Here is a 67785-nt window from a genome sequence, read left to right on the forward strand (position 1 = left end):
ATACGTGTGCATATGTCTTTAGAGTAGCATCATTTATAATCCTTTGGGTATATATCCAGTAATGAGATGGCTGGGTCAAATGGTATTTCTAGTTCTAGATCCTTGAGGAATCACCACACTGTCTTCCACAGTGGTTGAACTAGTTTACAGTCCCACCAACAGGGCAAAAGTGTTCCTATTTCTCCACATCCTCTCCAGCATCTGTTGTTTCCTGAATTTTTAATGATCGCCATTCTAACTGGTGTGAGATGGTATCTCATTATGGTTTTGATTTACATTTCTCTGATGACCAGTGATGATGAGCATTTTTTCATGTGTCTGTTGGCTGCAAAAATGTCTTCTTTTGAGAAGTGTCTGTCCATATCCTTCGCCCACTTTTTGATGGAGTTGTTTGATTTTTTTCTCGTAAATTTGTTTAAGTTATTTGTAGATTCTGGATATTAGCCCTTTGTCAGATGGGAAGATTGTAAAAATTTTCTCCCATTCTATAGGTTACCTGTTCACTCTGATGGTAGTTTCTTTTGCTGTGCAGAAACTCTTTAGTTTAAACAGATCCCATTTGTCACTTTTGGCTTTTGTTGCCATTGCTTTTGGTGTTTCAGTCATGAAGTCCTTACCCATGCCTACAGTTTGAATGGTATTGCTGAGGTTTTCTTCTAGGGTTTTTATGGTTTTAGTTTGAACATTTAAGTCTTTAATCCATCTTGAATTGATTGTTGTATAAGGTGTAAGGAAGGGATCTAGTTTCAGCTTTCTACATATGGCTAGTCAGTTTTCCCAGCACCATTTATTAAGTAGGGAATCCTTTCCCCATTTCTTGTTTTTTGTCAAGTTTGTCAAAGATCAGATGGTTGTAGATGTGTGGTATTATTTCCAAGGGCTCTATTCTGTTCCATTGGTCTATATATCTGTTTTGGTATCAGTAACATGCTGATTTTTTGTTTGTTTGTTTGTTTTGTTTTTTGTTTGTTTGTTTTGTTTTTTTGTTTGTTTTTTTACTGTAGCCTTGTAGTATAGTTTGAAGTCAGGTAGCGTGATGCTTCCAGCTTTGTTCTTTTGGCTTAGGATTATCTTGGCAATGCAGGCTCTTTTTTGGTATCATATGAACTTTAAAGTAGTTTTTTCCAATTCTGTGAAGAAAGTCATTGGTAGCTTGATAGGGATGGCATTGAATCTATAAATTACCTTGGGCAGTATGGCCATTTTCACAATGTTGATTCTTCCTACCCATAAGCATAGAATGTTTTTCCATCTGTTTGTGTCCTCTTTTATTTTGCTGAGCAGTGGTTTGTAGTTCTCCTTGAAGAGGTCCTTCACATCCCTTGTAAGTTGGATTCTTAGGTATTTTATTCTATTTGAAGCCATTGTGAATAGGAGTTCACTCATGATTTGGCTCTCTGTCTATTATTGGTGTATAGCAATGCTTGTGATTTTTTGCACATTGATTTTGTATCCTGAGACTTTGCTGAAGTTGCTTATCGGCTTAAGGAGATTTTGGGCTGAGATGATGGGGTTTTCTAAATATATAATCATGTCATCTTCAAACAGGGACAATTTGACTTCCTCTTTTCCTAATTGAATACCCTTTATTTCTTTATCTTGCCTGATTGCCCTGGCCAGAACTTCCAACACTATGTTGAATAGGAGTGGTGAGAGAGGGCATCCCTGTCTTGTGCCAGTTTTCAAAGGGAATGCTTTCAGTTTTTGCCTATTCATTATGATATTGGCTGTGGGTTTGTCATAACTAGCTGTTATTATTTTGAGACACATCCCATCAATACCTAGCTTATTGAAAGTTTTTAGCATGAAGGGCTGTTGAATTGTGTCAAAAGCCTTTTCTGCATCTATTGAGATAATCATGTGGTTTTTGTCTTTGGTTCTGTTTATATGATGGAGTACGTTTATTGATTTGCATATGTTGAACCAGCCTTGCATCCCAGTGATGAAGCCAACCTGATCATTGTGGAAAAGCTTTTAGATGTGCTGCATGATTTGGTTTGCCAGTATTTTGTTGAGGATTTTCACATAGATGTTCATCAGGGATATTGGTCTAAAACTCTCTTTTTTTGTTGTGTCTCTGCCAGGCTTTGGTATCAGCATGATGTTGGCCTCATAAAATGAATTAGGGAGAATTCCCTCTTTTTCTACTGATTGGAATAGTTTCAGAAGGTATGGAACCAGCTCCCCTTTGTACCTCTGGTAGAATTCGGCTGTACATCCGTCTGGTCCTGGACTTTTTTTGGTTGGTAGGCTCTTAATTATTGCCTCAATTTCAGAACCTGTTATTGGTCTATTCAGGGATTCAACTTCTTCCTTTTTTAGTCTTGGTAGGGTGTATGAGTCCAGGAATTTGTCCATTTCTTCTAGGTTTTCTAGTTTATTTGCGTAGAGGTGTTTATAGTATTCTCTGATGGTAGTTTGTATATCTGTGGGATCGGTGGTGATATCCCCTTTAACATTTTTTATTGCGTCTATTTGTTTCTTCTCTCTTTTCTTTATTAGTCTTACTAGCAGTCTATCAATTCTGTTGATCTTTTCAAAAAACCAGCTCCTGTACTTATTGATTTTTTGAAGGTTTTTTTGTGTTTCTATCTCCTTTAGTTCTACTCTGATCTTAGTTATTTCTTGCCTTCTGCTAGCTTTTGAATGTGTTTGCTCTTGCTTCTCTAGTTCTTTTAATTGTGATGTTAGAGTGTCAATTTTAGGTCTCTCTTGCTTTCTCTTGTGGGCATTTAGTGCTATAAATTTCTCTCTACACACTGCTTTAAATGTGTCCCAGAGATTCTGGTATGTTGTATCTTTGTTCTCATTGGTTTCAAAGAACATCTTTATTTCTGCCTTCATTTCGTTATGTACCCAGTAGTCATTCAGGAGCAGGTTGTTCAGTTTCCATGTAGTTGGGCGGTTTTGAGTGAGCTTATTAATCCTGAGTTCTAGTTTGATTGCACTGTGGTCTGAGAGACAGTTTGTTATAATTTCTGTTCTTTTACATTTGCTGAGGAGTGTTTTACTTCCAACTATGTGGTCAATTTTGGAGTAAGTACGATGTGGTGCTGAGAAGAATGTATATTCTGTTGATTTGGGGTGGAGAGTTCTATAGATGTCTATTAGGTCTGCTTGCCGCAGAGATGAGTTCCATTCCTGGATATCCTTGTTAACGTTCTGTCTCGTTGATCTGTGTAATGTTGACAGTGGGGTGTTAGTCTTCTATTATTTTTATGTGGGAGTGTAAGTCTCTTTTTTTTTAAAATTTATTTTTTATTATTAAACTTCAAGTTGTAGGGTACATGTGCACAACGTGCAGGTTTGCTACATATGCATACTTGTGCCATGTTGGTGTGCTGCACCCATCAACTCGTCATTTACATCAGGTATAACTCCCAATGCAATCCCTCCCCCCTCCCCCCTCCCCATGATAGGCCCCGGTGTGTGATGTTCCCCTTCCCGAGTCCAAGTGATCTCATTGTTCAGTTCCCGCCTATGAGTGAGAACATGCAGTGTTTGGTTTTCTGTTCTTGTGATAGTTTGCTGAGAATGATGGTTTCCAGCTGCATCCATGTCCCTACAAAGGACACAAACTCATCCTTTTTTATGGCTGCATAGTATTCCATGGTGTATATGTGCCACATTTTCTTAATCCAATCTGTCACTGATGGACATTTGGGTTGATTCCAAGTCTTTGCTATTGTGAATAGTGCTGCAATAAACATACGTGTGCATGTGTCTTTATAGCAGCATAATTTATAATCCTTTGGGTATATACCCAGTAATGGGATGGCTGGGTCATATGGTACATCTAGTTCTAGATCCTTGAGGAATCGCCATACTGTTTTCCATAATGGTTGAACTAGTTTACACTCCCACCAACAGTGTAAAAGTGTTCCTATTTCTCCACATCCTCTCCAGCACCTGTTGTTTCCTGACTTTTGAATGATCGCCATTCTAACTGGTGTGAGATGGTATCTCATTGTGGTTTTGATTTGCATTTCTCTGATGGCCAGTGATGATGAGCATTTTTTCATGTGTCTGTTGGCTGTATGAATGTCTTCTTTTGAGAAATGTGTGTTCATATCCTTTGCCCACTTTTTGATGGGGTTGTTTATTTTTTTCTTGTAAATTTGTTTGAGTTCTTTGTAGGTTCTGGATATTAGACCTTTGTCAGATGAGTAGATTGCAAAAATTTTCTCCCATTCTGTAGGTTGCCTGTTCACTCTGATGGTAGTTTCTTTTGCTGTGCAGAAGCTCTTTAGTTTAATGAGATCCCATTTGTCAATTTTGGCTTTTGCTGCCGTTGCTTTTGGTGTTTTAGACATGAAGTCTTTGCCCATGCCTATGTCCTGAATGGTACTACCTAGGTTTTCCTCTAGGATTTTTATGGTATTAGGTCTAACATTTAAGTCTCTAATCCATCTTGAATTAATTTTCGTATAAGGAGTAAGGAATGGATCCAGTTTCAGCTTTCTACTTATGGCTAGCCAATTTTCCCAGCACCATTTATTAAATAGGGAATCCTTTCCCCATTTCTTGTTTCTCTCAGGTTTGTCAAAGATCAGATGGCTGTAGATGTGTGGTATTATTTCTGAGGACTCTGTTCTGTTCCATTGGTCTATATCTCTGTTTTGGTACCAGTATCATGCTGTTTTGGTTACTGTAGCCTTGTAGTATAGTTTGAAGTCAGGTAGCGTGATGCCTCCAGCTTTGTTCTTTTGACTTAGGATTGTCTTGGAGATGCGGGCTCTTTTTTGGTTCCATATGAACTTTAAAGCAGTTTTTTCCAATTCTCTGAAGAAGCTCATTGGTAGCTTGATGGGGATGGCATTGAATCTATAAATTACCTTGGGCAGTATGGCCATTTTTACGATATTGATTCTTCCTATCCATGAGCATGGTATGTTCTTCCATTTGTTTGTGTCCTCTTTTATTTCACTCAGCAGTGGTTTGTAGTTCTCCTTGAAGAGGTCCTTTACATCCCTTGTAAGTTGGATTCCTAGGTATTTTATTCTCTTTGAAGCAATTGTGAATGGAAGTTCATTCCTGATTTGGCTCTCTGTTTGACTGTCACTGGTGTAGAAGAATGCTTGTGATTTTTGCACATTAATTTTGTATCCTGAGACTTTGCTGAAGTTGCTGATCAGCTTAAGGAGATTTTGGGCTGAGACAATGGGGTTTTCTAAATATACAATCATGTCGTCTGCAAACAGGGACAATTTGACTTCTTCTTTTCCTAACTGAATCCCCTTGATTTCTTTCTCTTGCCTGATTGCCCTAGCCAGAACTTCCAACACTATGTTGAATAGGAGTGGTGAGAGAGGGCATCCCTGTCTTGTGCCAGTTTTCAAAGGGAATTTTTCCAGTTTTTGCCCATTCAGTATGATATTGGCTGTGGGTTTGTCATAAATAGCTCTTATTATTTTGAGGTACGTTCCATCAATACCGAATTTATTGAGCGTTTTTAGCATGAAGGGCTGTTGAATTTTGTCAAAAGCCTTTTCTGCATCTATTGAGATAATGATGTGGTTCTTGTCTTTGGTTCTGTTTATATGCTGGATTATGTTTATTGATTTGCGAATGTTGAACCAGCCTTGCATCCCAGGGATGAAGCCCACTTGATCATGGTGGATAAGCTTTTTGATGTGTTGCTGAATCCGGTTTGCCAGTATTTTATTGAGGATTTTTGCATCGATGTTCATCAGGGATATTGGTCTAAAATTCTCTTTTTTTGTTGTGTCTCTGCCAGGCTTTGGTATCAGGATGATGTTGGCCTCATAAAATGAGTTAGGGAGGATTCCCTCTTTTTCTATTGATTGGAATCGTTTCAGAAGGAATGGTACCAGCTCCTCCTTGTACCTCTGGTAGAATTCAGCTGTGAATCCATCTGGTCCTGGACTTTTTTTGGTTGGTAGGCTATTAATTATTGCCTCAATTTCAGAGCCTACTATTGGTCTATTCAGGGATTCAACTTCTTCCTGGTTTAGTCTTGGAAGAGTGTAAGTGTCCAGGAAATTATCCATTTCTTCTAGATTTTCCAGTTTATTTGCGTAGAGGTATTTATAGTATTCTTTTTTTTTTTTTTTTTTTTTATTTTTTCTCCATTCCTTTAATCATCAAATTCCATTTCTCCTCCCCCAGGTTGAGATAACGGATTTTTTTTTTTAATTTATTTATTATTATTAAACTTCAAGTTGTAGGGTACATGTGCACAACGTGCAGGTTTGCTACATATGTATACTTGTGCCATGTTGGTGTGTTGCACCCATCAACTCGTCATTTACATCAGGTATAACTCCCAATGCAATCCCTCCCCCCTCCCCCCTCCCCATGATAGGCCCCGGTGTGTGATGTTCCCCTTCCCGAGTCCAAGTGATCTCATTGTTCAGTTCCCACCTACGAGTGAGAACATGCGGTGTTTGGTTTTCTGTTCTTGTGATAGTTTGCTAAGAATGATGGTTTCCAGCTGCATCCATGTCCCTACAAAAGACACAAACTCATCCTTTTTTATGTAGTATTCTCTGATGGTAGTTTGTATTTCTGTGGGGTCGGTGTTGATATCCCCTTTATCATTTTTTATTGCGTCAATTTGATTCTTCTCTCTTTTCTTCTTTATTAGTCTTGCTAGTGGTCTGTCAATTTTGTTGATCTTTTCAAAAAACCAACTCCTGGATTCATTGATTTTTTGGAGGGTTTTTTGTGTCTCTATCTCCTTCAGTTCTGCTCTGATCTTAGTTATTTCTTGCCTTCTGCTAGCTTTCGAATGTGTTTGCTCTTGCTTCTCTAGTTCTTTTAATTGCGATGTTAGAGTGTCAATTTTAGATCTTTCCTGCTTTCTCTTGTGGGCATTTAGTGCTATAAATTTCCCTCTACACACTGCTTTAAATGTGTCCCAGAGATTCTGGTATGTTGTATCTTTGTTCTCATTGGTTTCAAAGAACATCTTTATTTCTGCCTTCATTTCGTTATGTACCCAGTAGTCATTCAGGAGCAGGTTGTTCAGTTTCCATGTAGTTGAGCGGTTTTGATTGAGTTTCTTAGTCCTGAGTTCTAATTTGATTGCACTGTGGTCTGAGAGACAGTTTGTTATAATTTCTGTTCTTGTATATTTGCTGAGGAGTGCTTTACTTCCAATTACGTGGTCAATTTTGGAGTAAGTACGATGTGGTGCTGAGAAGAATGTATATTCTGTTGATTTGGGGTGGAGAGTTCTATAGATGTCTATTAGGTCTGCTTGCTGCAGAGATGAGTTCAATTCCTGGATATCCTTGTTAACTTTCTGTCTCGTTGATCTGTCTAATGTTGACAGTGGAGTGTTGAAGTCTCCCATGATTACTGTATGGGAGTCTAAGTCTCTTTGTAAGTCTCTAAGGACTTGCTTTATGAATCTGGGTGCTCTTGTATTGGGTGCATATATATTTAGGATAGTTAGCTCTTCCTGTTGAATTGATCACTTTACCATTATGTAATGGCCTTCTTTGTCTCTTTTGATCTTTGATGGTTTAAAGTCTGTTTTATCAGAGACTAGTATTGCAACCCCCACTTTTTTTTGTTCTCCATTTGCTTGGTAAATCTTCCTCCATCCCTTTATTTTGAGCCTATGTATGTCTCTGCGTGTGAGATGGGTCTCCTGAATACAGCAGACTGATGGGTCTTGACTCTTTATCCAGTTTGCCAGTCTGTGTCTTTTAATTGGAGCATTTAGTCCATTTACATTTAAGGTTAAGATTGTTATGTGTGAACTTGATCCTGCCCTTATGATATTAACTGGTTATTTTGCTCGTTAGTTGATGCAGTTTCTTCCTAGCCTTGATGGTCTTTACATTTTGGCATGTTTTTGCAATGGCTGGTACCGGTTGTTCCTTTCCATGTTTAGTGCTTCCTTCAGGGTCTCTTGTAAGTCAGGCCTAGTGGTGACAAAATCTCTAAGCATTTGCTTATTTGTAAAGGATTTTATTTCTCTTTCGCTTATGAAACTTAGTTTGGCTGGATATAAAATTCTGGGTTTAAAATTCTTTTCTTTAAGAATGTTGAATATTGGCCCCCACTCTCTTCTGGCTTGAAGAGTTTCTGCCGAGAGATCTGCTGTTAGTCTGATGGGCTTCCCTTTGTGGGTAACCCGACCTTTCTCTCTGGCTGCCCTTAAGATTTTTTCCGTCATTTCAACTTTGGTGAATCTGGCAATTATGTGTCTTGGAGTTGCTCTTCTCGAGGAGTATCTTTGTGGCGTTCTCTGTATTTCCTGGATTTGAATGTTGGCCTGCCCTACTAGGTTGGGGAAGTTCTCCGGGATGATATCCTGAAGAGTGTTTTCCAACTTGGTTCCATTTTCCCCCTCACTTTCAGGCACCCCAATCAGACGTAGATTTGGTCTTTTTACATAATCCCATACTTCTTGCAGGCTTTGTTCATTTCTTTTTCTTCTTTTTTCTTTTGGTTTCTCTTTTCGCTTCATTTCATTCATTTGATCCTCAATCGCTGACATTCTTTCTTCCAGTTGATCGAGTCGGTTACTGAAGCTTGTGCATTTGTCACGTATTTCTCGTGCCATGGTTTTCGTCTCTTTCATTTCATTTGTGAGCTTCTCTGCATTAATTACTCTAGCCATCAATTCTTCCACTTTTTTTTCAAGATTTTTAGTTTCTTTGCGCTGGGTACGTAATTCCTCCTTTAGCTCTGAGAAATTTGATGGACTGAAGCCTTCTTCTCTCATCTCGTCGAAGTCATTCTCCGTCCAGCTTTGATCCGTTGCTGGCGATGAGCTGCGCTCCTTTGCCGGGGGAGATGCACTCTTATTTTTTGAATTTCCAGCTTTTCTGCCCTGCTTTTTCCCCATCTTTGTGGTTTTATCTGCCTCTGGTCTTTGATGATGGTGATGTACTGATGGGGTTTTGGTGTAGGTGTCCTTCCTGTTTGATAGCTTTCCTTCTAACAGTCAGGATCCTCAGCTGTAGTTTGTAGCTGTAGGAGATTGCTTGAGGTCCACTCCAGACCCTGTTTGCCTGGGTATCAGCAGCAGAGGCTGCAGAAGATAGTATATTTCTGAACAGCGAGTGTACCTGTCTGATTCTTGCTTTGGAATCTTCCTCTCAGGGGTGTACTCCACCCTGTGAGGTGTGGGGTGTCGGTCTGCCCCTAGTGGGTGATGCCTCCCAGTTAGGCTACTCAGGGGTCAGGGACCCACTTGAGCAGGGAGTCTGTCCCTTCTCAGATCTCAACCTCCGTGTTGGGAGATCCACTGCTCTCTTCAAAGCTGTCAGACAGAGTCGTTTGCATCTGCAGAGCTGCTGCGTTTGTTATTGTTTACTGTGCCCTGTCCCCAGAGTTGGAGTCTACAGAGACAGGCAGGTTTCCTTGAGCTGCTGTGAGCTCCACCCAGTTCGAGCTTCCCAGCAGCTTTGTTTACCTACTTAAGCCTCAGCAATGGCGGGCGCCCCTCCCCCAGCCTCGCTGCTGCCTTGCAGGTAGATCACAGACTGCTGTGCTAGCAATGAGGGAGGCTCCGTGGGTGTGGGACCCTCCCGGCCAGGTGTGGGATATGATCTCCTGGTGTGCCGGTTTGCTTAAAGCGCAGTATTGGGGTGGGAGTTACCCAATTTTCCAGGTGTTGTGTGTCTCAGTTCCCCTGGCTAGGAAAAGGGATTCCCTTCCCCCTTGTGCTTTCCAGGTGAGGCAATGCCTCGCCCTGCTTCAGCTCTCGCTGGTCGGGCTGCAGCAGCTGACCAGCACCGATCGTCTGGCACTCCCCAGTGAGATGAACCCAGTACCTCAGTTGAAAATGCAGAAATCACCGGTCTTCTGTGTCACTCGCGCTGGGAGTTGGAGACTGGAGCTTTTCCTATTCGGCCATCTTGTAAGTCTCTTTTTAGGTCTCTCACGACTTGCTTTATGAATCAGGGTTCTCCTGTATTGGGTGCATATATATTTAGGATAGTTAGCTCTTCTTGTTGAATTGATCCCTTTACCATTATGTAATGGTCTTCTTTGTCTCTTTTGATCTTTGTTGGTTGAAAGTCTGTTTTTCCAGAGTCTAGGATTACAACCCCTGATATTTTTATTTTCCATTTGTTCGGTAGATCTTCCTCCATCCCTTTATTTTGAGCCTATACGTGTCTCTGCACATGAGATGGGTCTTGACTCTTTATCCAATTTGCTAGTCTGTGTCTTTTAATTGGAGCATTTAGCCCATTTACATTTAAGGTTAATATTGTTATGTGTGAATTTGATTCTGTCATTATGATGTTAGCTGGTTATTTTGCTCTTTAGTTGATGCAGTTTCTTCCTAGTATTGATGGCCTTTACAATTTGGCATGTTTTTGTAGTGGCTGGTACTGGTTGTTTCTTTCCATGTTTAGTGCTTCCTTCAGAAGCTCTTGTAAGGCAGACCTGGTGGTGATAAAATCTCTCAGCATTTGCTTGTCTGTAAAAGATTTTGTTTCTCCATCACTTATGAAGCTTAGTTTGGTTGGATATGAAATTTTGGGTTGAGAATTCTTTTCTTTAAGAATGTTGAATATTGGCCCCTACTCTCTTCTGGCTCGTAGAGTTTCTGCAGACTGGTTCGCTGTTAGTCTGACGGGCTTCCCTTTGTGGGTAACCCTACTTTTCTCTCTGGCTGCCCTTAACATTTTTTCTTTCATTTCAACTTTGGTGAATCTGACAATTATGTGTCTTGGAGTTGCTCTTCTCAAGGAATATCTTTGTGGAGTTCTCTTTATTTCCTGAATTTGAATGTTGGCCTGTCTCGCTAGGTTGGGGAAGTTCTCCTGGATGTAATCCTGAAGAGTGTTTTCCAACTTGGTTCCATTCCCCCTGTCACTTTCAGGTACACCAATCAGATGGCGATTTAGTCTTTTCACATGGTCCCATATTTCTCGGAGGCTTTCTTTGTTTCTTTTTACTCGTTTTTCTCTAAACTTCTCTTGTCACTTCATTAATTTGCTCTTCAATCACTGATACCCTTTCTTCCATTTGATCAAATCAGCTACCGCAGCTTGTTCATGCATCCCATAGTTCTTGTGCCATGGTTTTCAGCTCCATCAGGTCATTTAAGGACTTCTCTAGACTGTTTATTCGAGTTAGCCATTCCTCTACTCTTCTTTCAAGGTTTTTAACTTCTTTGCGATAGGTTCGAACATCCTCCTTTAGCTTGGAGAAGTTTGTTATTCCTGATCGTCTGAAGCCTTCTTTTCTGGACTAGTCAAAGTCATTCTCCGTTCAGCTTTGTTCTGTTGCTGGTGAGCAGCTGCGTTCCTTTGGAGGAGAAGAGGTGCTCTGATTTCTAGAATTTTCAGCTTTTCTGCTCTGGTTTCTCCCCATCTTTGTGTTTTTATCTATGTTTGATCTTTGGTGATGGTGATGGACAGATGGGGTTTTGGTGTGGATGTCTTTTTTGTTGGTGTTGATGCTATTCCTTTCTCTTTGTTAGTTTTCCTTCTAACAGTCAGGACCCTCAGCTGCAGGTCTGTTGCAGTTTGCTGGAGGTCCACTCCAGACAGTTTTCCTGGGCATCACCAGCAGAGGCTTCAGAACAGCAAATGTTGTTGCCTAATCCTTCTTCTAGAAGCTTCGTCTCAGAGGGGCACCCGGCCTTAGGAGGTGTGAGTGCCACCCACCTACTGGGAGGTGCCTCCCAGTTAGGTTACTCGGGGATCAGGGACCCACTTGAGGAGGCAGTCTGTCCCTTCTCAGATCTCAAACTGGAAGAAGCTGTCAGACAGGGAGTTTTAAGTCTGCAGAAGTTTCTACTGTCTTTTGTTCAGCTATGCCCTTCTCCTAGAGATGGAGTCTACAGAGGCAGGCTGACCTCCTTGAGTTGCCATGGGCTCCACCCAGTTCGAGCTTCCTGGCCACTTTGTTTACCTACTCAAGCTTCAGCAATGGCGGACGCCCCTCCTCCAGCCTCGCTGCCGCCTCGCAGTTGAATCTCAGACTGCTGTGCCAGCAGTGAAGGAGGCTCCGTGGGCCTGGTACCCTCTGAGCCAGGGAAAGGATATAATCTCCTGGTGTGCCATTTGCTAAGGCCTTTGGAAAAGCACAGTATTAGGGTGGGAGTGTCCCGATTTTGCAGGTGCACTCTGTCATGGCTTGCCTTTGCTAGGAAAGGGAATTCCCTGACCCCTTGTGCTTCCCAGGTGAGGCGATGCCCTGTCCTGCTCCGTGGGCTGCACCCACTTGTCTGGCAAGCCCCAGTGAGATGAACCCGGTACCTCAGTTGGAAATGCAGAAATCACTCGTCTTCTGCATCATTCATGCTGGGAGCTGCAGACTGGACCTGTTCCTATTTGGCCATTTTGGTGCCACTGGTGTGGACATTCTTTTGGTTGATGTTGATACTATTCATTTCTGTTTGTTACTTTGCTATTAACAGTCAGGCCTGTCTGCTGTTGGTCTGCTGAAGTTTCCTGGAGGTCCACTCCAGACCCTGTTTGCCTGGGTATCACCAGCAGAGGCTGTAGAATAGCAAAGATTACTGCCTGTTCCTTCCTCTCAAAGCTTCATCTCAGAGGGGCACCCACCAGATGCCAGCCAGAACTCTCCTGTAGGAGGTGTCTGTCAATTGCTGCTGGGAGGTGTCTCCCAGTCAGGAGACACGGAAGTCAGGGACCCACTTGAGCAGGCAGTCTGTACCTTAGCAGTGCTTGAGCACTGTGCTGGGAGATCTGCTGCTCTCTTCAGAGCTGGCAGGCAGGAATATTTAAGTCTGCTGAATCTGTGTCCACAGCCATCCCTTCCCCCAGGTGCTCTCTCCCAGGGAGATGGGAGTTTTATCTATAATCCCCTGACTGGGGCTGCTGCCTTTCTTTCAGAGATGCCCTGCCCAGAGAGGTGGAATCTAGAGAGGCAGTCTGTCTACAGTGGCTTTGTCAAACTGTGGTGGGCTCTGATCAGTTAGAACTTCCAGGCAGCTTTTTCTATGCTGTGAGGGGAAACTGCCTACTCATGACTCAGTAATGGCAGATGACCCTCCCCACACCAAGCTGGAGCATTCCAGGTCGACTTCAGAATGCTGCGCTGGCAGCAAGAATTTCAAGCCAGTGGATCTTAGCTTGCTGGCCTCTGTGTTGGTGGGATCTACTGTGCTAGATCACTTGACTCCCTAGCTTCAGCCCCCTTTCCAGGGGAGTGAATGGTTCTGTCTCGCTGGCATTCCAGGCACCACTGGGGTATGAAATGAAACTCCTGCAACTAGCTTGGTGTCTGGCCAAATGGTCGCCCAGTTTTGTGCTTGAAACCCAGGGCCCTGGTGGCATAGGCACAGGAGGGAATCTCCTGATCTGCAGGTTGCAAAGACCATGGGAAAAGCACATTATCTGGGCCAGAATGCACCATTCCTCACAACACAGTCCCTCACGGCTTCCCTTTGTCAGTGGAGGGAGTTCCCTGACCCCTTGTACTTCCTAGGGAGGTGACTCTCCACCCTGCTTGTGCTCACCCTCCAGGGGCTGCACCTACTGTCTAACCAGTCCCAGTGAGATGAGCCAGGTATCTCAGTTGGAAATGCAGAAATCACCCACCTTCTGCATTGATTTCGCTGGGAGCTGCAGACCAGAACTCTTCCTATTTTGCCATCTTGCCAGCTGCAAGGAGGCTATTATCTTAAGATAATTAACATAGGAACAGAAAACCAAATACTGCATGTTCTCACTTATAAGTGGGAGCTGAACATTGAGTACACATGGACATAAAGAAGGAAACAAGAGACACCAGGTCCTACTTGAGGGTGGAAAGTGAGAGGAGGGAGAGTATCAAAAAAGTACATATTGGGTGCTCTGCTTGTTACCTGAGTGACAATATAATTTGTGCACCAAACCTCATGATACATAATTTACCTGTATGTAATATACCTGCATATGTACCCAACTGAACCTAAAATAAAAGTTAGGAAAAAAGAAAAACCTAATTTTTATAATTCTGTTTCTCTAGAACCACTTTTGGTACCAAAATCTGTGTGAGGGTTCTCCAGAGAAAGAAATCCAGTAGAATATAAAAAATATGTAAGGAGATTGGTTCTTGTGATTGTTGAGGCTGAGAAGTCTCAACATTTGCAATATAAAAGTCTGAGAAGTAGGAGAGACAATGGTGTAAGTTCCAGTTCAAGTCAGAATGCAAGAGAAGATCTATGCAGAGAAAGAGTAAGAGAGAGAGAGAGAGAGAGAGAGAGAGAGAGAGAGAGTCTGTGAGATCATTCTTTTTTTTTTTTTTTTTTTTTCCTTGAGAATCCTAAATAATACAATTAGATTACCCAATAAAGATTTTTGGTTGCATACAGAAGCTCCAACACTACTACCTTCCTAGACAATGCTGCTGGAAGTGGAGTTGACATCAGCAACAAGTTAAATGAAAACGTGTTCTTTGTTTGAAGTTAACTAAGTGATTATCTTACATAAATGGTCAAAATTCTGCTTTCAAATTTGTTTTGAATGCAATCCAATGAACACATAATTGACCTGTCATTGTCACTGGCTCTAACATGATCAATTTCTCTCAGAAGTCACATTTATTTTTTGTTTACTTATTATTCTTTTAATCAGCACTACATCCAAAGCAGAATGTCTAGTAGTTTTTCTAAATTTTGTAATACTTTTTTAAAAACAAAAGTGAGTAGTTCTCTCAGAAATGTTCTGGGTTTATTTTCTAGTTTTCTCACCATGCCAAAAAGAAGAAAACATTTTGAGAGATTAAATAATGTATCCAAAGACACAGGTTTTCAGAGTTTAAGTAAGGTGGATATGAGATTTTAACCCAAGATTGTAATGAAAATTCTATGTTTTTTACAAATCCATCAAGGAATTTGAGTAAGGCCTCTTTAAGACTGAACTATAAAAATAAATGTAATTGAAATAATTGGAAACTTTATTTTAAAAAGTGTTTATGGCATTCACAATTGTGCCATATTTCATGCTGTTTGGGCAATGCTGTAATTTAATGCTCAGTGTAAAATTTATCCAGTGACATAATATCTACAAATGTAACAAAAATATAAATAATAGTATTGTTAATGGAACTCACATTCTGTCTGAGGATAATGATAATAAGAGCTAAATTTTTAGAGCACTTACTCTGCTAGACTGTATTCTGTACACTTTAAAAAGGTAACTTTCAAAATAACCCTATGTTGTAGAAGCTATAATCATTTCTATTTTATAATTGAGGAAATTATGACACAAATTCATCCAGAGAATGATGCAATAACCAAGCCACAGCGACCACTACATATATTCTGTGTATGTGCATTTTTGTACCTGTGCTGCTTGTAAGCATGTATGTAGATATATAAGGTGTGGGATAATATAGTGGTCAAAAACAGGACTACTAAAACAGATGTCTGAGTTTACACTTTAAATTTTGACTCTTCTTCCTTACTAGCTGTGAGGATTTAGACAGGTTACTTACCTTCCTGTGCCCTAATTTCTTCATCTATAAAATTGCAATAATAACAGTGTCTATTTCCAGAATTGCTGCAAAAATTAAATGTATCTGTGGAATACACAGAAGAGTACCTGTAGTAGTAGATGAATAAATATTATCTGTTACTATTGTGTGTGTTCATGTATATGTGTCTTAGGTAGAAAAAATTGGTAGTCAAAATTAAATTGTTTATAAAAACAAATGTAGGACATGTGAAATTTGGTTAAACTCAGGTATAGAAAAGAATCTCTAAAAATGTTTGTAGGACAATTAGGAAAATTGCTATATGGACTGGATATTAAATTACATAAGAGATTTATTTATTTATTTTGTTTTATGAGATAATGTGGTTATGTAGGAGAATATCTTTATTCTTAAAAAATTATGCTGAATTATTTAGAGGTAAATTGTTATAAAGTCTGCAACATACTTTCAAATGTTGGGGCAAACAATATAAGACAGTGTATGGATGTGTATGTAATGATTAATTTTATGTCAATTTGACTGAGCTAAAAGATACCCAGATAGCTGGCAAAACATTATTTCTGGGTGTGTCTGTGAGAGTTATTCAGAAAAAACTTAGTATTTGTATAAGTACACTGAATCAAGAAGATCCTTTTTTTTTGTTGTTAATGTTGATGGCCATTATACAATCCATTGAGGCCCAATTTGGTTGTTTTCATTTCCTTTTTTTAAACTTCTAGTTCATTGTGTATCAAAAGTTGCTTACAACCTACAAGCTTCAAAAGTGGATGCCACATTAAGATTAGATGTGGACATCGTGAATCCTTCATGTCTCCTGGAAAGAGATCAACATCAAGATTGGACGTCCTTTGGATGGCACTGCAGACCTCATTGCTTAATAAGGCATTACGGTTTTAATCCTCATCCCACTATCAGTTGGATTTTCTGGCACTCTTCTTGCATTGAGTCTCATGACATTGAACAGAGCTCTGTGGTGTAGACTGCTGAGGAATGGAAGGAAGATGTCCAAGGGAGGACATGATGTAATCACTGCATACAGTTGCGAAAAGAGACACCTCTTCTGTAGCACTCGGCTATCTCACTCCTCTACTGTTACCAGTGCCTATAGCTGGACTTACGTTCTCAAAAGTATAGATTTGCAAACAAGCAATTGAGTTGGGCTTTAGGAGGACACATCATAGGAGAGAATCCAGGGTTTCTTAGCTGGTTTTCTTTTTAGGCAAGCATCCGGAGGGGCCTGTATGTAGGGGGTTTCATTTTTCTAGTTTGCCAGTAGAAATGGGAAGGCTTGATATTTCAGTCCTTTACAAGACTTTAGAACAAATCTGTGTAATTACAAAAGCTGAATCTTTATCTTGCCTAACATTCTAGGAATCTTCACCCCTCCAGGGTAAGTTTCCAGATAGCTCATTTTATTCTAGGTCCTTCAAAGTTTTTTTTTTTTTTTTTGAGATGGAGTCTGGCTCTGTAGCCCAGGCTGGAGTGCAGTGGCGCCATCTCGGCTCACTGCAAGCTCCGCCTCCCGGGTTCACGCCATTCTCCTGCCTCAGCCTCCTGAGTAGCTGGGACTACAGGCGCCTGCCACTGCGCCCGGCTAATTTTTTGTATTTTTAGTAGAGATGGAGTTTCACGGTCCTTCAAAGTTTTATGTGACATATTTCTCTTTCCCACTGTTACTGATTTCCAAATAGCTGTCAGCAAGTTGTCCTTCCCATTTCCTATTCTTCACTTGTTTGGTGACAAAGTTCATAGAAATTAGGAACTTGTAAGATGCTTCGAAAACACTGTCATAAAGGCACTGCTAAAATAATTCACATGAAGAGTGGTCAGTTGGAAGAAAGTCTCTTAAGGATGATACACTGGTTTTAGAAAAACACGCTTAGAGAACACTTGAAATGGATTGGGTGTCAACCCAGTGAACACAATGTTTTGATTTAATTTATTTTTTGAAGTTTATATGGTGATGGTGTGGCTTCTGAAATGGGCAAATATTCAAGTCAAAAGATGTTTTGTGCTTTCTTCTGCCAGGAATGGGGGATGGGGAGTGGGAGTACAATCTAAGAAAGGACATGTATGCTATTCTTGGCATCTCCATCAAATTCCTGGGAAGGAATTGGCAAGAGTGAGTGGGCTTGCTGGGCATCATCTTGTGCTTAAGACGACCTGGGATGTGCAAGGGAAATGTGGGTGGCATCAGGATGCCAGGCCACAGCCCTCTTTACAGCTGTACTGGGTTCCTGCAGCCTGCTGTATTTCCCTTGGCGATGTAAATGAAAAAGGAGGGGTCATTTCACAATTTCCTGCTGCCGAGAATCTTAACAACATATATGAAAACAGTTTATTTACTCTTTAGTGCCATGGATCAATGTCAGGGTGGTTAGCTCTAAACTAAGCCATCACCTCCAATTTGTACAACAGTATTGACACATAAGGTTACACTCATTACTGATCAAGTGTTCTATGTTAAAAATTGCATTTAATTTCTAAGGATTAAAAAAGGCAAAACAAATTGGTGATAACATTTCGCTCTTGAGAATACTCAGTGCGACTGGTTGTGTAAGCATTTACACTGTCATGCTCCTCAAACCTATTTTTACTTGTAGAAGTGTTGCTCTATTTGTCTTTCCTAATGTATAGTATTTTTTAAAAATTTTATTTTCTTGAGGGTGGGGTAAAATACCTGCCATTTAAGAAAATGTGTAGAAAATTAAAAAACCCAAGAAATAGGGAAAAATCAATGCACAATTATTAGACTGGTTAGTCCCAGTACCACACTGAAGTGGGCTCAGTGATTTTCAGAGTGAAGAAGCCTTACTTGTTTCACAGTCCCTCATGCTCCCACAAAAATCCAGCAATGGAAATGCTTGAGTTATTTCTGCCTGATCAAGGGGACTGAGGAGTCAAACAAGGAAAACCGTTGAGTCCCATGAGAAATGAGCACTGTGAGTATCCGTCCTGAATGGGGCATAGTGAGGAAGTGGTCTGGAAGCATATGGTCATTGTCACCTCATGAAAATATGTGGCAGGTGGCTCTCAGGAAAAATACCAAGTCTGAATTATCCATGTGGCAGCTTTGCATAGGAAGATGAATGCTTCAAACTGGAACTGAATTGCCTTCCACTTGCTTGACACAAGCAATGATGAGGGTGACCCATACATGCAGTGTGAGTGGTAGGCTTAAAGATAAGTAAATGTTTTCTGCTGGGTGTTTCCTTTGTCCCTGGGCTGTAAATTAATACAATAACAAAATATCACTACACACTTATTAGGATGGCAAAAATCCAAATACTCCAATTTCAGGTGAGGATGTATAGCAACAGGAACTCTCATTTATTGTTAATGGGAATGCAAAACGGTATAGCCACTTTGGAAGATAGTTTGGCAGTTTCTTAAAAATTTAAAAATATTCTTATAATAGGACCCAGGAATCATTCTCCTTAGTATTTACTCAAATGAGGTGAAAATTTATGGCTACATCATAACATGCACACAGATGTTTATAGCAGCTTTACTCATAGCTGCCAAAACTTGGAAGCAACCAATAGGCCCTTCAGTAAGTGAATGCATAAATAAACTGTGGTACATCTAGATATATTATTCTTTACTTAAAAGGGAGCTACACAATCATGAAAAGACATGAAGAAAACATAAATACATGATTATTAGTGAAATAAACTAATCTGAAGAGACTACATTCTGTATTATTTTAACTATATGAAATTCTGGAAGGCAAAACTATGGTTACAGTAAGATCAGTGGTTGCCAGGGGTTAGGGGACAGGTAGGGATGAAGAGGCAGAACACATGGGTTAGTTCAGGGCACTGAAGCTGCGTAATATTTTAATGATGGATACATGTAATTATACATTTGTTAAAACCCATAGAATGTACGACACCTAGTGTTAACCCTAATATAATCTTTGGATTTGTGGCAATGCTGTGTCAGTGTAGGCTCATTGATTTTAACAAATATATCACTCTGGTGTGGTATGTTGATAGCAGGGGAGGCTGGGTGTGTGAGGGAAAAGGGACATGTGAGAACATACATGTATATCTGTACTTTGTGCTTGATTTTGCTGTGAACCTACAACTGCTCTGAAAATGCCACAAAGCTTGCTGTTCTAACTGAAATTCAGCCATATTCTCTCTGTGTTGTTGCAAGACTGGATAATTTTCAAAGTTTTGAAAATATTAATTCTAACATTTTTTCCATTTGTTCTTTTCATAAAAAAATTTTTTGGAAGTCTTTACTCCACCAGTTTTACTGACTTCACTCTGGATATTTCACATGATCTAAGAAAAGAAAGCCATTAGCAGAATTCACTGTTAATATTTTCATGGAGGGATTTACTCAGTACAGCCCCTGGAAGAGAATCACATTAGGATATACACATGTATGAGCTGAATAAAATGATGGGGTCGAAGTGGTAGTGGTGCTAGGATGCACAGTCAAATTCACAGGGAGCCTGCGTCCTTGGAAAAGTGTAAACAATGCCACACTTGGCAATTTCCCTAAGGGTTTCCCCACTGGGGCTGTTCAAAGTTACTTCATTTAGGCATTGGAGTGGGTGAAGAGAATTACTTCTTCAGAGGTAGTGGTCACTGAGTTTTGAAAAAAAGCATTTTTTTTTTTTTTTTCCAGAGGCAAAGATTGTTCACATGAGGTGAACTAAAGGAGTTTGAGTCTTTTTTAGAATCTACCCAGGCATTAGAAACCTATAAGAATATGATAATTATCTTCCTAGGACACTACTCTCAGAAGACTCATTTTCTGAAACTTTTCTATAATGTTAGTTGAAAATTCCTCTCAATTCAAATTCAAGTCCTTGTCTTATTACCATCTTATGTGCCTAGAAAACTGAACAGTTTTACTAAATATTTTAGCTATAACCTGACAATTTTCTTGAATATCAATTTTTTCAGTTTCCCTTTGAAACTGGGAATGCTTTTTCCTTCATTGCATGTATATTAAGTACTTGCCACACCCATGAATGTTTGCATGTGGATGTGGGGGAAAAGAGTCTCTCTCTACTACAGTGTTGAGAAATTGTGGGATTCATTTCCTATGTATATGCATACTCTAAAGATGACTCAATGTGTTGTTTTAATCTTGTTATTTTAATGTTGTAATTCTTTGCATGGCAACTAACTGTTGAGTTTAGAAATTAAAATTCTGTAATAACACAGGATAAAGAGAGGAATATAGCAGCAACTGAGGGGGCAACATTTTATGTAATATAACTTAATATGAGGAATGATGGGGAATAGTATGCTTCTCTTCATCTTTTATGTCTTTAAACAAAATTTTCTTTTTAAATATGTGTAAAGATTGTTCACTTTTATTTATTATTTATTTTGTTTTGAGACAAAGTCTCGCTCTGTCCCCCAGGCTGGAGTGCAGTGGTGCGATCTCGGCTCACTGCAAGCTCCGCCTTCCGGGTTCAGGCCATTCTCCTGCCTCAGCCTCCTGAGTGGTTGGGACTACAGGCGCCCACCACCACATCCAGCTAATTTTTGTAATTTTTTTAGTAGAGACGGGGTTTCACCGTGTTAGCCAGGATGGTCTTGATCTCCTGACCTCGTGATCCGCCCGTCTTGGCCTCCCAAAGGGCTGGGATTACAGGTGTGAGCCAACGCGCCTGGCCGATTGTTCACATTTTTTAAAAAAGTGTGCCTTTGAAGACATGGTGCAAGTAGATAATTTTAGATAATCCTAATGGAGACCATATCCACTTCGGGCAGAAAAAAGAATATAATTATAGGAATAATGTGCCTCTACTTTGTTTTGACATTGGAAATAACGTGGAGGAAGGGAAAAGTGCAGCAATCACCTAGTCTAATCAGAAATTAGGTAATATACAAGTAACTTAGTGGGATCATTGTCATAGTTTTCAAAGTAAACAAATCTTATCTACTAATGCTCAATAACAAAATTATGTTACAGTACTTGATAAAATATACTATATAAGTAAACGGTGGTTAAAAAATATTACCCATGATTTCATTGGCATGTTACAAATAAAACATCATTGGACAAACACAGGGATATTTTTGGCTTGCATTTGTTATTTCCCACAATTTATTACTAAATTTAAAGTTGGCTATTTTTATGTAAATGTGGACAGTATCTGTACTTTCTGGTAAAGTTTGAAGTGCCAGACAAGGCACAACTTATCCTTGCCTATTAAAGGATAAACCATCTTGATAGTGTTGGTGGATCATTTGGGCTTTCTATTATAATCATATCTTTCACTTCAAGCCTCAGTCATCTGGTAATTTACATTATGTAGAGAAAATGCACCATTTTCAGTGTAAGAGTATTTACACTAAAGACCGGAGCCTGGCAGGGGGAAGGGGGCAAGCTGAGGGAGAGCATTAGGACAAATACCTAATGCATGCAGGGCTTAAAACCTAGATGATGGGTTGATGGGTGCAGCAAACCACCATGGCACATGTATACCCATGTAACAAACCTGCACGTCCTGCACATGTATCCCAGAACTTTAAAAAAAAAAAAAAAAAAAAAAAGACACGTTGCTCCATATTTCACATATGATAATCTTCTGTAGAGTTGCTAGGCTATTGCTGAAGCTGTTTAAATTTCAAGAAAGCTATATTGAGCGTTGTGCTATCTTCACAATTTCTTTTTCCATAGTACTTTATTCTTCTAATAAAGCCTCTATTCAAATCTATGTTTTCACTAGAGTGATCACTTATGATAACTGTTTGGATATGTGCTCAGCACATACAGACCTGACTGGATACACTATCTGGCTGTGCTAAATGTGTGATACTAATGTGTGTAGGTGGTGGAGTCGACGCTAAGTAATAATATTTTGACAGATTTCCCTTAATGATGTTATTTATTTCATCACCAATTATGTTTTTATCCAACATACTGTAGGTAACAATTATTTGAGAGCGAGAAGAAGTTAAGTAAACCTTACCAAGGTAAAATCAAATGACGTTTGGGAAATGAATGAATAGAAATCATTTGTATGATGAAGCTACGGGTGAAGAAGAGCATTTCTTCAGAGATAGTCGTCACTGAGTGAGTTTTGAAAAAATGTGTTTTTGTTTTTTTGTTTTTTTTTTTAAAAGGCAAGGGTTGTTCACATGAGGTGAACTAAAGGAGTTTGGGTCTTTTTTAGAATCTACCTGGGCATTAGAAATCTACAAGAATAGGATAATTATCTTAAGCTACGTGGATGGTGTTATTTTTTGGTACATGGTGAAAGTAAATTACATAGAGCCATAATATACTGAAGATCAATCTCTTTGCATGCTCCATGTTTACAACTACTAATGAAATCACTGGGGATTCTGTGAAAATTCCAGGGTAAATTTTCTTTGTACGTACTATTCTGAACACACTGTGGGCAATTTGGTGATGTTTGAAATAATAGGCATTTACCCATTTTGGAGGTGGCGCATTGCTGTATGTTTCGCGGTTATTTTATTTTGAAAATCATTTTTATCTAATAACAGAGTTTCTACAGTGTTTTTTCTTATAGTGTACAAAAGCACAAGACAAAACAGGTATAAAAACTATTAGATAAATAATAAAGAGTACAGTTACACTTATTACAGTTATTATCATCTATTTAAAAATAATTTTCACCAAAAAGACCTCATACTGCTCTTACAACAATAATTATTTTGTTAACAGTAAAATACATTTTCCAAAATAGTAGCTACACATCTCAGAACTATGCAATGAATAACAACATGGTAAGAAACCATTCTGATTTAACAAACATACAGTCAACATGAAAGCAAAGACTGACATTTAACTCACCATTGGAAATTTCAGTCATCTCTTAGATGCCCCACTACTGAAACACTGCTCAAAATTTTCATTTACAGAAACACAGTAAGTTTTTCAGGACACTTATATATTTTTGCACTAAAAAACTAGAACTGGTGATATAAACTAGAAGGCTAAAAAGGTATCCAAAATGTTTATAAATCTATATTTCACAATTTTCCTAAAAAGTTGAATTACTTAAACTGTACTTCTTCTTAATAGTGTAGGAAATCATCTCAGCAATTTCTCTAGGTTCTGGGTAAATACATTTAGATGTTTGTTTCATTTCCCACTCAGTGACTATAATTCCTCTCACTAACATTTTCTTTAATGCTAAACAATAGAATTTGAATTAACTGAAACTTCAGACACAACTTTAAGATATATACCTATGGACCCAATTTATGGGTTTAGATTTGAAGTCAGACCTTCTTCTCACTTTATTCTTTATCAGATGAATTGTTTTACACATCGTGAAATAGTGTTGTAGGACTTGTGCCATATGTAGTAGTTATTTTTGGTCTGCTTCATATGGGAAAACACAGTTATTCAATGATTTGGATCATAAATAACTTAGGTATTTGTTTCATTGTTTATTACACAGTGACATGTCACTGATGTGAATTATCTGGATAAGTGTCTTAATTATTTTTAATTTTCTGTTTTGTAGGTTGAGACATTAACTCTATGCCCAGAAGAACTTTAAAAAATGTTGTATTACGGCACACCAAGAGGATGCAAAAATATTCAGAACGGGGGAGCTCTACAGAGCAGACGGTCAGTCTCCTCCCAAAACAAATGGCACAACAGAAATAGTGGAAGCAGGGCAACAAAACTACTGACAAGATTGAAAGAAGCTTGAGAGACACATAAACCGAAGGCAATGTGTGGCCCTTGCTGGATCCTAATTTGTACAAACTCAATGGTGAAATTACATTCCTGAGACCTTTTGGGGAAATCTGAACAATGATTGAGGTATAAGGTGATATAACGGTATTCATAATTTTCTTTGGTGTGATAATGGTAAAGTGCTTATTTTTCTTTTAAACTTTACCAGTTGGAGATACATGGCTGATAAATTTACAGTGAAATTACATAATGTCTGAAATTTACTTTAAAATACTTCAGAGGGGGAAAAAACATGCAAATGAGTGTGTGTGTAAGAGTTGGGATAGGTAAAACAGAACTGGCAAATATCAACAACCTGAGCTGAGGCATGGGTACAGGAGAAGGCTCATTCTGTAATTTTGTGCATGTTTAAACATATCCACAATAAAAATTTCCTTCAAAAAAGTTGTAGTTGCTTATTACTTTCAAACTAGAAGGAAAAGTTACTAACACTGATTTCACTCAATCTAAACAGAGACTACGTGAGATTAAACAATTAGCCAAGAGCTGCCAAAGAGAATGTTACTTTTCAATTTAGTCTAGTGGCAGTGTATGGATATAAAGTGAATGTGGTTTCCAGAGATATACGGGATTTGTTTTAAAAATACTGGAACTTTTTATTTAAAGATCAAGTCAGAGTTTGCTATGTCAACTTATAGTTTAGTGTCAGCCATCTATAAATTAAACAACTAAACTATGTCAAAGAACTTAAAAGCAAATTGAAAACATACTCATATAACAGTATCATCCAATTACAATGAGTTGAGATCTGGAAAATGCAGATAATCCATTGGGTTATTTCCAATCTTTATTAAAAAATATTTAAGCTTTTTGAATAAAATACATAGAATATACTTAACTTTATTCAGTAAACAGATATTGCATTATAATTTATGAAAGTGAATCATCTAGGAAAAGTTTTACATCGTAATGCACTATTTAGTCTATAGGAATTTAAAATCTGTAGGAATTTAAAATGTGTAAGTTTGTATGATTTGACATAATTTTATGTATGAAATCTAAGTTGACATGTGGTTTTCATTTCTTAAAAGTTTAAATGTTTTTACTTATAATTTTTATATATTCAAATCTAAACTGAAATGCGACTTATCTTTTAAAAATTCCCAGGAATTACACAGTATCATGTAATGATGCTTAAAATAATTTTAACTACTTCTTACTAAAGAAAGGTATTTTATAATTTATACCAGTCTGAGCTCTAAATGATACAGTAAGCCAATTAAGTAATTTCTTCACATTTAGCTGCCTAGAATTCCTGGGTTCTGCAAGAACTGAGAAGTGAATTTTTACCTCTAGAATCATGGCTTCTGAATTAAAGTGTTGTTAGTGTATGTAGTTAAGGGAAATCTTGAAATATTAGAACTCCTAAAATTGGACTCTCTATAATGCACACATGGAAGCTTTCTCTTCTAGAATGGGACCATCCACAAACACAATTCTACCTGACTAATAATCATGACATTTCCAGACTCTCCCTCACTAGTAATTAAACTTGGCATAGTATCATTTTGTCTTTCAGTAATATAAATAGCAACAAATTGCCCCCAGATGTCATTTTTTTGCATCTTATCATTGTGAGCACTCTTATCATTTCACTAAATGAAGAAAATGAGGAAGCAAAACTGGAGGAATTAAAAACTTGGTCCTCAGGAAAATGGAATATCTGCTCCCTTTTTGGAAACTGTCAGGATTACCAGAATTTATGTATCTCTTCTATAGAGGTACTTTCCCTAACTTAGTAAATAGTTGCTGAATTTCATAGAAATCTCTTCACAGCATATTGAATATAGTCTTCTACATTTCAAAATCGGGTAACTTTCCTGGCATGGTTTCTGTTTTGGTACATATATTATTTATCTAGAAGAATACAATGCCTTTCACTTGAAATATGTATTTAGGTGCTTTTAAAGGAAGTATATTTTTAACCTTAAAACTGCTAAAATTTACACTTTTTACTTGCTGACATTATTAAATGCATTTTACCTGATAGCAAATCTTGCGATAAGACAATAATTATTTGAAGTTCACTGCCTTAATAACCATTGGTTTTTGAAGGCATTTAATTCCCAATGTCCAAAACTACCTTATAAAACTCTCAAAACCATAAAGAAAATAATTTATGTAGAAATCTTTTGTGTTCAAAAAGGTTACATGTGAAGCTTATAGAAAATTATTTACAATTCTGTTTGTTCAAATATCTGCAAACATATGTTTGTGTTGAATCTTTAATTTTACTGAGGAGAAGTGAACATTTGTAATAACTTTTAAAACAGAAATACATAAATGTAATAGCTATCTAATATCAATTTTTATTTTAAAAATATTGGAAGTGACTACTACACATAATAGAAGAATGTCCTTTTTAACTCTGATTTTACAAGTTAAAAATATGACAATGCCTGCATTATTTTTCCTTTTGGGATTAAAGTCACCTGTTATATAGACAAGTTTTATTTATGTTGTCCTCCTATAATAAAAGTGAATTACTGAATAGAATATTAGTGTGAACACTCATACTATTTCTACTGTCATTTTCATGAAGACCAACCTCCCCCACTGATATTGGAGTTATACAAATACTAAAACAATAATTCAATCCCATGTTTCTGGGTTCTTAGTTGAGCCAAAGGACTGTATGACTGAATATGTATGACTGAACCATGTCTATTCATAACATAAGGTGAACTGCTTATTAGCATTTTAGAGAGTGGTTCAATTTTCTACCATCTAAAATATGTAACATGTGAATTGTCAAAAAAAAAAAAATTACCATGATATTACTTGGGTTGGGTTATTTAACTCATCAATTTTAATTTGGAAATTAAGAAGAAAAATATTTTCAAAGAGGGCCCTCTGAAGACATTTCTTTCTTAGAAAGGTCATTTTATGCATTTACAGGGGCTATTTTGCTCTGAGCTACTAAAATGTATATCTATATGATACTATTTTTCTAGGACAGGGAGGCTTGGTTTATTTGAAGGGTCATAAAAAACACACGCACATAAAATTCAGCTGCTCATCTATTGCCTATCTTTTGCTCTTTCAAGAATTATATATAGACAAAAAGTGTGCGTTTGTTGTTGTTGAAAACAAATACATCCATATAGTACTGCCTTAAACATGAAAATTTTGAAAAACATCACCTTACATTCCCCCATAAAAAAGCAAAAGACATTATGTGTTATGCTCAAAGATCACGAGTTACATACTAAATTGGCTTCCAAATAGCATATATTCTAAATACTATGTTGCTTGCTAAAACTTGTAAAATTCAAGAAAAACTATTTCCTTAATGAAGCACTTAAGAGTAAAACACTGAAATCCCAACAGGTTTGCTACTTTCAGTTATATGTGCTGAAGAAATATTCATTAAATGGAGCAGTGGCTCAGCAACACAATTTCCAAATGCTTATTACATAAATTTTAACATTATAACTTACAGAATATAACCACCAAATGGAGAGCACAACTAAAAACAAAACATTAAATGCATTTTATTTTACAAATGGCAAAGGAAATAAATCCCAGATTAGGTTAAAATGTTGGGCTTGATACCTTATCAAAATGGCCTTCATGAAAATATTTACTCAATGGTAGTTCTACATATCTCCCAATCCTGTTTTAACGTTAATTTACAATGTAAATTATATTTTTGAAAATCTTCAATGAGTGAGACAGATGCACTCTTAAATCAATGGAATTTTGAAAAGTATTGGAAACTTTAAAACTTCAACAATGTTCTCAATTATATACTTTAACTTCCCATATTTTTAAAGTTGAATGACTACTTCCAGGTAATAGATGCACTGAATAAAAAGGATTTTTAATTGTATCTGAGGCATTTTTCATCTTTTTATCAATGCATAAAAGAAGATGGAATTTGGGCACAGAAGGCTTTCCCAGTTTTGAGGGGAAGTTGACAGTTCTAGCTCTGATATTTTTGTCTTGAATTTAGCTGGGTTTTCTCTAAATTAAATCAACTAGTTAATCCTTCTCTTTCAATTTTGTTCAACTAAACTGGGCATGAGTCACTATCAGAAGAATATATAAAATTTTAAAAGTTATAAATACCCTACTTGTAGAGCTTTGATAATGTGTGGATATTTTTGAAATACAAGAATATTCTGGTTTAAAAAATATGTACCTGCAGCTGACAAAATTTGTCTCACAGATATGAATGTTAGAATTATATTAAAAATTGCTTTCTTTTTTGGTTTTAGTTAGGTTCCTGAAAAAGAAAAACGTCCTACACCAAGACTCAGTATTGCATTTGTACAAAATAAAATGACTACATATTAAACAGGCAAAGATAATACTGTTTCTCTCTGGTAATGGGATATCACATGCTTTAGAGTAGGGTTTTTGAAAACTAACTTCTATTAACTCCTTTTGGCAAAGCGGCTAGCATTCATTAATTTATAGAAAAACTTTTCCATTTACTACCCTAATGAGCAGAATGAAATAATACTCCTTCTCAAGGGAACTAGCCTAATCCTGGAGAGATATTCATACACTATTGAAAACTGGTATTTTTCTGGTTAGTTGGGAGCAAAGTACTAGCTTGGTAATGGTATCTATAGAAAGAAAGCCATGAAAAATAAAGCTACAGCTTTTTCTTCAGTGATACCATCCCCATTCAAGAGGTTTAAATTCGTTCTCTTGAGAAAGTCATAGATAGCAGTTCTGAGAGCTTTCCTTTCACAAGGGAAATACATATTTAAAATGTTAGGAGAATGTATCTAGCTTTCAGGCCATTCTTCCATCAGGACTTAAAGCTTCAGGAGAATACCATAAATATTTTGCTTTTTAGGAAAGAAGGAGTTTAAATTCTCAATGGGATCAAAGAAAGTTATGGGAGCACATGGGGTATGAGATATTTCCAAATAGCTTCAGAATTCTGCTACTCAGTATCAAATGCTACTCTGGAAAATATTGAACCCATACCCATGACATCACAATAATAGTCCTTTCATTTCTAAATATTTTATTGTATTTATAAATTATTTATTTGTCAAGAAAGTGGTAAGTCCATAGTGTTTTAAAGCTTCAGGGTTCTGTGATATATAATTCTTTAAAAATATACTGATGGCCACTCGTGCTGTGGTATAAAACATCTCAAAAATATTGGTTATTTGAAAATGCCATATTTGGTGTACTTCTGTCCAATATTGTAGTACAGTGAAGATAGGTTAAGCACAGTCTATAACTGGCAAATTATCAGGATACAAATGTCAGGTCACGTTGTGATAAAAAACATGTGATGGTCAATAAAAACTGAAATGGAAACTCAGAAAAAATCATAACCAAGTGGAAATATTGAAGTTTTCCAATGGCCTGATGCATATTAATTCAAGACAGCTCCCCTTCTGACACTTCAGATAATATTGGTCATGGATTATTTTCATTATGGGAAGAAAATACATTTTTAATCCCACTGGTAGATTTTTCTAGCAGCATACTTGATGTAGTAAGTATATATTTAGATATATTGTAAATATACACAGTTGTTGAATAAATTATAGTGTTATGCAAAAATTCACACAAGGAGGCACTTGAGTGGCATGTTAGAAAATGATCTTTGGTAAAGGCAAAATGAAAAACCTGTTTCATTTAGTTACAATGAAAATATATTAACTTACTGAAATGGAAAAGATGTTTTTCAAATAGGCCACAAAATGGTAAATGCTATGGCTATAAACCTCTGCCTGTTTTTTCCTGTTTGCCATTTACAGTCTCTTTATAGTAGTAAATGATGATAGAAAGCTTTCACATTCAGAGCTGGTCATTTTCATTTGTTTTAACTTATTTTGAGGGGCAAAAAACCCGGTATCTGATCTCAGTAGTAGTTGCACAGCTGTATGGTATTGTTATTCAAATCCACAAATTAACTAAATGTTTTATTATGTAGATGACAAATTACTAATGTCCAAGGCTTTCCAGAACCATTTTTTTCCAGCATTCCTTTAAACTATAGAAGGATTTTTGTATCCGACCCAATTTAATTGTCAAAAATTGCTTGAAAAGTCCAGGGTTTTAATGTCTTCTGAATCTGTTGCTTTTGAAATTAGGCATTTCTGTTAAGTACTGAAAATGTATTGATGATATTATTCAATAGAAAAAAATAACTAAATGTAACAAAGGAACTGACTGAATATAAAAAATTTGGTACGTCACTGTACATTGTAATTTTAAAACATGAATCTGTCCTTTTATATTTTAGTCAAAGATGCAGGCATCTCTGATATGCTTGTCACAGTAAATTTGAAAGTCACAAGTAGTCAAAAGATTTGAAAATCATTTCAAGAGGAATACAACATTTGAAAGTTATTATAGCTAGTCAATAACATTTGAAAAACATTTAAAGTGGTTGGTTTATAGATATTGTATTTAATATGATGGCTTAATTGATCAAAAATTATTGGTAACTGCTATTCCATCAACTGTAATTGAAAATAATTGGTAACTTTACAAAAATAAGAATAGATCTTGAATTTTATATTTGGAAACTTGCTTTTAAGTGGTGTTTAATTAAAGCAAAGTTTCTATTGTTGCATGTGTATTTTTTAACCCATACCATTTGACCCATGAAAGTACAGTGGGTGGTATGGCTGGAAGATAATGGGGGATGGCTCAGATGTTACATAAGTAGGGTACCATGCCTCAGCCACAAAGTACGGAGCAGGCTGATAAAAGCAAGTTACCTTTTCTGTATTGGGTAGAATATTCAGTTCTCCAAGTACTTTCAAAGCCATCATGGTGATCAGGTGGAGAATCTGTCTTCTTTCACGACTCATGAGACAAACGGTGCTTTCATTCACAACTCCACGCAAGGTCATAAGGTAGTCATACTTGGTCATTCCTTCACCTATGAAATGGTTTTGGAGGTATGATTCAATTTTCTTTTGTTGTTCTTCTATACGAGGAAAATCAATAAAGAATCTAGAGCACATGTAACGTTCTAGGTTTTTGATTTCTGACATACAGGCTGGTTTGAAGCCATGAACCAGCAAGTTGCAGTACTTCAGAAGGCCACCACCTCTAATCTCTTCAGGTTTCCTGGTAGATATGAGCTTGTGTTGCAGATGCGTCATTGCTTCCTGGAAGTCTCCATACATGCTTTCAGCTACCACAACAGGATAGGACTCTTTGGTTAGCTTGGCATTTTTGTCATTGTAGAAGTCTAACATGGGATCCAAAACAATTTGAAAGGAATCTACACTAAATTCAAACTGCCGTCTGAGTGAACTCACAAATTTTAGTTCTAAATTCTTTCCAGTGTTATTTGAAAGGGAGATAAGACTCCAACAATCATGCCCATTGCAAACCTTGATGAATTTCTGTACGTAAGCCTCTTTCATGATATCTGGGGAGATCTTTTCTTTCTTTACACCTTTTGGTAAAAAGTCAAGTAGACAACCTAGAACTGCATCCTTAACAACCTGAAATTCTTCGTTACTTGGAAGCTCAACACCAAAAATAATGTCCAGATCCTTATAGCTGATTCCATTATGGCTTGCAAGTATGTAACTTGCTATGGAACCATTCAATCTGGCATCTTTAACAATAATTCCTTGCCCTATGAGTTGATCTTTCACAACATGAATGATGTCTTTTGGTTTTACCTCCATTGTGGGGAAATTCCCCTTTCCATGAATTGGAATTACTTCATCTAACACTTGATCCAGTGTTTTAACTTGATCCCAAGTGAGATTGGTGAATCTGATTTCAGACATTGTGAAGTCAGTAGATCACTAGACAGCAAGCAAAATATTGGGAAGAAATATGTTAGCACCTTAAAATCAATGCTAAAGCATATAAAAAAGTTAAAAATAGACTTACCCTCAACATAAATCATGATAATACTAGGAAGGAAACTACCAATATATTTAATCATATTTAAATATAAAAGTGAAATAAAAGCCACAATTATTATGTCAAAGATGTTAGATACATTGATGAATGCAAACAGATTTCTCAGGAATTTGCTGGAGTGACTGTTGATATAAAATGGTGGCCTTTTTCAATCTTTCTTCGTGTAAATCCTATGATGATGGAATTTCTTTGGCGATATAAATTTTGTTCATGGGATAACCATGATGTATCATTGAGATTAATTATCATGATTTTAAAGTGAGATCAGATAACATGTCTCTGTGTTAGAACCAATGGACTCAATAGCATAGTGTTTACAAGCAATATACATAATCTTCAATCCCATAAGCATCAGATCACTCTCTCATATACTTTTCAGTTTCATACATATAACTACTCTTACTTTAAAGAATATTACTGAAGTCTTCTGTTAGAGTATGAGCTCCTTTAATTCCTTAATAAGGAAAGTACCAAATTTAACACCTCTTCTATGTGCCCAGTAGCCCTTTAAAAAATGTTAGTTGAAGGGATGTCAATTTAAAATGAAAAACAGATGAGATTACTAAATTTGTACCTGAAATGAGAATAAGAATATATAAACCCATAAGATTCCTAAGCTTTAAAAAATGTTCACTGTAGATTTGCAATATAATATGCTCAGATAATTTTATAGTTTAGGGAATTTTAGGAAGTTAACATTTTATAATGTATAGTAACACTATAAATGCAAGTAGATATAATTATGTAATTATGTACAATCACAGTGATTACATGGATCTTTAAGTACATTAATAAGCTGTCTAAATAAATAAATCTAGGAAAGTAAGTAACATTCAGCACGGATATACTTTTGGGGTTAGGCATTTGTTCCTGACTTCCAGAAATAAAAAACAATATGAAGCTTAAGACAGATTTGTGTAGAAAGTATTCATATTTCACCTATCTAAGGAGCTATCAAAACAGAATATAAATATTTGAAATTTAGTATTATGTCCTTCCCTAGTAGAACTACAGCAAACGGAATCATCTTATTTGACATCTACATGGACTAGTTTGATAGTACATGCATTTTGCAAAAGGCCAATTAAGCAACAGCATATCTGTGTTAGTGAGAAGGAAAAATTAAACCTATTCTGTTTCTCTGTATGAAATCCTTATATATATGAACTACAGACTGAATATTTATTTTTATTATATGATGAAATGACCCACGAAATAGGATGCTTATTTTAAGCTACTTTAATGACTGTTTATACAGTTTTATCAGCCACATGAATATCCAAATCAATCCTTAAAGACAGATGGATCAAACTGACTACATATCAGGCTTTCAGAATTTGATAACTTATCTATCCAATGAAATGATCTATATAGCATCTTTAGGACACTGGAAAGAGCAAGATGCTACATGAAGTGATACAACATGCAATGAGAACTGGTAATCTTATTTTCTAATTCCTTCTCCTGAAATTATCACTGAATTATTACAAGCTAACAGTTTGTTATACTCAAATTCTCAATCTAGAAAAAAATAGTTCATAATACTGGATGGCTTCATGTAAAGGTTTTAGGAAGAAAAACAATTTACCTAATACATATTTTTAAAATATCACATATAAACTATAAGATTTTAATTGATCATACAGCAAAAGTTCTAAAATTCCTTCTTCATGTGCAAATTTGTTTTGCAAATAAACATTTTCCTTTCCTTAATGGCAAATTTCCATTGTCAATATCAGTAAAAATTTTAAAAAATTCAATGTTCTAATCCTAGGCCTACAGTCTCCATGTAAATCATCTATGATCTGAAAATAAAGGAAAACATTTATGTTGCTATATTGACATTACTGAAATTACCAAATTCTTCCCCAAACAAAAGTTGACAGGACCTTTATATACAAATAAAACCATTCAGAGACATAACTAAAATAAATCATTGCTAAAATGCAGAATTCCTTGATGAAAAGATATCCTTCAAACCAAGAAATACGAAGCCCTACTTAACATCTTGGATCTGTTCCTAGATATCAGAGAAGGGAGAAGATAGGATTTTGTTTCCCAAACAGAATCACAGTAAGATCTTGCAAAGATAAGAAAGTGGCCCAAAATTCAACCTCAGTTTACACCAGGAAAGTGGTGTAGAAAAACTGTCCATCAGTGTGCAACTTTCCAATAGCCACTTAGTTATCTATGCTAGTGATTTCCAAACGTTATAGTCTTTTCAATTATCTACAAGCTTTAAAAGCACACATATAAAATAGTTAAGGCCTAGCATTTCTTAATAATTACAGAGACAGTGAAGACAACTTGCTAGGATGTGGAGAAATGGTGTCCTTGCATGAGCAACACATTTTTCAACTGTCTAAATCAAGGCTTTAATAATCAGTTAGTTTTTTTTAACTTTTCTCTAGCCATAACTATGAAAGTTTGTTTTTAAAATCAAGTCTATTTTATTGACATATCATTACTAACTGACAAATTCTGAGTTACCATATCACTAACTACCTTTACTGTTATATAAGAAAATGAAAATTATAAATTTTTAAAATTAGCCCTAGAAAAAAGTGTAATTATGATAAAAATTTGTGATACATATATACTCAAACATACATATACATATAGATATATATAAGCACAAAATATAATAAAATACATGTCACAATGGAGTAAATATAAGTGATTTGTACTGATCTGGAATCTATACATGCCTCCAACAAGGCTGACCTCTATTAACATGAATAATCAAGATTTGACAATAACGTTATGCTCCGTTTGGCACAGCTATTGTTCATTTTCACATAATGTACAATATCAATGTGTTATTAGTACAAATTTCAAATATGGCATTAAAGTAATAGGACTTATCTTAATGTGTAGATTATGGCTCCATATTTAATCACATATAGTAGAGTCAATCACCCATGTATCAAAAACAGCACATTAGAAAACTTGTTGGGAAACTTAATTTGAATTTTCTAAATCAAAAGTATGGCTAAATAGAAACTTTGGATGAATGTCATGGTAAAGGTGGAAAAACTGCAACAAAGCCACCCACATTGCTTATGATACTGTCTTGGATACAATCCAACTCTTAGTTACTGAAAGTGTGTTTACTGAGTATGAATTATAAAGCTACATTTTCATGAGTTAAAATTCCAAATTCAAGGTAGAAACTCTTCAATAACTTTCCACATAAACCTCAACAGAAGCACAAAACATGAAATTTCTAATTATCGTTTTCAAAATGTGGAGATCAGCAGTTCACATTGCAGAATATTTAAAACTTCTTTTGGCTCCCTGTCTTCTCCCAATTTACTTATCCTTTAAGCTAACATTTTTCCCATCTAGCCTAACCTATTAGTATGCCTGTAATGTATCTGACTATAGTAAATGCCCAAATCAATACATTGTGGTTTCCATTATTCAACTGGTTAAATTCATCTGGGAATGCAAAGCAAAGCAAGCAATTTGCCAAGATATCACAAAAGACTGTGAATGGATATTTGTATAACAAATAAAATGTAATTGTTCTCCCTATTACAACCCTATGTTCCCTCTGACCATGGGAAAAATAGGAAGTTAGCCACTCTTTACCTGTCTATATTAATATTAGAACTATATTTTCAAAGAGAATGAGAAAAGATGTCATACTTACATTGAAAGGATTACTTTCAAGAATGCAATATAGTTGAGTTAAAATGATTATTCAGATCCTTCAGTGAAGATAGGAATTTTCATATTATCACCGAATAAAGTCATAAACCAATCAGAAAAACTGCAAGATAATACAAGCAAAAATAAAGTTAATAGATATTATATACAAATATATAATGATGTCCCACAGCCAACAGTCCTGCAAATTATATATATATATACATACATGCATACACACACACATACATACACACAGAAGAAATGATAAAATGATTCCTCTAAAATAGTGGTTGTCAAAATTTAACATGCATTAGACTCTAATGCATGTTAAAATTTGACAACCACTATTTTAGAGCAATCATTTTATCTGTGTGTAAATACACAGATTTCTGGGTCCCACCTCTAGAGTTTCTAATTTAGCAGGTCAGATGTGGGGCGAGAATATCTGCATTTCTAATAACTTCTAAGATGATGCTGATGCTGCTGGTCAGGGAATGACACATTAAGAACTGCTACACTAAAGAAAACTGAGAAGAAATGGTAAAGGAAAAGGAGTCTCAATAGCAGTGCCTAGTCCCTCATATTTTGGCTATTTCTACTAAATTTAAAACATTACATTAAATAATACAGAAAATCCTAATCAAAGTGAATGCTCTTTTAAACCATAAACTTTTGAAAACATTTTAACAGTGCAATATTGTTTTGTGAGCTGGACATTAAGGCTAGTAGAAAGTCTTTCTAAAGCTTGTACATATTGTGGTCCTAAATCTAATTAGTTCTCTTACCTATAATAAATGATTGTATACAAAAATGAATTCCTGTACTTTACAAACTTTGAAGTTATATATCCATATATACCTACCTATAGACAAACAAGATTTTGGTCAGAATGTATTATATTTTACCAGTATAAAGAAGTATTAAACATGATTTGACTATGGGAAAAAGGTATTAGATATTTTATTTGACATATTGCATTTGTTTCCAAGAGAAGATATTAATGTCTGTGAGAAATAACGGTTCAGTATTTAATTAAACAATGATTTACTCATAATCAACCATTATCCCTTTAAAATACAGATACCTATTTCAGAAAAAATAGTATTTTCTTATATCAAGAAGAAAAGATGATACTTATCAAATAATATCAATTTGATGTTTCCATGCTGTGTTCAATAAGATTGTAGAATACCCTGAATAGTATACTGCAATAAAAAAAACTATAAAATAAAGTGTTAATCATCTCACAGAAGTCTCTTGCATTGTTTTCACTCTGTCAAAAGTAAAACCTATATTATTACTTTAACCTAAAAGAAAACTACCATTGGTATTTTACTCATTCAATACTGAAAGGAACAACAGTAAATAAAATACTGATTTTGATACTTGTGAACCAATAAGCCAGGTAAGGTCAGACAGAGCCCTCACCCAGTCATTAACTTTGTGTCTGGCTCCATGATGAAAAATGTAAGATGTCTACTGTTTTGTCATTTTGCTCTTCAAAAATAAAGTTGTGATATCAGTTAACTAGTTGGATGCTCAAATCATATACTTTTAATAATTGTTGGGAAATACAGAGGGAGCTGTAAAAGGAATAAAGCATTAAAATAGCTATGTAGCAATAAGAGAAACCCTTTTAACCAAATTATCTTAACAGTGAAATTTGATTTTCTTTTCAACTATCAACACTGCAGATATCTTTTGTGCTTGTTTATTGTGCTAATCCAAAGCAAAAGGATACCAAAGATAGTAAAAGGCAAAGCAAGTGAGTTGTTTTAAATGGTTCAAAAGTGATCTCTGTACCAACAGAGAGCTCTAGAGCTTTAGTTGCCTAATTATAGAGAAAGCTAATTAAAAGCAGAAATGTGTTTCCAATAGTCCTTATTGTATCACTAAGAATGAGACTGAGAAAGAAAATGTGACACATATACACCATGGAATACGATGCAGCCATTAAAAAGGATGAGTTCGGGGGGTGGAGCAAGATGGCCGAATAGGAACAGCTCCAGTCTCCAACTCCCAGCGCCAGCGACACAGAAGACTGGTGATTTCTGCATTTTCAACTGAGGTACTGGGTTCATCTCACTGGGGAGTGCCAGACGATCGGTGCTGGTCAGCTGCTGCAGCCCGACCAGCGAGAGCTGAAGCAGGGCGAGGCATTGCCTCACCTGGGAAGCGCAAGGGGGAAGGGAATCCCTTTTCCTAGCCAGGGGAACTGAGACACACAACACCTGGAAAATCGGGTAACTCCCACCCCAATACTGCGCTTTAAGCAAACCAGCACACCAGGAGATCATATCCCACACCTGGCCGGGAGGGTCCCAAACCCACGGAGCCTCCCTCATTGCTAGCACAGCAGTCTGTGATCTACCTGCAAGGCAGCAGCGAGGCTGGGGGAGGGGCGCCCGCCATTGCTGAGGCTTAAGTAGGTAAACAAAGCTGCCGGGAAGCTCGAACTGGGTGGAGCTCACAGCAGCTCAAGGAAACCTGCCTCTCTCTGTAGACTCCACCTCTGGGGACAGGGCACAGTAAACAATAACAAACGAAGCAGAAAGCTCTGCAGACGCAAACGACTCTGTCTGACAGCTTTGAAGAGAGCAGTGGATCTCCCAACAGGGAGGTTGAGATCTGAGAAGGGACAGACTCCCTGCTCAAGTGGGTCCCTGACCCCGGAGTAGCCTAACTGGGAGACATCCCCCACTAGGGGCAGTCTGACACCCCACACCTCACAGGGTGGAGTACACCCCTGAGAGGAAGCTTCCAAAGCAAGAATCAGACAGGTACACTCGCTGTTCAGAAATATACTATCTTCTGCAGCCTCTGCTGCTGATACCCAGGCAAACAGGGTCTGGAGTGGACCTCAAGCAATCTCCAACAGACCTACAGCTGAGGGTCCTGACTGGTAGAAGGAAAACTATCAAACAGGAAGGACACCTACACCAAAACCCCATCAGTACATCACCATCATCAAAGACCAGAGGCAGATAAAACCACAAAGATGGGGAAAAAGCAGGGCAGAAAAGCTGGAAATTCAAAAAATAAGAGCGCATCTCCCCCGGCAAAGGAGCGCAGCTCATCGCCAGCAACGGATCAAAGCTGGACGGAGAATGACTTCGACGAGATGAGAGAAGAAGGCTTCAGTCCATCAAATTTCTCAGAGCTAAAGGAGGAATTACATACCCAGCGCAAAGAAACTAAAACTCTTGAAAAAAAAGTGGAAGAATTGATGGCTAGAGTAATTAATGCAGAGAAGGTCATAAACGAAATGAAAGAGACGAAAACCATGACACGAGAAATACGTGACAAATGCACAAGCTTCAGTAACCGACTCGATCAACTGGAAGAAAGAATGTCAGCGATTGAGGATCAAATGAATGAAATGAAGCGAGAAGAGAAACCAAAAGAAATAAGAAGAAAAAGAAATGAACAAAGCCTGCAAGAAGTATGGGATTATGTAAAAAGACCAAATCTACGTCTGATTGGGGTGCCTGAAAGTGAGGGGGAAAATGGAACCAAGTTGGAAAACACTCTTCAGGATATCATCCAGGAGAACTTCCCCAACCTAGTAGGGCAGGCCAACATTCAAATCCAGGAAATACAGAGAACGCCACAAAGATACTCCTCGAGAAGAGCAACTCCAAGACACATAATTGCCAGATTCACCAAAGTTGAAATGAAGGAAAAAATCTTAAGGGCAGCCAGAGAGAAAGGTCGGGTTACCCACAAAGGGAAGCCCATCAGACTAACAGCAGATCTCTCGGCAGAAACTCTCCAAGCCAGAAGAGAGTGGGGGCCAATATTCAACATTCTTAAAGAAAAGAATTTTAAACCCAGAATTTTATATCCAGCCAAACTAAGTTTCATAAGTGAAGGAGAAATAAAATCCTTTACAGATAAGCAAATGCTTAGAGATTTTGTCACCACTAGGCCTGCCTTACAAGAGACCCTGAAGGAAGCACTAAACATGGAAAGGAACAACTGGTACCAGCCATTGCAAAAACATGCCAAAATGTAAAAACTATCAAGACTAGGAAGAAACTGCATCAACTAACGAGCAAAATAACCAGTTAATATCATAATGGCAGGATCAAGTTCACACATAACAATCTTAACCTTAAAAGTAAATGCACTAAATGCTCCAATTAAAAGACACAGACTGGCAAGCTGGATAAAGAGTCAAGACCCATCAGTCTGCTGTATTCAGGAGACCCATCTCACACGTAGAGACATACATAGGCTCAAAATAAAGGGATGGAGGAAGATTTACCAAGCAAATGGAGATCAAAAAAAAGCGGGGGTTGCAATACTAGTCTCTGGTAAAACAGACTTTAAACCATCAAAGATCAAAAGAGACAAAGAAGGCCATTACATAATGGTAAAGGGATCAATTCAACAGGAAGAGCTAACTATCCTAAATATATATGCACCTAATACAGGAGCACCCAGATTCATAAAGCAAGTCCTTAGAGACTTACAAAGAGACTTAGACTCCCATACAGTAATCATGGGAGACTTCAACACTCCACTGTCAACATTAGACAGATCAACGAGACAGAAAGTTAACAAGGATATCCAGGAATTGAACTCATCTCTGCAGCAAGCAGACCTAATAGACATCTATAGAACTCTCCACCCCAAATCAACAGAATATACATTCTTCTCAGCACCACATCGTACTTACTCCAAAATTGACCACGTAATTGGAAGCAAAGCACTCCTCAGCAAATGTACAAGAACAGAAATTATAACAAACTGTCTCTCAGACCACAGTGCAATCAAACTAGATCTCAGGACTAAGAAACTCAATCAAAATCGCTCAACTACATGGAAACTGAACAACCTGCTCCTGAATGACTACTGGGTACATAAGGAAATGAAGGCAGAAATAAAGATGTTCTTTGAAACGAATGAGAACAAAGATACAACATACCAGAATCTCTGGGACACATTTAAAGCAGTGTGTAGAGGGAAATTTATAGCAATAAATGCCCACAAGAGAAAGCAGGAAAGATCTAAAATTGACACTCTGACATCGCAATTAAAAGAACTAGAGAAGCAAGAGCAAACACATTCGAAAGCTAGCAGAAGGCAAGAAATAACTAAGATCAGAGCAGAACTGGAGGAGATAGAGACACAAAAAACCCTCCAAAAAATCAATGAATCCAGGAGTTGGTTTTTTGAAAAGATCAACAAAATTGACAGACCACTAGCAAGACTAATAAAGAAGAAAAGAGAGAAGAATCAAATTGACGCAATTAAAAATGATAAAGGGGATATCACCACCGACCCCACAGAAATACAAACTACCATCAGAGAATACTATAAACACCTCTACGCAAATAAACTGGAAAATCTAGAAGAAATGGATAATTTCCTGGACACTTACACTCTTCCAAGACTAAACCAGGAAAAAGTTGAATCCCTGAATAGACCAATAGCAGGCTCTGAAATTGAGGCAATAATTAATAGCCTACCAACCAAAAAAAGTCCAGGACCAGATGGATTCACAGCTGAATTCTACCAGAGGTACAAGGAGGAGTTGGTACCATTCCTTCTGAAACTATTCCAATCAATAGAAAAAGAGGGAATCCTCCCTAACTCATTTTATGAGGCCAACATCATCCTGATACCAAAGCCTGGCAGAGACACAACAAAAAAAGAGAATTTTAGACCAATATCCCTGATGAACATCGATGCAAAAATCCTCAATAAAATACTGGCAAACCGGATTCAGCAGCACATCCAAAAGCTTATCCACCATGATCAAGTGGGCTTCATCCCTGGGATGCAAGGCTGGTTCAACATTTGCAAATCAAGAAACATAATCCAGCATATAAACAGAACCAAAGACAAGAACCACATCATTATCTCAATAGATGCAGAAAAGGCTTTTGACAAAATTCAACAGCCCTTCATGCTAAAAACGCTCAATAAATTCGGTATTGATGGAGCGTACCTCAAAATAATAAGAGCTATTTATGACAAACCCACAGCCAATATCATACTGAATGGGCAAAAACTGGAAAAATTCCCTTTGAAAACTGGCACAAGACAGGGATGCCCTCTCTCACCACTCCTATTCAACATAGTGTTGGAAGTTCTGGCTAGGGCAATCAGGCAAGAGAAAGAAATCAAGGGGATTCAGTTAGGAAAAGAAGAAGTCAAATTGTCCCTGTTTGCAGATGACATGATTGTATATTTAGAAAACCCCATTGTCTCACCCCAAAATCTCCTTAAGCTGATAAGCAACTTCAGCAAAGTCTCAGGATACAAAATTAATGTGCAAAAATCACAAGCATTCTTATACACCAGTAACAGACAAACAGAGAGCCAAATCAGGAATGAACTTCCATTCACAATTGCTTCAAAGAGAATAAAATACCTAGGAATCCAACTTACAAGGGATGTAAAGGACCTCTTCAAGGAGAACTACAAACCACTGCTCAGTGAAATAAAAGAGGACACAAACAAATGGAAGAACATACCATGCTCATGGATAGGAAGAATCAATATCGTGAAAATGGCCATACTGCCCAAGGTAATTTATAGATTCAATGCCATTCCCATCAAGCTACTAATGAGCTTCTTCACAGAATTGGAAAAAACTGCTTTAAAGTTCATATGGAACCAAAAAAGAGCCCGCATCTCCAAGACAATCCTAAGTCAAAAGAACAAAGCTGGAGGCATCACGCTACCTGACTTCAAACTATACTACAAGGCTACAGTAACCAAAACAGCATGGTACTGGTACCAAAACAGAGATATAGACCAATGGAACAGAACAGAGTCCTCAGAAATAATACCACACATCTACAGCCATCTGATCTTTGACAAACCTGAGAGAAACAAGAAATGGGGAAAGGATCCCCTATTTAATAAATGGTGCTGGGATAATTGGCTAGCCATAAGTAGAAAGCTGAAACTGTATCCTTTCCTTACTCCTTATACGAAAATTAATTCAAGATGGATTAGACACTTAAATGTTAGACCTAATACCATAAAAATCCTAGAGGAAAACCTAGGTAGTACCATTCAGGACATAGGCATGGGCAAAGACTTCATGTCTAAAACACCAAAAGCAACGGCAGCAAAAGCCAAAATTGACAAATGGGATCTCATTAAACTAAAGAGCTTCTGCACAGCAAAAGAAACTACCATCAGAGTGAACAGGCAACCTACAGAATGGGAGAAAATTTTTGCAATCTACTCATCTGACAAAGGGCTAATATCCAGAACCTACAAAGAACTCAAACAAATTTACAAGAAAAAAACAAACAACCCCATCAAAAAGTGGGCAAAGGATATGAACAGACATTTCTCAAAAGAAGACATTCATACAGCCAACAGACACATGAAAAAATGCTCATCATCACTGGCCATCAGAGAAATGCAAATCAAAACCACAATGAGATACCATCTCACACCAGTTAGAATGGCGATCATTCAAAAGTCAGGAAACAACAGGTGCTGGAGAGGATGTGGAGAAATAGGAACACTTTTACACTGTTGGTGGAATTGTAAACTAGTTCAACCATTATGGAAAACAGTATGGCGATTCCTCAAGGACCTAGAACTAGATGTACCATATGACCCAGCCATCCCATTACTGGGTATATACCCAAAGGATTATAAATTATGCTGCTATAAAGACACATGCACACGTATGTTTATCGCAGCACTATTCACAATAGCAAGGACTTGGAATCAACCCAAATGTCCATCAGTGACAGATTGGATTAAGAAAATGTGGCACATATACACCATGGAATACTATGCAGCCATAAAAAAGGATGAGTTTGTGTCCTTTGTAGGGACATGGATGCAGCTGGAAACCATCATTCTTAGCAAACTATCAGAAGAAAAGAAAACCAAACACCACATGTTCTCACTCATAGGTGGGAACTGAACAATGAGATCACTTGGACTCGGGAAGGGGAACATCACACACCGGGGCCTATCATGGGGAGGGGGGAGGGGGGAGGGATTGCATTGGGAGTTATACCTGATGTAAATGACGAGTTGATGGGTGCAGCACACCAACATGGCACAAGTATACATATGTAACAAACCTGCACGTTATGCACATGTACCCTACAACTTAAAGTATAATAATAATAAATAAATTTAAAAAAAAAAAAAGGATGAGTTCATGTCCTTTGCAGTGACATGGATGAAGCTGGGGACCATCATTCCCAGCAAACTAACGCAGGAACAGAAAACCAAACACCACAGGTTCTCACTCATAAGTGGGAGTTGAACAATGAGAACACATGGACACAGGAAGGGGAACCTCATACACTGGGACCTATTGAGGGGTGGGGGGCTAGGGGAGGAATAGCATTAGGAGAAATTCCTAATGTAGATTACGGTTTGATGGGTGCAGCAAACCACCATGGCACGTGTATACCTATGTAACAAACCTGCACGTCCTGCACATGTATCCCAGAACTTAAATTATATAATAAAAAAGAATGAGATTGAAAACAAATGTACTTTTAATATACTTTGCCTTGAAAAAGTCATTGATATTTTGCAGTTTTCTCTATACATCAAAGATTTCTCTAAGTTTTCCAGATATCTTGAATCTACAATAATTGTACATATTTTCTTTTCTGAATGTCTACTATATTTAGTAGACATTCAGATATTCTATTTAATAGATAACCATATAACTTTGAAGTAATTCTTAGAATAGCCACCAAATTAGAATATATGCCCCTTTAAAGGGAGATATTATTCCATAGAATAATTTAGATTATAGGCTATGGAAAACTAGTAGTAGGGTGTAAAAAAATAGAGGTACATGTACTTAAAGTTGACTCCATGTTGTCCACCCCATCTTTAAATTAAGATTCCTAGTTGCAACACCTTAAGGCAGATACTTTATCTATGGTTGTAACACTAATTTATTCCTGTAATAGCTAAGGCTTTAAAATGTGTTTAAAATAAAATGGAAATTAAGAAGTTGAAAAGAGCCAGTTTTTATTTTCAATTAGGTTCATTAGTTTTTTGTTCCACTAACATCTGGATAAGTTTTGCTTACAAAAGAAAGAACTAAATCTGTGTTTAGAGTTCAATTGTAGATTCAAAATATTTAAAGGAACTTTGTTCTCAATAAAAGATAGCATTAACATTAAGCTCTGTAGACAACATATGAAGATCCTTTTATAAATACCATAATCAGAATATGTTCATCAGTTGTTCTAAATAGGCAGCTACTTTATCATCTGTTCAAAATATATATCTTGAGTAAAATTTGTTGATTGATTTTAATAATATGTTAGTCTTTCCCTCTTTGAGGACTTCTGTATTAATGCATTACATTAAAAATAATTACAAAGCAATCTTGAAACATATTTCAGGTTAAAATCTGGCAAAGGATGAAAGTTTTAAATCAAAAAGTATAACAATTTAAATGAAAAACTGTTTTACATGTTTCCAATGTTTTTATCTAGGTAAAAAGTATAATATTTAGTTTATCTCTGTATTGTTGAATTTGGAATTGTAATCTAGATGTGTGATATTGTAATAGTCAAACACAACAAATTTAAATAAGTATGAGGAAGTCATAGTAAGACTAAGCTATTTGCATGCATATATTAAACTTTTATTATTGTGTAATTATAATTTTTATATGATTGACCACAATACTTGAATTGCACAAGAATACTTACACCACAAAATACTGTATCATTTATGCTATAATACATTGTGGATGTTAACACTGTTGATGTGCTGAGTCTATAGCATTCAAAGTTTCAGAACGGAGTTCTCAATAACTGTTCACTTATATAGTATTAGTCATTTTCAAATTTCATTCCAAAAAATGACTCACATTACTATAGATAATGCTAAAACAACTCCAATTTGGGTCAATTCACAAACTTATTTTAGTTGCAATAAGGTTCATATACCAAAACAGTACTTGCAAAAATTCACTTGTCCAGGACTCTACTAACGAATGTGTTCATTTCCAAAATTTATAACCACTCACAAACGTACCTCAGATAATTGTGAAGCTTGAAAAAGAGATGTTTATTTTTAATTCTTAATTTAAAATGTCTTTAATTATATTTAAAATGAAGTTATTTCACACACTTTTAACTACTATATATGGGGTAATGCTCGGAGATGTATGTAGGCAATGTTTTTCAGGGTTGACCCATGCTAGGAGGAGGAGAGCTTCAATTTATCTTGTACCAAAAGATGATGGGAGTGTTAAAGATTTTAGTTTCTATTCAGACCTATGAGAAGGCAGGCATATACTTTCCATGTTAGTGCTACTTATATCCTGCTCTGTCATTTCTTTTTAACTTTATGATCATCTCTTTTAAAATACTATGCTTAGCTCCATTTCCCTTCTTTTGTTTGTTTGTTTTGTTTTTTTGAGACAGAGTCTTACTCCATTCCCCAGGCTGGGGTGCAGTGGCGCAATCTCGGCTCACTGCAACCTCCACCTCCCAGGTTCAAGAGATTCTCCTGCCTCAGCCTCCTGGGTAGCTGGGATTACAGGTGCCTGCCATCATGCCTGTCTAGCTTTTTTATTTTTAGTAGAGATGGGGTTTCACCATGTTGGCCAGGCTGATCTCAAACTCCTGACCTCAAGTGATCCATCTGCCCCAGCCTCCCAAAGTGCTGTGATTAGACGCATGAGCCACCATGCCTGGCCTCCATTTCCCATTTTAAGAGTCAAAGTGTTCTTACTGACAGAGATTTACACAAATTCCAAGTTTCCTGTCATTTGATGTATAGAGAAATAACTTCTTGAAATTCTTACATGTAGGTGGAACCATACTACAAGATCCTTGACTTGAGGCTTAGGTGAAAGATTCATTGGAATAATTAAAATAAACATGCTAGGCATCTATAAACATGAAGAGAAAATAGCATACAGGTCCCAAAAAGGAATAGTTCTCAATTTAAGAGCTTGGTGCGCAGAAGCTTTCCCCAGGCTAAACTTCTGCCCCTAATCCCAGAGAAATCTTACCACATTCTTCTCACTCTGCCCTAAACCAGATAAATACAATTCTTGCTGTGTTCACTTGTTTGTATTGCTATGGCTGTTATCTATTGCTTCTAAGGATAAAAGTGTACACTGTTATAAGTAAATCATTGCCTGGTTTCTTTCAGGTTTAGCACCATTCCCTTGTAGTGTGGCAGCAAGAGAGAAAAGTTAGGCAGTTAGGGTGGGTCCTTGGTAAAACTCCTTTAAGCAGAGAAACAGCCTGAAAAATCAGGCTGCAGGCACAGATAAGAAAACCTGCACAAACCTCTGGCCCACTCAGATAAACGAACAAGGCCCAACATAGAAATGCCTTTATTCTTTGCGCCTAAGATACGCCCACAGCCACTTTAACAAGGGAACAAGGCTCAGCATAGAAAAGCTTTTGTCCTTTGTATAACCAGCAGGCTTCAAGGAAATAGTCTCTTCTCCTTTTGTGGGCATATACATGGTGGGTTCTGGTGGGTTCTGGTGGTCACTTTCATTTCCTTTTCTGGACAAGCTTTGGACGGTGAGCCCAGTCTCTATGAATCATCACTTCAGCTCCTGATTGGTCCCAGGGCCAAGCTTTCACTTCAGCTCCTGATAGGTCCAGGCTAAGCTAAGTAGCCCCTATGAATCATCACTTCAGCTCCTGATTGGTCCCAGGCCAAACTAAATCACACTTTCTCTAAGCAAGCCTACAGATTAAGCATATTCCTTCCCTTCCCAGTCCATAAAAACCCTGGACCCCAACCTCATGGTGGGCAACCAATTCTGGCACCCCTCTCTGCTGCAGAGAGCTTTCTTCTTTCACTTATTAAACTTTCGCTCCAATCTCACCCTTGTTTCTGCACTCCTTAATTCTCTTGGACATGAGACAAAGAACTCCAGGTACTATCTCAGACAATGAAGTACTGCTACCTATTTTGGTGCATTGGCAAAAATACAACATATTTTACTGCATTGGCTGGGAAGAAAGGGATTCATCTAAAGGATAAGAGCGGACCATTAACTCTTTACTTTCATTTCCAAGGCTTCTTATCCTAAGTATTTTTTCTCTCAAGAGCAAACAAAAACAGTGGGTCCCTTTCAGTCAGTTAAAAATGAATAGTGTGGCTGCCAGCCTTAAGACTCAGGGGAAAGGCTTGCCGGAGAGAACTTTTTCAATCTCCCTTTGCCCTCACATGTTGAAAATGTTGACTCTGTTCCAATCCAGTTTCCTTTCACAAAGGACCTAGCTGTCACATGAGGCCAGAAGGAGGTCCTCAGGGCAACTGAAGGCATCTGGCTGAGGCTACACTTCAGTGTTACCTGGAAGCCCTTGGACTAACTCCTGTCACCAACAGCCCATTAGGGAATTGGCACAGGGACTTCCAGTCTTTTTCTATCACATTTTCCTTCTTTTTGCAACTATCATGTTTCCTATCCCTGCTTTGTACGCAATGTTGTAGATGTTTTTGCAACCTGGGGATATAGTCTTATTGGGCAAAGTCAGCTGGAGCCTTAGGAATGTAATTCAACAAATTATTGTCTCTGTGGTTTCCTTAAAATGGGGGATTCCAAGACCTGGATCTGAAAACCTATTTATCTCCCAACAATAGCACTCAATGGAGATAAACAGGAAGCTATTTCTCCCCAAGCAACTATCCCCCCACTTCATTTAAGCTGTTCCTTTTCCCATGTGAGAAGCCAGCACTGCCCAGCAGAACTAAAATACTTTTCTATGAAACAAGTTGATATGGTTTGGCTATGTCTCCACCCAGACTTCATCTTGAATTCCCATGTGTTGTGGGAGGGACATGGTGGGAGGTAATTGATTCATGGGGGAAGTCTTTCCTGTGCTGTCCTCATGATAGTGAGTCTCATGAGATCTGATGGTTTTAAAAAGAGTGTTTCCCTGCACAAGTTCTCTCTCTTTGTCTGCTGCCATCCATGTAAGACGTGACTTGCTCCTCTTTGCCTTCCAACATGATTGTCAGGCATACCCAGACATGTGGAACTGTAAGTCCAATTAAATCTCTTTCTTTTGTAAACTGTCCAGTCTCAGGTATGTCTTTATCAGCAGCATGAAAACGGACTAATACACAAGTTAATTTTCTTCTGCTGGGAGACATACTTTAAGACAGCCTATCAAGCCCTAAAACTCTCTAACTTTTGTCAAAGTTTTTATCTAACAATTCAGACCTTACAGCACCATCTAGTGGGATGGAATTTTTCTCCTTAGGGAGCCTTGTCAGCTCTTTGCCCCAAATTTCTAGTTCCCCAATTTTTTTCTCTCTTACATCCCTCTATCAGTCATCAGGCCCTGTACCCTATTTGTAGTCAGAAAAACTCCACTTTCAATAGCCAGGAGGAAGCCATCCTGGTAAGACAGATTCCAGCCTTGATGCTGCCCCCATCAAAGGCAAAACAGCCATTCAGTCTTTGTGTTCTTTTAAGGCACATGCTCTGCATGTAACTACACTGGCATTTAAACAAAAATGGGATTTTATGTTTGGAAGTCAATTGGTGCCATTCTCTGGAATTCTAATGTTTCACTGGGGCCATAGGAAGGGAAACCAGAGATAGTATTAAAACAATCCCTCCGTTAAACAGTCTTGCCCAAATCCAACTACTACATAATCTCTCCCAGGCCACTAGGGTACCTTGGGAGCCTCATGGGCCAAGTGGGTCTAGGAAACCAGCAAGATGGAGGGCTAGGGTCACTCTGGGTCACTCAGAAAAGAGAAAGGAGACACCTTCCCCCCTCCTCTTTTCTAGTTGGGTAACAAACCATCTGCAGTCTGTACTCCTCTTGAGTGCATTCTAAAACTCCTTTGACCCTAGGACTCTAGGAAACTCCTTTGACCCTAGGACTTTAAAGAAACAAAAATGGCATATATTCTATTGTATAAGCACATGGCCATCTTACCAACTGCAGGAGGGAGAGAAGGCCTGGTCTCCTCAGGGAAGTGTAAATTTCAACACTATCCAACGACTAAATCTTTTCTGCAGACCGTAGGGCAAATGGTCTGAGGTTCCCTACATACAAGCTTTCTTTGCCTTGCAAGATAACCCAGATCTTTGTAAGCACTGTAAAATTAATCCTGCCCTCTTGGCAGTCATATCAGCCAAGCCTATAAAAAATAACTCCCCAAAGTCAGAAAAACAAACCCCTGGGTAACTCTCAAATGCAACTTTTAAATGCCCTACCTTTCCCCCTTATCCAGGGCCCCTAGCAGTCATATCATCAGCTCCTCTGGCTGTAACACCCAAGAAACCCCCAATTTCGCTGCTGTTTCTGCAGGAAATGACCAATGGATATGGTACTATTGGGGTTCAAGTTCCCTTCTCATTGCAGAACCTTAAACAAGCAAAGGGGGTCCTAGGCAAGTTTTCTAATGACCCCCAATAAGTATATAAAGGCCTTCCAAAATCTAACGCAAGTGTTTAATCTTGCATGGGGAAATGTTTTGTTACTCCTAGCCAAACCCTAATGGCTGCCAAAAAACAGGCAGCCCTACAGGCAGCAGAGAGATTCAGAGACAAACACCATGTCTCCTATAGCCAGTCAACAGAGAAATCCAGTCAAAAGGGAAAAGACAGTGAAGAAGAAAAAAAAAAAAAAAAAAAAAAAAAAAAAGGCAGGGTCCTCATTCCCAATAGAATGCAGAGAACCAGAACCAAACATCTTAATTACTGTAAACTGTCTTTGTTAAATAAAAAACCAGATGGCCTTTTTAAAAAGGCTGAGAGAAACTTAAGTGAAACACACCTCCCTATCTCGTAATTCAATTGAGGGACAGGTAATCTTAAAAGACAAATTTATTACCCAGGAAGCCCCTGATATCAAAAGGAAACTACCAAAGCAGGCTATGGGACCAAAGAGTACCTTATAAAAACCTCCTGAAGGCAGCCTCCTCGGTCTTTTACAACAGAAACCAGGAGGCGGCCCAGGAAAAAGAGGGGAAGCACAAGAAAAGAACAGAAGCAGTAGTGGCCACTTCACAGGTCTATAAAATCCAGAGTCCTGGCTGGGTGCAGTGGCTCATGCCTGTAATCCCAGCATTTTGGGAGGCTGAGGCGGGAAGATTACTTGAGGTCAGGAGTTCAAGACCAGTCTGACCAACATGGTGAAAAAAAAAAATACAAAAATTAGCTGGGCGTGGTGGTGGGGACCTGTAATCCCAGCTACTTGGGAGGCTGAGACAGGAGAACTGCTTGAACTCAGGACATGGAGGTTTCAGTGTGCCACTGCATTTCAGCCTGGGCAACAGAGCAAGATTCTGTCTCAAAAAACAAACAACAACAACAAAAAATCCAGAGTCCCCTGGTGCACCTGCTAATTGCTATCAGTATGGCAAACCAGAACACTTCAAAAGGGATTGCCCAGGCAATAAAAACGCTACCTCAACTCTGTCCAGCTTGTGGTAGGGCCCACTAGAAGGCAGACTGTCCCCAGAGGTGCAAGTCACCAGGTCCAGGGCCTGTCTCACAAATGATCCAGTAGGACTAATGGGTCCTGAGGCTCAACTCCCCGGCTCCATCAACTCAGACTGCCATTATGACCCAGGGACCCTGGGTAATTCTGGAGGTAAAAGAGAGGAAGGTAAACTTCCTTCTAAACACCAAAGCTGGTCTTTCTGTTCTCCTCCCTAATCCAGGCCTCCCTTCCTCCTATTGCACAATCGTGAAGGACTTTGCACTAAAAGCTCTTCATAATTTCTTAGCTAAAAGGGAATATATGGCCTCAAAATCTAAAGCTCAGCTCTGTCAGACTTCAGTAAAGTATGTAGGTCAGCCTTATCAAAAGGGATGAGAGTACCAGGTGAGAAAAGGATTAAGCCCATTTCCTTTAACAGTTAAAGAGGATTCTTAGGCATTAATGAATTTTGCAGACTGTGGGTACCTGGGTACAGTGGAATAGCTCACCCTTTATACCACCTCATGAAAGAAACTCGAGCAGATAAAACTCACTCCCTAACTTAAGAATATAAAACTCAAAAGCCTTTAACCAGTTAAAGCAAGCCTTGCTTGAAAGCAGCAGCCTTCTTCAGTCTTCCCATAGGGAAGGCATTTAATCTCTATGTATCAGAAAGGAAGGTGATAACCCTGGAAATTTTAACTAAGGCTCAAGATGCAGCTCAACAATCAGTGGGCTATCTAAGCAAGGAATTTAACTTAATGGCTAAAGGATAGCCAGCCGGCCTCTAAGAAGTTGCAGTGGTGGTTTTGCAGGTGCCAGAAGCCAACAGGTTAACCACGGGGAATAACTTAACTGTTTATAGCACACAATATAGCAGGACTGCTGTCCTCTAGGGAAAGTCTCTGGCTAACAGACAATCACCTCCTCAAATATCAAGCTTTGCTGCTACAGTGATCTGCAGTCAACCTAAAAAACCCCCCTTGTCTGAATGCAGTCACTTTCTTCCAGAGAAAACTAGAAAACCTAAACATTACTGTGAACAGATAGTGGTATAAACCGATAAAAGAAATAATAAAAATCACTGTTTATATTCTCTGTAGTTTTAATAAAAATAATTTTCTTAAAAAGTTCTCAGCTTAATTAAAAGTGGATATCTAAGTTATAGGTATATTTTTAAAGGCCTTTATGTTTTTTATCTTCATAAATGTTGTTTTTCTGGAAAAAGTTTTTTCTCAGTCAAGTGATTTATTTTTCTCCACTCTGTATTGACACTCTTGGTGCATGCATAAAAGGCCCTAGGATAACTTCTGGTAACCCAGGACTCCTTGAGAAAACAGAAAAGTCACCACAAATCCCATTTTGGGAAAAAGATCTGTTTTCCTCATTAAACCTCTGAAATTAGAGGCAAATAAATACCTCTCAAAATCTGTTTTCATCTTCCAGGTATGCCTGTTTATCAGGCTGCAGAAACTACATACTTTCTGAGCCCTATTCTTAAATGGTTCCACCCTAAGCTGCTGGATTTTCTTCTGCCTGGCTGTGTAGTTATACATGTGTTGCACGTCTAATGTCTATTTAAAAAGAGCTCTATTTAATTAACTTGAAAAAGGAACATCACACACCGGGGCCTTTCACGGGGAGCGGGGAGGGGGGAGGGATTGCGCTGGGAGTTATACCTGATGTAAATGACGAGTTGATGGGTGCTGACGAGTTGATGGGTGCAGCACACCAACATGGCACAAATATACATATGTAACAAACCTGCACATTATGCACATGTACCCTAGAACTTAAAGTATAATAAAAAAAAAAAAAAAAGAAAAAGGATAAGCACTTGGATCAAATATTTTTTAAAGGGAAAAATAAAAGCTCTGGTACGTTTCAGTTCATATGACTTTAATCTTTAAAAACTAAAAATAGCCTTAAAGATTACTGGTAAAATGCAAATATCTTCAAAATATAAATAGGTAGTCTAAATTATGCAAGTCACATACTAGTTTTGCTAAATATTTTAAGGTTTTAAACTGCTTCTTTGGTGTTTAAAAACTGTTCAACTTGACTGTTTCACAATGGGTAAGGTCTGGGAACATACGAAAGTAACCATGCCCCTAATTATGCTGAAAAAAGTCAAACTTTATCTGCACCTACTATATAATTAAAAAAACTTACCAAGTTTTACATTAAAGTTAAAAATTGCTAAGAGTTACCATTATAACATGTAATTAAGTCTACTGTATTAGTCTATTTTCATGCTTCTGATAAAGGCATACCTGAGACTGAGAAAAAAAAAAGAGGTTTAATTGGACTTACAGTTCCACTTGGCTAGGGAGGCCTGAGGATCATGGTGGGAGGTGAAAGGCACTTCTTATATGGTGGCAGCAAGAGAAAATGAGGGAGAAGCAAAAGTGGAAAGCCCTGATAAACCCATCAGACCTCGTGAGACTCATTCACTATCATGAGAATAGCACAGGAAAGACCAACCCCCAGGATTCAGTTATCTCTCCCTGGGTCACTCTCACAACATGTGGGAATTCTTGGAGATACAATTAAAGTTGAAATTTGGGTGGGGACAAAGCCAAACCATATCAACTACTGAAAATGGATTTACATGCAAGGTGTGTGAAAAAAGTAAAATGTGTTTTTACTAAAAAAATTGTAAGAAGGCATGGAAATGTACATTTTGCCTAGGGATAAAGAATTTTCTCAAATAAAGCAGAAGATTTAAGCAAACTATGGAAAAAACTGTATGAATTAATCTTACCATGAAAACTCTGTACACACATATTAACTAAATTCAAAAGAGTATTACATATATTTTTCTTTAAGTTCAGCATTAAAATAAAAGCACAACAAGGTACTCTTTTCAGCAAAATGTGTAAAGGGTTATAAAATGTTTGTAAAAGTCTCGCATCATGATCAAACTGGTTAAAATTAAATATAATTGTCCATAAGGTTTCATTAAAATTGGGGTTAACATTAATAGTTAACTAATGCAAGGGTAAAATTTGGTTCTTTCTCTTGAACAGGATTTTCATGTAATACTAAAGGCTAAGAAAAGGTTTTTGAGTTTTCAAATTTTTAAGTCATCATTTTAGAAAAACAAATAACTTATGGTAATCTAAAACTCCATTTCATAATATCAAGTGTTTTAGACCAATAACATATTTAACAGGCTTCCCCAAATCAATTGTCTTTCCTGACATCTAGCTTTCGGATGCTACAGAGGGTCTCTGGAATGTCCAGAAAACAGGTAAACAGAATTATTTAACATGTTTAAATACATGGAATTGCCAAAGTAATGTTTAATCTTCAGGTTATATTTCAGTAAATATTATTATTATTAATTAATTATTTTGAGAAACAGTCTCACTCTGTTGCCAAGGCTGGAGTGCAGTGGCGCAATCTTGGTTCACTGCAACCTCCACCTCCCGGATTCAAGCAATTCTCCTGCCTCAGCCTCCTGAGTAGCTGGAATTACAGGTGCCCACCACCACACCCAGCTAATTTTTGTATTTTTAGTAGAGATGGGGTTTCATCATATTGGCCAGGCTGTTCTCGAACTCCTGACCTCAAGATCTACCCACCTCAGCTTCCCAAAGTACTGGGATTACAGGCATGAGCCACCACACCCAGCCTTCAATAAATATTAACATATGTTATAAAACCATATGGGATGTCTAAGGTTCTAATGTTTAAATATATGCTATCAATTATAATTGAAATTATCTTAAACTGTTGTAAACCACAAAAATAACCAAATTTCTTTGACAATTGTGTTTCTAATTGTAAACACCCTGATCATTTTGTCATTTAAGACAATTGTCTGCTTTAATCCTCTTCATAAAAGGTTTATACTCAGCTGTAAAACTTTAACAGGTGCTCTCAAATGCAGGTTTCTAATAATGGAAAAGCATACAGGATTAATAAAAAGCTGAAATGTTTATAAATATCAAGCAGAATAAGAGTTAACTGAATGGACTGAACTAATAAAAAGCTAAAATAATCTTTTTAACTTTTGCTCAAGATATTGCTAATCCTTGTTTTGTTTTTCAGTCAATAAAACTTATTTTAAACTAGATACAGCCTTTAACAATTAAGTAAGGTATACTTCTGTAAACAAAATGTAAAACATGTTTGTTTCTCTCTGCCTCGTTCCTCTAAAATTCAGACACTAGTTGTAAGCATTCTTAACTTCTAACAATATATTGTTTGCATCAGTGCAATAAGAATGCATTTTCTTTTGCAACAGAACAATTTAAAAACTTGTTGATGGGTGCAGCACACCAACATGGCACAAGTATACATATGTAGCAAACCTGCACGTTGTGCACATGTACCCTACAACTTGAAGTTTAATAATAAAAAAAAAAAAAAAAACAAAAAAAACTGGTGTTTTGCCAAGGGTTTAACTAAAAGAATGTGTTTCCCTGTAAGAAGTCCAGCTTAACTTGAAAAGCCAATAAAAGCCCCTTGGAAAAACTGGCCTCATATTTTGTCTACACAGTCCCTGTACAGGGTTCCTAATCTGTGGTGAGTAAGAAAGTCACTTTCTAACAGGCCCAGAACACCACGCTCTTGAAATCTCAGGAAAAAAGGAGTTTACCCAACTCATAGGCATTTAAGGGTGCAAACCCATGGCTGGGCCCAGCTTTAAAAAGTCCTATCTAAGATTCCTTGTAAAACAAAGTTCCATCAAAGCCCATCTAAAAAGTTTATGTAAAGGTAATTATTCTTGCTGCAGTTTATGAAATAATCAGTCCAAGTATGAGACTGAAGTCTATTTTACAAACAACACAGTCTTATCATAATTTGTTTTTAACAAAAATGAGGACTGGAGAAAAAAATTGTTTCAAAACTTATACAGCTGTCATTAATTTCTAGTCTCAGTAGTTGTTTTCAAGTTTTTGCCTACCTACATTTTAAACTAACCCTATTCCTGTAAATCGACCAGCAATCTCCAGCTACTGCTCAAAGGAAACAAAAGGGAATGGGTAATGTAGAAATCAAAAACAATATTCTAGTTCTGGAGAATTATCCCACAAGTCCTGCCAGGTAATAAAAGTAAATAAAGTGCCCATAAGTCACAAATTTCTTTGTTTAAAAAGTAAAACCAAGAAAGCTAACTGAAGCCCAGCCCCTTGAATCCAAATCTTAACAGTCATAACTAGCCATCACTTAGCCTTGGAATTTTTAAGCCGTCTTTACCTCCACCCTTGTTTCATTGTAATACATGTACTCTAATAAACCACATTGTTTCTTCTCATCTAAAGGCTATCAAGCTACAAATGGCAAGGCAAAAGGAACCATGCATAAACATGCCTTTCTTCCAAGGACCCTTAAGCCAGCCACAAAAGAAACCCTAGTTGCTGTTCCCCACACAACACCCCTCTCCAGCAAAAAGTAGCTAAAAAAATCAGTGCCCAATCTCCCTAACAGCAGTTAGGGTCTCCACTCCTGATGGGGAGAATAAGAGAGAAACGGTAGGCAGTTAGGGTGGGTTCTTGGTAAAACTCCTGAAATCAGAGAAACAGCCTGAAATATCAGGCTGCAGGCACAGATAAGAAAACTTGTACAAACCTCTGGCCCACTCAGATAAAGAAACAAGGTCCAACATAGAAACACCTTTGTTCTTTGTGCCTAAGACATGCCTGCAGCCACTGTAATAAGAGAACAAGACTCTGCATAGAAATGTCTTTGTCCTTTGTATAACCAGCAGCAGGCTTCCAGGAAATAATCTCTTCTCCTTTTGTGGGCATGTACATGGGGTGTTCCAGTAGGTTCTGGTGGGCACTTTTTTTTCCCTTTTCTAAACATGCTTTAAACCATAATCTTGGCCTCTATAAATCATTGCTTCAGCTTCTAATTCATCCCAGGGCCAAGGTCTTTGGCCAAGCTTTCACTTCAGCTTCTACTAGGTCCTGGACCAAGCTAGGTGGCCCCTATAAATCATCACTTCAGCTGCTGATTGGTCCCAGACCAAGCTAAATCACACTTTCTCCAAAACAGCCTGCAAACTATGCACATTCCTTCCCTTACCAGTCCATAAAAACCCCGAACCCCAGCCTCACAGTGGGGAACCCATTTGGGCCCCACTCTCTGCTGCAGAAAGCTTTCTTCTTTTGCTTATTAAACTTTCACTTGAAACTCACCCTTGTGTCCACGCTCCTTAATTCTCTTACATATAAAACAAAAAAACTCTGGATACTATCTCAAACAACAAAATACTGTCACATATTTTGCTGCATTGGGAAAACTACAACTGTAGCACTACCTCCCCTTGCTACTGTTCCTCTACCCCTTCCAGTGGCTGTAACTGGTAGAGATTTATAGCTATGTGAATTCAACAGCCACCAAGTGAGCTTCTCTTGCTTCTGATGTACATGACGCAGAGTTGCTGCCTCTCCAAACTGCCACTAATTTCAGAGAAGCAAGCTGGCTAGAGAAATCTCCAGCCCCTTTTGAAGGGACTGGCTGATAATACTCTAGAGTACAATGGGCTTTCAAGCAAGCTGGGAGCTAAAGCCACCAAGTGAGACCAAAATGCCATTCTCTCTGCACTGGATGCTGTGCAACTCACCATGACACTCACAGTAAACCCAGTAACCTCATAAGCTTTTTCCACATCATTCCAAATCACTAACCCCTCTGTGGATAACCCTGTCAACACTGAAGGGGACTCCAGAATTATAGCCAACACCATATACAACTTTCACATCCCTCTTAAACACTGTCTGAGGAAGGAGGAAAGTAGCAACTCACCGCAATGTTTCTAGAAAAAGGTTTTTTTTTTTTTTTTTTTTAAATTCTGTTCACAGCTCTCTCTCTGTCTACTCACCACACCCTCTCAGACATTAAAACTTACCTCACCAACTGCTGCTCTCCTCAAACCCATCCCATCAAGGAGAAACTACAGGGGTGTGGTGCTAGCATGAGGCTCAGGAGGGAGCCTGCTAGTAAGCAAGCAAAAGAAGGGGCCATTAAAGAAAGATAAAATGAAATGCATTTTTTTTTTTTTTTTTTTTTTTTGAGATGGAATCTAGCTTTGTTGCCAGGCTGGAGTGCAGTGGTGCGATCTCAGCTCACTGCAATGTCTGCCTACCAGGTTCAAGCGATTCTCCTGCCTCAGTCTCCTAAGTAGCTGAGATTACAGGCATGCACTGCCATGCCTAGCTAATTTTTGTATTTTTAGTAGAGACGGGGTTTCACCATGTTGACCAGGATGGTCTTGAACTCCTGACCTCATGATCCACCCACATCGGCCCCCCAAAGTGCTGGGATTACAGGCATGAGCCACCGCGTCCAGCCATGAAATGCATTTTTTAAAGGGAGAGAAATAAAGAAAGAAGGAAATCATATGGATTCTACCTACCCCAGGTGGGGTGATCTCTTATTACCTTCCATTCTCCTTCATTGCTGAACTTTCTCCTGTGGGATAATACGACCTTTCTCCTTTCCTACACCAAAAACTATTTTCCATTTTTTCTTATAAATAATGCCTTTCCCTTTTTTCTTATAAATAATGAATTTCCAACTTCCCACTCTGTAACCTCCACTTTTTCTCCCACTCCCCAACACACAAATAACTCCTGCTCCTCACATTTCTTCAAGTATTTCCAACACAAATACAAATTTAAGTTCATGCTCAGAAGGCAGTTTTGCTGAAAGAAGTGGCATTTTTTTCTACTCAGTTTTTTCGTTAATTCGCCTTATCATGGGGAATTCCCCTCCCTCATTTCAACACCTTCTGCTCTTGGTTTGGCTACAGATATTTAAGTCCTCATGTTTCCTCTCGCATCTGCAGTTAATTTTCATAGGAGAAAAAGGGTGAATGATAATGACATTCTTTAAAGAAACAATTTCAAAATGCAGTCTTTGATATTTTACAATACAATTGGCTTAATAAAATCCACTAAGTTTATGATTAATTTGATTATTTTTCTAAACTTTACTTGCATTAAATTGTTCTACTAGAGGAAAATAAGGTAACTTCACTCTTAAAGTACTTAAAAGCTATACAAGTGAGGTCAGGTGCAGTGGCTCATGCCTGTAATCCCAACACTTTGGGAGGCCAAGGTGGGTGGATCATGAGGTCAGGAGATAAAGGCCATCCTGACCAACATGGTGAAACCCTGTCTCTACTAAAATACAAAAAATATTAGCCGGGCATGGTGGTGCATGCCTATAGTCCCAGTTACTCGGGAGGCAGAGGCAGGAGAATCGCTTGAACCTGGGAGGCAGAGATTGCAATGAGCCAAGATCATGCCACTGCACTCCAGCCTGGCGACAGAGCAAGACTCCATCTAAACAAATAAACAAACAAACAAATGAAAACTATACAAATGAGATAAGTCATGAGTGCTTTAAAGGAAAAAAAAATAATCTGAAAAGGAAGTTCAGGACTATATAAAAAAATACACAGATATGTAAACATGCTTGGTTACCTGACAATAACTGTCTTTCACTGGAACTAATTACTGTAGTAATTAAACACATTTGATATCTAAAAAAGAATTAGGTGTAGTCTTTTACTTTAAATACTTCACTTCAGAAACAAATTAAATTTTGAAAATAATCCACCATCAGGCTATTTATTGAGATGTCAATGTGTCAGTCAATCAATGTAGGATGTAGGGAGTTTTGTAACTCTCTTACTCTGGAGTTCAAAAAAAAAACAGTAATTCTTAATACTATATCAATATATCAGTTATATTATGTCTTTTATCCTTTACTCTTGAGCTAGTTCAGAAAATAAAATATTAAAACAATTATTGATGCCCTTTTAAACATATTGAGTTCAATTTTACCACAGCCATGATTTTAGGCACAGTTATTAATGAAAGAGATAATTTTCAAAGATATTTTAGTTGAATCAAGTAAGTTTCTGGACAAAATATGAACATCAATTTTGATGTGTGCTCAGAGTTAAAACTAAAAGAAAAACTCCCTTTCTACAAGATTTCTCACCGTGTCTTCTCATAGTAGACTTTGCCGAATTTAACAAACAGTCCTACTTTGAAGACTAACGTCCTTTTCCAGAGTTCTGCATCACCTGATCTCCCCACATTCTCTATACCTCACTTGCTGCAATACCAGGGTTACTGTTGCCAAGAGACAAGGAATATTATTATTGCATCATTAATGCTCTTATAGATGGGGGAATTAAAAAAAAAATTTAAATGGGGCAATTCTGAGTCCCAAATCTCAAAAAGGACAATGTTATATTGGATATATTAAAGATTAAAAACAAGTTCCTCAAGATACTTGAACTTAAGTTAAAAATAGTGAAGAGGGAGGAAGGAGAAAAAAATAGTGAAAATAACCAGTTAAACCATGTAGATTCGCATAGATAGGCAAACGTTTTTGTTTTGTAAGTATTGTAACTGCCTACATGTGACTTCAAAATTAAGTTGCAATTTCTGAAATACAGAATTTGGGGAAATATTCTCTATTTAATTTTTACCCCCAAGGGAACGTACTTTTTTTTTTTTTTAAATCCTTGAACAATTAAAAAGAGGCTAGTCATGGGGGTTCATGCCTGTAATCCCAGCAATTTGGAAGGCTGAGGCTGGAAGATTACTTTGAGCCCAGGAGCTCAAGACCAGCCTGGGCAATATAGAGAGACTTTGACTCTATAAAAAATTTAAAAAGCAATTAGCTCGGTGTGGGGATGCATATCTGTTGTCCCAGCTACTCAAGAGGCTGAGGTAGGAAGATTGCTTGAGCCCAGAAGGTCAAGGCTGAAGTAAGCCATGATCACACCACTGCACTCCAGCCTGAGAAACAGAGCAAGCCTTTGTCTCAAAAAGAAACAGTTAAAAAAGTATTATGGTTAATAAGTATTATTGTTTTGAGTGCCAATAACTAATTTCCAAAAAGAACATTTAAAAGACAGAGTTCTTCCCAACATAATATTTTGTTAGAGTATGTCCAATTTATAGAAACTATCACATAACTGTTTTAATAAGAATATCAAAATTACAAAGATAGGCAAGTAGGTAGATATAGGAAGAAAATTATTTGGCTAAGTCAGTGATCCATGTGATATTTTTATGATAGATAATTTATAGCATTTTCCAGTAAAACATAGAAAAGACTAAATACATTTTGGAGGGGCCAAAGGTAAAACAAGATACCTGCTCAATGTTTTCTTGGCATTATAATATATGACAAATAAATAAATAATTTTAGTAACATTTAAAACTATAATCCTTGTATATAAAGAATGTTACATTGGAGTTTAATTTTAAAGAAAAATATATCTGTACAGTTTCTTAAAAACATGAAAATTACATTATATATAATACTGAATATAAATTTTTAGTTTTAAACTTTTGAGTGTAGAATTTTTAAACATAATTAAATGGCAACAATAACTAAAAATTATATGATGCTTATAATGTGTCAGGTATTAAGTGCTTTAATTAACTCAATTCTCATTCAAAAGAATGCAAAGTATAGTGGAAGGGTCTATGCTTCTGTTGAAAAAAAATAAAAAATAAATTATGCAAAGAAATTCATGAAAAGAGTAACAGATAAAATGGACATGATGTACAAAGAGCTAGCTAGCTAGGCAGGGGTTGGAGGAGGGGTTTTAAGTAGAATAAGCAATCAGATATTTTGTAGGGTGCCATTTAATATACAAGCAAGGGGTATTGGAAAGAAATCTGAAAATGTCATAAGGCAGTTTCATTAATCAGCAATAATGAATTCTGTAAAGTACTACATGTTTAAAATAAAATACATATATCAGATATAGGTCAAATTCTCAATTATCTTTTTATAAAGATTTAAAAATATGTCTTTTACCAAGATAAAAAGTCAAAACAATATGATAACAAAGATAGTATAAGTATCAGTGAGAAAGAAGATGGGAAGAAGGAGTTTTGGGAGAAGAAAAAGACAAAACAGAAGTCAAAAGACAACTACTGCTAAATAGCTGTTTAGCAATCCAAATATTCTGGTTTCATCCCCATTCATTCCAAAGGCCATAATTCCCAATTTGACCAATAATGTCATTCTCTTCTGACTCATTTTGTATATATATACTTTTTAAATCAACCAGAGTTTTGCGAGGCTGAGGCAAGAGGATCTGTTGAGGCCAGGAGTCTGAGACCAGTGTGGCAACATAGCGAGACCCTGTCTTTGAAAAAAAAATTAAAAATATTAGTTGGGCATGGTGGCATGCACCAGTAATCCTACCTATTTGGGAGGCTGAGGTAGGATTATCGCTTGAGCTCAGGAGTTTGAGGCTGCAGTGAGCCATGACTGCCCCATTGCACTCCAGCCTGGGCAACAGAGCGTGAACCTGACTAAAAAAAAAAAAAAAAAAAACAAAAACAAACAAAAAAAAAAAACATTAAAGATCCCTTTTCAAGTAAGAATGATTTTTATGTTACTGAGGGAATTGTGGCATTTTAGGGCAAAAATGCAGAAATACTCTCAGAGCTCAAAGACTGGTTCTCTGAAATAACTCAGTCAGAAAAAAAATTTAAAAAAGATTAAAGAAGAATGAATAAAACCTCCAAGAAATATAGGATTACGTAAAGCGACCAAGACTACATCTGATTGGCACCGCTGAAAGAGAGGGAGAGAAAGCAAACAACTTGGAAAACCTATTTCAGGATATTGTTTGTGAACATATCCCAACCTCACTAAGAAGACTAACATCTAAATTCAGGAAACGCAGAGAATCCGTGCAAGATAATATACATGATGACCATACCCAAGACACAAAGTCATCAGATTTTCCAAGGTTGAAATGAAAGAAAAAATGTTAAAGGAAGCTAGAGAAAATGGAGCAGGTCACCTACAAAGGGAATTCCATTAGGCTGATAATAGACCTTTCAGCAGAAACCCTAAAAGCCAAAAGACATTAGGGGCTCGTATTCAGCATAAAGTAAAGAAATTCAAAGTAAGAATTTCATAGCCAGTCAAACTAAGCTTCATAAGCAAAGGAAAAATAAGATTCTTTTCAGAAAAGCTAATGCTAAAGGAATTTATTACCACCACACCTGCCTTATAAGAGGTCCTGAAGATAGGGCTAAAAGTGGAAAACAACAACAACAACAACAACAACAACAACAAACTATTACCAGCCACCACAAATACACACTTAAGCACACAGATGACTAATACAATAAAGCAACCACACAAACAAATCTGCATAATGAGTAGCTTATAACATGATGACAGAATGAAATCTGCACATATCAATACTAACCTTGAACATAAAGGTTTAAATGCCTCAATTACAAGGTACAAATTGGAAAGTTGGATAAAGAAACAAGATCCAACGGTATGCTGTCCTCAAGAGACTGATTTCACATATAATGACACCCAGACTCAAAGAAAAGGGATGAAGAAAAATCTTTCATACAAATGGAAAATAGAAAAAAAGCAGGGATTGCTATACTAATTACAGACAGAACAGATTTTAAAGCAACAAAAGTCAAAAAGGAGAAATCAGGAAATGATATAGTGGTAAAGGGTTCAATTCAACAAGAAGACCTAACTATTCTAAATATATATGCACCCAACACAGGAGCACCCAGATTCATAAGACAAGTTCTTAAAAACCTATAAAGATATTTAGATGACCACACAATAATAGCAGGAGACTTTAAACCCCACTCACAGTATAAGAAAAATCACTGAGGCAGAAAACTAACAAAGGTATTCAGGACTTGAATTCAACACCTGACCAAATTGACCTAATAGACATCTACAGAACTCTCCTCTGAAAAACAAGAGAATATAAATTCACAGCTGCACATGGCACATACTTTAAAACTGACCACACAATCAGCCAAAAAACAATCCTCAGCAAATTCCAGAAAGAAAGAAAGAAAAAAAATCATACCAACCACATGTTCAGACCACAGCCCCCCTTCCCCACCCCAAACAGACATCAATGCTAAGAAAATTGCTCAAAACCATACAGTTACATGAAATTCAACAACCTGTGCCTGGATGACTTTGGGGTAAACAAGGAAATTAAGGCAGAAATCAAGACATTCTTTGAAATTAATAAGAAAAAGGGACAACATACCAGAATCCCTGGGACACAGCTAAAGCAGTGTTAAAAGGGAAGTTTATAGCACTAAATGATAACATCAAAACATTAGCAAGATCTCAAATTAACAAACTAACATTACAGAGGAAAAATAAAAACAAGAGCAAATAAGCCTCCAAATCAGCAGAAGATAATACCATAATCACAGCTGAACTGAAGGAAATTCAGATGAAAAAAAACAAAAACACAAAACACCATTCAAAATATCAATGAAGGCAGGAGTTGGTTCTTTGAAAGAATAAATATACAGAATGGAATACTATGCAGCCATAAAAAGGATGAGTTCATGTCCTTTGTAGGGACATGGATGCAACTGGAAACCATCATTCTCAGCAAACTATCACAAGAACAGAAAACCAAACACCACATGTTCTCACTCATAGGTGGGAATTGAACAATGAGATCACTTGGACACATGAAGGGGAACATCACACACTGGGGCCTATTGTGGGGAGGAGGGAGGGGGGAGGGGGGACGGATAGCATTAGGAGATATATGTAATGTAAATGACGAGTTAATGGGTGCAGCATACCAACATGTCACATGTATACATATGTAACAAACCTGCACGTTGTGCACATGTATCCTAGAACTTAAAGTATAATAATAATAAAAAAGATAGACAACTACCTAGATTAGTAAAGAAAAAAGAGAGAATATCCAAATAAACAAAATCAGAAATGACTACAGGGACATTACCACTGATCCAAAAGTAAAAAAAAAAAAAAAACCTGAGTACCTCTATGCACGCAAACTAAAAAACCTAGAATAAGTGGATAAATTCCTGTAAACATACAACCAACCAAGATTGAACCAGGAATAAACTCAATCCCTGAACAAACCAATAATGAGTTCTAAAATCAAATCAGTAATAAAAAGCCTAAAAATCAGAAAGTACCAAGACCAGACAGATTCACACTGAATTTTATCAAATGTATAAGGAAGAGTTGGTGCCATTCATATTGAAACCAGTCCCAAAAACTGAGGAGGAGGTACTCTTCCCTGACTCATTCTATGAGGCCAGCAACATCTTGATAACCACAAAATGGCAGGGTCAAAACAAAAAAGAAAACTTCAGGCCAATATCCTTAATAAACATGGATGCAAAAATCCTCATGAAAACATCAGCAAACCGTATCAAGCAACACATTACAAAGCGAATCTATCATGATCAAGTAGGCTTTATCCTTGGGATGTAAGGTTGTTTCAACATATGCAAATCATTAAATGTTCACATAAACAGAACTAAAAACAACAACAACATGATCATCTCAACAGATGCAGAAAAGCCTTTTGATAAAATTTAACATCCATTTATGTTAAAAAATCTTAATAAACTAGGTATTGAAGGAACATATCTCAAAATAGTAATAGCCATATATGTCAAACCCAAAGCGAAACATCATACTTAATGGGCAAAAGCTGGAAGCATTTCCCTTGAAAACCATAACAAGACAGGTATGCCCATTCTCAAGACTCCTATTCAACATAGTACTGGCAGTCCTAGCTAGAAAAATCAGGTAAAACAACCAAACAAACAAACAAAATAAATACAGGGTATCCAAATAGGAAGACAGGAAGTCAAACTATCACTGATTGTAGATTATAATATTCTATACCTAGAAAACCCTATAGGCTCTGCCCAAAAGATCCTTTATCTGATAAACAACTTCGTCAAATCTTCAGGATACAAAACTAATGTATGAAAATCAGTAGAATTTCTCTACACCAACAACATCTAAGCTGAGAGCCAAATGAAGAATGCAATACCATTCAAAATAGCCACAAAAGGGATAAAATACCTGGGAATACATCTAAGCAGGGAGGTAAAAGATTGCTACAATGAGAATTACAAAACACTGATAAAAATATCACAGATAATACAAAAAAAGGAAAAGCATTCCATGCTCATATATAGGAAAAATCAATATTGTGAGAAAGGAAAATAAATCTTGGGACCCCCAAATCACTAAGTTAAAGGGAAAAGTCAAGCTGGGAACAGCTTAAGGCAAACCTGCTTCCTATACTATTCAAAGTCATCCCTCTGAGGCTCACTTGAGACAAATCCATATCTCATTGCTTCCTCTCCCCTATTCCTTATGTAAAAATGCAGATTCACTGAGCCAGATTAAATTATGTATTCAGTAGAAGGCTGATCAAGGACTCACAGTAATGCAACCTTTTGTCTCTTACCTACTTCTAACCTGGAAATACCTACTTTGAGTTGTCCCACCTTACAAGACTGAACCAATATAAGTCTTACACATACTGACTGTAAGACCTGTCTTATGTCTCCATAAAATGTATAAAACAAATTGTACCCCTGACCACCTTGGGCAGATGTCTCAGGACTTCCTGAGGCTGTTGTGGGCAGGTCCTTAACCTTGGCAAAATAAACCTAAATTGACTGAGACCTGTCGCAGGTATTTGGGGTTCACATTTTGGTGGCCATGAAGGGATTCTGAGTGGAGGTGCCCCTGATCTTTGACAAATCTCCTATAGGTACCAGCTTGAGCTATCTTTATGGTTCAAACCAATAGGACAATTTTCCGAGGCCTGGAAGCTCCCCCTCCAGAGAATCCCTGACCTCCCAAGCTTTAGTCAAGATCTAAAGTTTATTTTACTGTACAACTCCTTGTTTTTGATGTTTTACTTGCTTCCAACAACAAAGGCAAGTCTTCCTGCTTTCATGATGGAAGGCAGGTAACTCCTTCCTGGAGTTTGAGTCTGCTTCCAAAAGGGAAGGAGAGTTTGAGCTTTTTCCTATTTCTAGGATGACAGAGAACAGCTTCAGGCCCATCCCTAGGTAAATACCTAAATTGGGATTTTGTTTTCACCAAAGTTAAGATTAAGAACCAGCTGGTCTTCATTTCTCCTTACCACTGGAGTGCTCAGTAATCACATAAATTGTGCAATTGTTTGCGTTGCTTAACTATTTTTTTTGTTGTTTGCTTGTTTCTGTTTTTGTTGTTGTTTTGGTCTTTTTCCCATTGGGTTTGACCAACTCTATCTGACTTGATCAAATCCAAAGGAAAGCTCCATATTATGTGTGTATTACTTCATTTTCATGCTGCTGATAAAGACATACCTGAAACTGGGAACAAAATGAGGTTTAATTGGCCTTACAGTTTCACATGGCTGAGGAGGTCTCAGAATCATGATGGGGGTGAAAAGCACTTCTGATGTGGTGGAGGCAAGAGAAAAATGAGGAAGAAGCACAAGCAGAAAATGCTGATAAACCCATCAGATCTTGGAAGACTTATTCACTATCACAAGAATAGCATGGGAAAGACCAGCCCCCATGATTCAATTACCTCTCATTGGGTCCCTGCCCCAACATATAGGAATTCTGGGAGACACAATTCAAGTTGAGATTTGGGTGGGGACAAAACCAAACCATATTATTTCGCCCCTGGCCTCTCCAAATCTCATATCCTCACATTTCAAAACCATGTCTTATGAATCTATAAGGTCTGCTCCTAACTACATGTTGAATACGTCTATGTATTTATGCATCAAGTATATGATGCTTCACTATTAAAAATGCATAAAAGTGCTCTAATTGGCTTTTTAAAAAGGTGCTTAAATCAAATACTTAACCAGAAAAATAAAGACTTTAAGACAAATGCTTTTTCAAGTTCACATGGCTTAACTAAATCTTTAATAAATAATCTGGTTTTTAAAATTTGGTGAAAAAGA

The 67785-nt window shown here is 37.4% G+C and overlaps 1 protein-coding gene across 1 annotated transcript; it reads right to left on the bottom strand.

Moving 5' to 3' along the window:
- Positions 1-29066: 29066 nt before the first annotated feature.
- TENT5D (terminal nucleotidyltransferase 5D) lies at positions 29067-60099 on the bottom strand. Its single transcript, XM_007992157.3, has 3 exons — positions 59979-60099; positions 35627-35746; positions 29067-31850 (listed from the first exon to the last, which is right to left on the bottom strand). Exon 3 carries the CDS (start codon positions 31830-31832, stop codon positions 30663-30665), a length of 1170 nt encoding a protein of 389 aa, XP_007990348.2. The 5' UTR covers positions 31833-31850; positions 35627-35746; positions 59979-60099; the 3' UTR covers positions 29067-30662.
- Between the last annotated feature and the right edge of the window lie 7686 nt (positions 60100-67785).

Source organism: Chlorocebus sabaeus, chromosome X, assembly GCF_047675955.1.
Source record: "Chlorocebus sabaeus isolate Y175 chromosome X, mChlSab1.0.hap1, whole genome shotgun sequence".
NCBI classification, from domain to species: domain Eukaryota; kingdom Metazoa; phylum Chordata; class Mammalia; order Primates; family Cercopithecidae; genus Chlorocebus; species Chlorocebus sabaeus.

Coding starts and splice junctions, on each gene's coding strand:
- TENT5D (XM_007992157.3), bottom strand. CDS start 31,832: ATGTCTGAAATCAGATTCACCAATCTCACTTGGGATCAAGTTAAAACA.